Below are 72,089 nucleotides of genomic sequence, written 5' to 3'. Positions count from 1 at the left end.
ACCGGTATATGACTGTTCGCTTAAGAAAACTGATTACGTTGTCGGCGGTTATTTTGGCGATTGCTTCTGCCTCGATCCATTTGGTAAAGTGATCGACTGCTACTACTACAAAACGCTTCTGTGCTAAGGCTATCAGAAATGGTCCGAGCAGATCAATGCCCCATACGGCAAAAGGCCAGGGTGTGACGATGCCTTTGAGCGGAGCTGCTGGCGCATGATGAGTATTGGCGTGCAGTTGGCACGCCTGACAGCTACGAACCAGTCGCATTGCGTCGGAGTCTATGGTTTGCCAATAAAGTCCCTGTAGGCGGGCTTTCTTCGCAATTGATCGAGCGCCCTGATGCGATCTGTATACGCCCTGGTGTATCTCCTTTAAACAGTGATCCCCTTCCTCCTCGGATATGCAACGTAGCCACGGGTGCATTGAGGACTTCCGATAGAGTAGGCCGTCGTGCATTGCATACCGCCAGGAACGCTGGACCACGAAGGATGCATGCATCCGATCCTCCGACAGTGTCCCATCTTCTAGATACCTGATTATCGGACTCCTCCAACCGCTTGCTACTGCGTCTGCTATGTCGATCTGTAATGAGCACTTTGTGTTAATAGCTGGGGTCGCAGCAGTTTCGATAAGGGTATGCGGGTCGCGGGACTGCTCGCCTGCTGCGAGAGCGGCAATGGCATTTGCCTCTTCATTCTCTTCTCGTGGTACAAGCGTAAGGCAAAAGGTTACTCCTTTGTTCTTGAGGTCCTCGAGCAGGGATTTGGCGAGTGCCAAGTATTGACACATTGTCGGGTCTTTTGCTCTGTAAGTACCGCTGACGTGGCTAATGACGAGTTTGGAGTCCGAGTATACTGTTAGGTGCCCGGTTACCATTGTTTTGGCTAACCGAAGAGCTGCGACCAGGGCCTCATATTCTGCTTGATTGTTCGTAGTTGGAAAGTCGAGTCGGACGGCATACCGTAGTCGGAGGTTATTCGGTCCCTGAATGGCAATGCCTGCGCCTGCTCGCCTTAGGCCGCAAGACCCGTCCACGCTCATGGTCCACATGTCGCTGCTGTGAGCTCTGTTCATTGTGAGGTTGCTAGTGGATGATCCGGTAAATTCTACAATGAAGTCGAACAGTACTTGAGCTTTGATCGCCATACGGGGCTCAAAACGTATGTCGAACTGCGATAGTCGCACCGACCAGTTGGTGATCCGACCGGAGACTTCTGGTTTCTGGACTGCCTTCTTAAGAGGATAATTGGTCTTGACCACAACCATATGCGCTTGGAAATATGGCCTGAGATGCTCGGATGCTTGCGTGATGGCGAACAGAGCCTTCTCCACCTCGGAGTATCGGATTTCTGCACCCTTTAGGACCTTGCTCAAAAAATAAATTGGGTAGAGTTTCGTCCCCTCTTCTTGAGTTAAGACGACTGCCATAGTTTCATCAGCGATGGTGAAGTACAGTTGGATGTCCCGTCCTTACTTCGGTGCCGACAGTAGCGGGGGCGTGGCAAGGAAAGTTTTAATGGCATTGAATGCCGCCTGGCAATCCGTGGACCATTTGAAGGGATGCTCCTTCTTAACTGCTTTGTAAAAAGGCAAGCATCGCTGTTCCGAGCAGGAAATAAATTGGCCCAAGGCGATAACCCTCCCGTTGAGCCTCTGAACTCCTTGTAGATTGTGCGGTGCTTCCATTTCTAAGATCACCTCGATCTTTGCGGGATTAGGCTCGATACCTTTCTCCGAAACCACGCAACCCAGGAACTTACCGCTACGAATACCGAAGAAACATTTCTCCGGGTTTAGCTTGAGGTTATAATCCCTGAAAATTTTAAATACCTCCGCCAAGTCACGCGGGTGGTCACTCTCAACCGCGCTTAGGACGACCATGTCATTGATGTATACTTGTACCGTTTTGCCGATGAGGTGAGTGAACATCTTATCTATTAGTGGCTGGTATGTGGCCCCCGCATTCTTCAAGCCGAAAGGCATCACATTGTAGCAATATGTGCCTTCATGCGTTATGAAGAAGGTCTTCTCGGCATCGGCCGGGTCCAGAGGGATTTGCTGAAAACCAGCGATGGCATCAAACTGGGACAAGATTTTGCGACCAGCTGTCTGGTCGAGAAGCTGGTCTATGTTAGGCAGCGGGTAGGAATCCTTGGGGCATGCTTTATTAACATTGGTGAAATCTACACACATGCGATACTTTCCGCTGGCCTTCTTTACAAGTACAACATTAGAAAGCCAGTCCGGATAGTGGACCTCGCGAATAAATTTTACAGCTAGTAGCTTTTCGATCTCTACCTTGACTGCATCTTGCTTGTCCTTTGCCTGTACCCGCTTCTTCTGCTTTATGGGCTCAACGGAGGAGTCGATGTTCAATCTGTGAGTTGCTTGTTCGGGTGAAACTCCTGTGATGTCTTCGGTGCACCATGCGAATACGTCCGAATGCTCCGTTAGAACGGCCTTTATCTCGCTGGCCAGAGGAGGTGGGAGCTTAGTCCCGATCTTCAGTGTCTTTTTCTCCCCGATGGCACAGTCGCTGACCGCCTCAATCGGCGTAGGATTGTACCCCATCATATCCATCAGACCGTCCTCCAGGTAAAGCGCTATCCGAGTTTGAGTCGCCTCCCATTGCAGTTTCTTGGCCAGGATGCGATCTCCGTGGATGGTGATTTTGTCGTGTCGAAGCAGCAAAGTCAAGCATAAGTCGGAGATATCAATTGTAGCTTTGAGGCTAGCTAGCAGAGGTTCCCGATAATGGCGTTGTAGGCCAAGGGGATATCCACTACCACCCATTCTGCGGTGTCCTCTACTTCTTGGTCGCTTTCGACGAAGATTGTTGACAGAAAGATGACTCCCTTCACGGGGACTTCAATTTCTGACAGGCCAACTAGGGGAAAAGTTCTGGCACGGAGGGCTGTGTGAATATTTTTCATAGCGCAGAGCGCTCTCCAGGTGAGCAAGTTCACCGAGCTTCCTATGTCCACCAGCACCCGATGCGTTTTAAAGCCGGTGATGTTGATAGTGACTACGAGGGCCTCCGAATGGCTAGTCCGGAGTGGTGGCTGTAACGTCAGGGTCTGATCAGCTGCTTTTCTCTTTTGGGAGCTCTCCGGGAGCGGACAGAGTGCCGACGCTCCCTCCCTTATGACATGGATCTCTCCGTGGTACCTTGGTCGCTTCGCTTCATCTGTTCGGTCGGTGTCTCGTTGTTTCGGGCTCTATTCCCTCTGTCTAATGGTCTTCGGTGGCGTACCTTGCTCCGTGATCCACTCAATTTCTTTCTGCAGCTGATAGCAGTTCTCCGTGGAGTGTCCGGAGGATTTGTGGTACTTGCAGTACTCCTTCTCGACTCGGGTTTTGCCTTTGTCCGCCGGCGGAGTCAGGTGTGCGAATCGGCGGGGCTAGTTCTGAGCAGCATAATGTACCTCCTTTCCAAGGGATCTATCCCCCCTGCGCTCAAGGTTTGCTCGCTCGACCCGCGCTGGAAAAGGCATCGGGGCCTGATAGGGGTCAAAAACCCCTATCTTTGGGTACGGTTTTAGGACGGTTTTTAGTGTTATTTCGTGAATAAGCGAGCAATTCTCGCATTTATATGCTTTTATGTGAGTTAGTTAGAAATTGGAAATGTTTTATTCACTTTTCGTTGTTTAGGCTCGTTTTCTGATCAATTTAGGCAAATATGGCCAAAATGGCATGTATGTTATAATTCCACCATCTTTTATAGCTAATTGATCCGCCAAAAGTCGCACCAAACGGAGCGTTTGCTCAAAATGAGCGATTGGCGGGTCAATTTAGCCTTGGGACTAATGCTATTTGGAGTTTTCGTGCATGCATAGGGATAAGTTCGGGCGAAAAATACATCTTGGGACATCCAGCGACCGCGCAGAGGTGTGCCGGGCAAAACCGCTCGTCGAATTAGCCTATTTAGGCCAGCTCGTCGAGCCGGCTATGCCAGCTCGCCGAGCAGGCCCTCAGGGGCCTGCTCGGGCGAGCTGGCACGGCCAGCTCACGGCGAGCAGGCCTGCAAGGGCCAGCTCGCCGAGCTGCTCGGCGAGCTGACCTGCGGGAATTGGTCAAAAATACCAATATCGCCCCCACGACTCCACGATCGGCCCCACGACTTCCTACCTGCAAAAGGATACGAATTGGGTCAGAAAGAGGGCCCGAGCTACATCTATAAATAGAACTTTTCCATTGTAAATTAGATATCTTTTCATTATTGTAAATTTACCTTAGCCTTCACCTTTGAAGATTCCTCTCCACCTCCTCCATCTCCTTCAACCTCCATTAAAGCACCTTCGAAGCTCCGCTCACCGAGGAATATTCAAGGTCCGTCCATAAGACCTAGGAAGCCGGCTGCAGAGTAGACAGGTTCCCTGAAAGGGATTTTCGTATCTCCTTTTATCTTTCCTTGTTTGTACTCTTTGATACAGTCTATGAATCCTAGGCTAATTGTATCCTGTGACATTGTTCTTCGCCTTTAATAATATTTTAGCTCTTATTTTGTTCTATGATTATTTGTTTAATCTTTGTCTTACACTTTATTCAATTGGTTTAACTCATTCAAAAGCCCCAAAATCTAATAGGCACATATTGCGAGCTGAATCTGACCTAGTCAGAGCCTAGGAGATTGACGACCTCTTAGTTGATTAAGCCCAAATTGCTGAGCCTTAGACCTAGTTTCGGCCTTACAAGGGAATCACGCACTAGAGACTTCAGGAGGGTAAGTAGGGTTAATCTCCTTGAATACAAGTGACTTAGATTAGGTTTTTAATCAATAGACCTAATAATCTATCTTCATTATTATTGTTCATACCATGCTCCTTCGGGTAATTGCACTAGTGAAAGATCACCTAGGAGTAGTTTAACTTAATTAGGGGTAGAGTAATTTAATTAGGCGTAGAATAACTTAGCTAGAATTAGAATAACTTAGTTAGGAGTAGTATAATTCAACTAGGAGTAGATTAACTTAAACAAAACCAAACTCAAAACCCCCAAAGCCTAGATAACACCTGAGACCAAGTAGCTTGATACTTGTAGAAACAAATCCTGTGGACGATACCTGGACTTTTCCAGAATTTTATTACTTGATAACGACGGGGTACACTTATCCCTTAGTGAGCCTTGCGGTACCGAACGCCGCGAGGCGCAGCAAGTTTTTGGCGCCGGGATTTATTTCTTCTGCAATATCGAACCAAAGGTCGATTTGTTAGTTTAGGCATTCCTTGTGAATATCCTTTGTCTATATCGTTTATACATGTATACTTGTTTATAGTTGTTTACATTCATACTTGTTTATAATTATACTCATTTATATCTATACTCGTTTATACAAATACTTGTTTATATACGATTCTCTTGTGAATATTCTTTGTTCATATCATACACACTTGTTTATATTTGTTAATAGTTATACTTGCTTATATGTATACTTGAACTTGTTTATATCTATACTTGCTTATACAAACGCGTGTTTATATTTATACGTGTTCATATCATCTATACCTGTCAATATTTTATACTTGTCCAAACTTGTTTATATATAATTCTTTATAACTTCTATACTTGTTCATATCTTTTGTATTTGTTCATAACTATATACTTTTACTTATCAACTTTTGTGCTAGAACTTCACTTTTTCTCAGCATTCTCTGATCAATGAATTGGCAAGAAAGAGTCGAGTGGCAAGCTCAAAAGTTTACTATCCCATCAAGACAATACATTCATGCCCTGGAGAATGAGGCTCCCAATCCCTCCATGGCCGAGTTAAATAAGAAAATGGATATCTTGATGGCGAAATTGAGCCTCAACACCAATGAAAGTGTAAGTTTTGTGGGTAATCACCAAAGGTATAATTCTAACCCCAATTCTTACAGCTTTTATGGTAGTGATTGGAGGATACCTCAACACTCAAATCTGTCCTACGGGAACCTTAACATGTTGAGGCCTCCAAATAGGTTTGTTAATGAGCACAGGGAAAATGAATTGGGAATGTTCCCTTATGAACAAGCAAGCCAAGTTCCTCCACAACCCTCTAGCTCACGAGATGAGGTGTTGTCCCTTTTGAAAGGAATATCAGCCCGACTTACAATCAACGAGGAGGTTTGCAAGGACTTGAGCAACCAATTGGCTCAAATAAACCATGAGATGCAAGAGCAATCCCGAGATGCTCTCCCAGGCATAAAGGAAAACATAGAAATCCCACAAAGGGAATCAGCTCAAGCCATCTCCTTGAGGAACGAAAAAAAGGTAGAACGAAGCCCACTGTCACATGCATCACTCAAGGTAAGTGAGGAACCGGAAGCGGTAAGCAACCCCGGTTCAAAACCTAAAATCCTAAATCATGTGATAGAAATAAATGATCAAATCGAAGCTTGTGTATATCAACTACCTTTTCCTCAAAAGTTAGAAAAGTTTGGATTTGCTCCTTGTTCAGAAGTTTTCATTCTCTTCAACCTACCAAGAGAATCCAAAAGGGAGCAAACCAAACGTTTTCATAATCTGTTTAAATTTGGCCTCTTGTTTTTATTTAACTCATTTGAGGCTCCTAATCCGTTTTGTAGGTACGGATTATTTGTTAAGGAATTCGAGTTCCTAACGCGAATAGAAGCTTATACTTAGGAAGGAACTCTATGTCGAGCTAACCGACTATAACGTAGCGCTTCTTGGGAGGCAACCCAAGTTTTAATAAAACTTTTCAGGTTTATTTATTTAGATTATACATTTATGCTTTTAGTTTAATGGTTAGTTTTCTTTTACGTTTTTTCTAGTGTTCGGGTTTAAGATAAATAAAATAAAATTAAAAAAAAAAGCGTAATTTCGCCCCAGGAGGCCCAGCTCTCCCAGCTCGGGCGAGCTGGGCACTGTCGCCCAGCCCGCTGGGCACTGCGTCAGCTCGCCGAGCTGCTTGGCCGAGATAAGCAACAGTTCGGGATTTTTAAAACCCGAACGGAGCTGGAAAAAAAATATATATATAAAAAAAATTGACACCGCAAATCATCAAGTTTTTGGCGATTGCCATAAAATCAGTAAGTTGTCTTCTCCACCCTAACTTTTTGCACATGCGCTTGATGGTTTTAGATGCAATGTTAGAACTTATTGCATATTTTAAGTGTGAGGAGGAGGGGTAGACAAACTTACAAAAATTTGTATAATTTTTAAATTTTTGTTGCGTCGTGTCTAGTTTAGTTTAACGTTTTTGGGTTTTATTTATGTTTTTGCATGTTTAGGACCTAAAACCGTGAACCTCCTTCGAATCTAAACTTCGTTATTTGTCCTTGAGGGCTGAGAACCGAATCTAAGATTGCATGACAACTAGTTTAGGTGTAGGACACAATCCTTGTATCTGTAAAAGCATGAGCTAAAGTTTGCATTTAGACCCTACTTTTGAAGAAATGCTAAAATCATTACTTAGGTAGATAACTTAAGAATTGAAGACATGTGATATTAAACTCGAGTTTGGGGAGAACTAGTAAGCAAAAATTTGAAACCCAAGAACTGTGAGTTGAATTTGAGCTCAAGAGCGAACATCAAAAAGCTATTTTTCTTTACATTTTTGTGTGAATGCTTTGACTTGTGGAAAGATTACAGATTTTGCACCTAATACTGAGTTGAACCTACATGCGATGATTTGAGATGTTAAACGATGAATCAGCCTCATTAGAATTAACCTTTTCTTTACCTTATTTTCTCTTTTTCATCCACTCTAGGAAGCCCATTTGAGCCTGTATTTTTGTAGTTTGTAGATTTTTTCTTTCGTTCTGACCCAATTTTTGCAAACCATCACTTGGTTTGTTGCTTAACCCAAGTTTTTGCAAAGCTCACATTGAGCTTTTGTTTTCTTCTAAGCGCTTTATCTTTGTTTATGGCATCATAGTAGCAAGCCAAAATATCACAACATAAAAAAAATCATATTTGGACTTCAATCCAAATCACATAACCACAACAGCTTTCTCAATCCAATCCAAAAACAATTCGTATAAAATAGTCAAATTCATTTTCCAATCCAAATCGAGAGTATTCAAATATTTTAAATAACAATTAAAACCAAAAGTATTCATAATCACTGAAATACTTTTAAAACTATTTTTAAACCAAATACTTTTCTGAGACTTATTTTTATCTGTCACTGGAATAGTTACGTGTAACACTAAACCGGTATGATTATTTTAGACTGCATATTCTGTTAGACTTGTTATATTGTCTTAAGTCTATTTGAACTAACTTTATATTCCAATTCTTCTACCAATTTTGTATTCTATTTTATACCCTATCTAATTGGAAAATATCAGTAATAGTCCTTCTAATTTATAACTTATTTTAATTCGATCAATTAACATCATTTAATTATTATATAAAATTAAAGTTTAAACCAAACGTTTCTATTAGACCATTTATGTTCGTCATCGAAATTGTAATTTGTAACACTAAACTTGTATCGTTAATTCTGATCGAAGGTTCAGTTAGACTCGTGACACTGGTAAAAGAGTGTTAATACCGAATTCAATTTCACTTCAGTAAATCTAAAGAACAACTGTCTAAATTTTATATTTTTTTATTAGTAATTTATCGGCTTGATAAATTACTATCATAATCCTGTTAAAATTTAAAAAGTACTAGAACCGAACTTACTCAAAATCACACATAGAACATTTTTTAAAAAAAATAATTGAGATCTAAAATACAGTTACCGAAATATCATCGTCAATAATTAATCGGTGTGGTCCATTAACAACTGATCCGAAATACCGTCGTCGATCACTAAAAATTACTCCTTTTTCTCTCCTTTTTCTTCTTTTCGTTTTAACCATAAATTAGATGTTTTATATACATGTTTTTAGAAATCAAATGGAAATTTCTCCTCTTCTTTTAGAGGATAGGATTGGGGTTAGCTTTTCTAGGCTAATCCCGGTGTAGTTGCTTGTTTTGCTTTGCTTTCCTTTCCTTTTCTACCAAAAAAAAAAAATCAAATGGAAACAAAGTTTGCAAAAACTTAAATGAGTCACCTATGCTTTAATATTGACAAGTGGTTTTAATACCTTGATGCCACGTTTTTTTCTTCCTATTCATTTATTCATTTTCTTTATTTATTATTTTAACAAACTATACATATAATACATATGATTTTCGAAATTGGAATAATAATAATTTTGATCCTTTTAGTTTATACTTTTTATAAAATGTACCCTACACTTTTAATTTACACAACGAGATATTAAATTAAACTCAATAATATACTTAAATATATAAATAAATGAACACTATCTATTTTTAAAAAATCAAAATTAGAAATTTTAGATATGGATGTTACACAAAAGGCTAAGAAGTGAATGAGCATTACTATCCAAAAAGAAAAAAAAAAGAGAGAAAAAGAAAAACAGAAAAAAAAGAAAAGAGACGAACAAAATAATGAGAACTCTATCTCCCAGTTCTTAAAATTAGAACGTCTCAGAAAAAATATATGTAAATAAAAAGCTCAATCACTTCACAATTCGCTAAAGCCATTTTAAACTTTGTTTTTCTAGCGCTAGAACTCCTAACCCTTGTTGTACCTTTAACCCTCCAACCACATTACAACCCCAATTCGAGGCTATTTTTGATATCATCGGAGTCATATGGCATAGTAGAGGAACTCGGATGAACGTGCAAAATCAACGTAATCCTAAGCAAGAACATAAGCCGAGAGTAAACATTTTAGCCACCAAAATTGTGTGAATGGAGTGAACTACCTATGGTGAGGTGTTTTACTTAGCTATCCCCTTAAGCTCGTTTAATTGAACATGTGTCCTTTTTCTTAAACATATGACCTGTGATAATTGAAATGCGGCTTTTGGATATCGTGTCTCTACTTTGTATTTTCGAATGCATGTAATTAAAAATGCTCGAATTTGTGTCAAGCACCTAGTCAAACCAGGAGGTTTTCTAGCTTTCTTGTGATTGCAGGTTTAGTTTCTTTTAGTTTACTTGAGGACAAGTAAAGTTTTAAGTGCGAGGAGGTTTAATAGGGGTCAAAACCCCCTATCTTTGGGTACGGTTTTTAGTGTTATTTCGTGAATAAGCGAGCAATTCTCGCATTTATATGCTTTTGTGTGAGTTAGTTAGAAATTGGAAATGTTTTATTCACTTTTCGTTGTTTAGGCTCGTTTTCTGATCAATTTAGGCAAATATGGCCAAAATGGCATGTATGTTATAATTCCACCATCTTTTATAGCTAATTGATCCGCCAAAAGTCGCACCAAACGGAGCGTTTGCTCAAAATGAGCGATTGGCGGGTCAATTTAGCCTTGGGACTAATGCTATTTGGAGTTTTCGTGCATGCGCAGGGATAAGTTCGGGCGAAAAATACATCTTGGGACATCCAGCAACCGCGCAGAGGCGTGCCGGGCAAAACCGCTCATCGAACTGGCCTATTTAGGCCAGCTCAGCTCGCCGAGCAGGCCCTCAGGGGCCTGCTCGGGCGAGCTGGCACGGCCAACTCACGGTGAGCTGGCCTTCGTAGGCCAGCTCGCCGAGCTGGCTATGCCAGCTCGCCGAGCAGGCCTCCAGGGGCCTGCTCGGGCGAGCAGGCCTGCAAGGGCCAGCTGCACGGCGAGCTGACCTGCGGGAATTGGTCAAAAATACCAATATCGCCCCCACGACTCCACGATCGGCCCCACGACTTCCTACATGCAAAAGGATACGAATTGGGTCAGAAAGAGGGCCCGAGCTACATCTATAAATAGAACTTTTCCATTATAAATTAGATATCTTTTCATTATTGTAAATTTACCTTAGCCTTCACCCTTGAAGATTCCTCTCCACCTCCTCCATCTCCTTCAACCTCCATTAAAGCACCTTCGAAGCTCCGCTCACCGAGGAATATTCAAGGTCCGTCCTTAAGACTTAGGAAGCCGGCTGCAGAGTAGACAGGTTCCTTGAAAGGGATTTTCGTATCTCCTTTTATCTTTCCTTGTTTGTACTCTTTGATACAGTCTATGAATCCTAGGCTAATTGTATCCTGTGACATTGTTCTTCGCCTTTAATAATATTTTAGCTCTTATTTTGTTCTATGATTATTTGTTTAATCTTTGTCTTACGCTTTATTCAATTGGTTTAACTTATTCAAAAGCCCCAAAATCTAGTAGGCACATATTGCGAGCTGAATCTGACCTAGTCAGAGCCTAGGAGATTGACGACCTCTTAGTTGATTAAGCCCAAATTGCTGAGCCTTAGACCTAGTTTCGGCCTTACAAGGGAATCACGCACTAGAGACTTCAGGAGGGTAAGTAGGGTTAATCGCCTTGAATACAAGTGACTTAGATTAGGTTTTTAATCAATAGACCTAATAATCTATCTTCATTATTATTGTTCATACCATGCTCCTTCGGGTAATTGCACTAGTGAAAGATCACCTAGGAGTAGTTTAACTTAATTAGGGGTAGAGTAATTTAATTAGGCGTAGAATAACTTAGCTAGAATTAGAATAACTTAGTTAGGAGTAGTATAATTCAACTAGGAGTAGATTAACTTAAACAAAACCAAACTCAAAACCCCCAAAGCCTAGATAACCCCTGAGACCAAGTAGCTTGATACTTGCAGAAATAAATCCTGTGGACGATACCTGTACTTTTCCAGAATTTTATTACTTGATAACGACGGAGTACACTTCTCCCTTAGTGAGCCTTGCGGTACCGAACGTCGTGAGGCGCATCAGGGCCTCCTTGCACGCCCGGCCCTCGTCTCGTGCTTCTGCGGTTGGTCTGCTTTTTTCCTGTTTGTGTGCATCTCCTCTGGCCTTGTCCCTTTCTGATTCCTCGTACCCTGACGGTCGGTCGCAGTCATCATATCGGATGAAGGTCTGTGCCATGGTCATGAGCTCCTCGAAGGATCGCGGCATCTTTCTGAAGCACTTCTGCTTTAGGGGCTCACACGAGATTCCTTTTGCCAGGGCATCATGAGCTACCTCTAGGTTGAGGCCTTTGACCTGAGAGGCCATGTGGTGGAACCTGGAAAGAAAGTTGCGTAGTGGCTCGGTTGCTCGCTGCTTGAGCCAGTTGAGGTCCGAGTTGATCTTCCTCACCTTCTCTGCCGCGGCGAAACGGGAGAGGAAAAGGTCCTTTAGTAGATCGAATGAGTCAATTGATTCAGGAGCTAGTCCTCGATACCACTCTTGGGCACTGGATGAGAGTGTGGTGGGAAAAACTTTACACATGATGTCCTCGTCCTTTGAATACAGGTCGATAGTGCTCATGAAGGATGCCACGTGGTCGTTTGGGTCTTCGGTTCCCGAATATTACGATAGGCGAGGAGCCTTCCAGTCTCGTGGGAACCTTGTCTCGATGATTCTTTGTACTAGCGGAGTTTTGCTGGAGGTGATGCTCCCTCCCATGACGCCTTCGAGGGCTCTCTTGTCTAAAAAGCGCTGGATCTTCAGTTCCAATGCGTCTTCGTTGCTCATGGCTGTTGTTGTTGGAAATTAGGCTAAGGTATAGCAGCGGAAATATAAAATTTTTAACCTATTTCCATTTAACCACAAGATCCGTTAACCGTTATTTCATATAAATAAGGATAAGAATAAATACCTTTTAGAAGTTCTATCTACCGTTGCAAACGAAGTGCCCACAACTTCAAAAGAGATAGAAACTGTCTACCAATCTGCCCCTATCCGAAACAGACCTTCCAGACCTCCGAACGACAATCCCTTCAGTGGAAACATGGAAGAATATGTCTAGAAGCTCTTGTCCAAAACTCGCGACGATCCGACGGTTCAATCTCCGGGAATCCGCGAAATCGTGAACTGGCCTGATGTAGGAGTAGGAAAACGAATTTCTCCCTTTTGTTTGTTTTTCTTCTTCGAGTTCCCAAACACGAAATAAAACACGGGAAGATTAATTTAGTATCAACTGTTGAATAGCAACCAAAGTAGATTGCCTCTAACTAATCAACACAAGATCAAGGATAAAAGAAATAGATGAAAATCAATTGATCAAACGAAGCCGTAGAGAAATCTCGTCCTCGAACTAGGGGTGTCGAATTTTCTCTCTCTTGGACTAGGTGAATTTCGAAAATCACAAGTAGGGTATGGCTTGCTTGGATTTCAAAAATCTCAAGGGATGGGGTATTTATAATCTCTTGTATCTAATCCCTAGTTAGATAGAATTAGGTTACTGAATAGGAATTCCATTCGGAATAGAATTCCTAATTATTATCTCACTGTATATCTAATATATTAAGGATAATAATAATAACCTTATTGGATAATAATAGGAGTATATTAATCTAATTAAAACTCCTAACTTAATTATCTCTTAATTAATTTAATTCATATTCCTAATCTAATTAGGATTAACAAAATCAAATTAATTATTCATGTATATCACTACATGAATTTCGACCCCCTTATGTCCATGGGCCTTATTGGGCTCAATTGGGCTTCTATCAATTAATTAACATCTATCTCTCTTTTAGGTTCCAAGTCTTATGTGTGATCCATTAGGTTCTTATTGCTTCTAGCCGTATGCAACGTTATTAAATTAATTTTCAAAGAATTATATTTAATCTTTGCATAATGGAATGATGTACAGAGTATGTGATTAGCAAGTCCGTAATCATTCCCCCCAGAGCTATAAGAAGACAGGTTGATTCTGTCGTTAACCTTTCCGTATTAGTTACAGTATAATTCGATCCTTTATCAACTACATCCTTGAACTGAATCTTATGGGTGATGTCAAGTCACATATAGCGAGACGTTCGTTTTACTTGTACACAAAAAGATAGATTAAGTGAAATCTGTATTTCTTACTCTTAAGCTATCACCTTGCAAGGATTTAGAGTCGAGTCTTTCACAAGCGATCCATGGATGTATCTCCCATTTATCGGGAGCGATAAATGCTCAATCCAATATATAACGACTCCGCAATTACTTCATGTGATACCCAACATCTACTGTTCACACCCCAGAGTCATCTCCATTAAGGATCGTGTTACACTAGAGTCAAAGCATCACATTCCGTAATCCAGATACCAATTAATATTCCTTTGAGTCTGAGGATTAGTTATACCTATTAATACCAATGAGATGAACAGGTGACAATGATGAATCTATCCATCCTGTTATCTCAAATCGGATCCCCAATCCTAATGAACAACATTTCATCGGATCTATGTAACTGTCCAGATATCTGTATATATGAAGCTTGTGAGATCAGCTTTCTGTCGGACAGAAGACATTGTTACATACAAGTCTCAACAGTGATATGTCAATCCCAAACATATCACTTGACTTGGGGTGGTTTTAAGTTTATCAGTTTACTATAAAGTTTTGTCTCATTTCATGCTTGTATGAACACTTTATAATCACTTTAAATAAACTTACGGATTTCCTTTTATTAGACTTTATTTAGTGCTTAAAAGGGATTGCCTTTATATAGTTATAAAACATATATCTCATTAAACAAATGATATAAAGAACAATTCATTTACATTAAGTTTGTATCCTAGAACAATTGTCTATAGGACACTAAACCCCAACATACTCCCACTTGGACTAAAGCCAATTGTTTCTAAAACTTATCCCAGTAGAAGTTAAATGACGATCATGTATTCTCTGGGTTAAAGGCTTTGTCAACGGATCTGCAACGTTGTCCTCTGTAGGTACTCTTTCTATTCTCACATCTCCTCTAGCCACAATCTCTCTAATGATGTGGTATCGTTTAAGGTAATGCTTGGATGCATTATGAGACCGTGGTTCCTTTGCTTGCGCAATGGCTCCATTGTTATCACAATATAGTGTAATGGGATTGACAATGTCAGGCACCACACCTAGTTCTGTAATGAACTTTCTAATCCAAACCGCTTCCTTTGCTGCTTCCGCAGCTGCGATATACTCTGACTCGGTCGTAGAGAAAGCTACGCTTCCCTGCTTGGAACTCTTCCAACTGACTGCGCCCCCATTCAAGATAAACAGGTATCCTGATTGGGATTTATAATCATTCTCATCTGTGAGATGACTTGCATCTGAAAATCCTTCTATTTTCAGATCACCTTCTCCGTACACTAGGAACATATCTTTAGTTCTTCTCAAGTACTTAAGAATGTTCTTGACGGCAATCCAATGCTCGTCTCCCGGATTCCCTTGGTAACGACTCGTTACAGATAACGCGAACGCTACGTCAGGTCTAGTGCATAGCATAGCATACATAATCGAACCGATTGCGCTGGTGTACGGGACTACAGCTATGCATCATTTATCATCATCGGTTTTAGGACATTGATGATTGTTTAACTTTACTCCATGTAACATGGGTAAGTTACCTCATTTCGATTCAAGCATGCTAAACCGATTTAGCACCTTTTCAATGTATGTAGCCTGTGAAAGACCAAGCAGTCTTCTCGATCTATCTCTATAGATCTTTATACCAAGTATATAAGCTGCTTCACCAAGGTCTTTCATTGAGAAGTTACCAGATAACCATACTTTCACTGACTGTAAGAGAGCAACGTCATTTCCCATTAATAATATATCGTCCACATATAGTATGAGAAATGCTATAGAGCTCCCACTTGCTTTCTTGTAAATGCAAGCTTCTTCGCAATTTTGTTCAAAACCAAATTGTTTTATGGTTTCGTCAAAACGCTTATTCCAGCTTCTAGATGCTTGCTTGAGTCCATAAATGGATCTCTGAAGTTTGCAAACTTTATTTGCATCCTTCGATATGAAACCTTCAGGCTGCATCATATATACATCCTCAAGCAGGTTTCTGTTTAGGAAAGCTTTTTTCACATCCATTTGCCAAATCTCATAATCGTAGTGAGCGGCAATTGCAAGCATGATTCTGATTGATTTGGACATAGCCACAGGAGAGAAAGTTTCGTCATAATTAATTCCTTGCTTTTGACGATATCCTTTCGCTACTAACCTAGCTTTGTAGGTGCTAACCTTTCCATCCATGTCTGTCTTCTTTTTGAAGATCCACCTGCACCCAATGGGTATTATCCCTTCGGGTGGATCAACCAAAGTCCACACTTGGTTAGTATACATGGAATCCATTTCTGAATCCATGGCCTCAAGCCATGCTTTAGAATCTGGACTAGTAAGAGCCTCTTCGTAGTTTTCGGGTTCGTCATCTAACACGGGAACCTCATTATCATCTCCCACTAGAAAACCATATCTAACTGGGAGTTCACGAACTCTTTGTGATCTACGAATAGGTGGCACTGGATCTCATCTAATGGGACTCCTTCGGGTACCTCAACCGCCTCTGTTGTTTCAGTCGGTGTTTCTTCTTCTTAAACTTCGTCAAGTTCAATCATGCTTCCCTTTTTTGTTTCTTCGAGAAACTCTTTCTCTAAGAAGGTTGCGTGCTTGGATACGATTACTTTCTGATCATCTGGATGATAGAAGTAATATCCCATAGTTTCCTTAGGGTATCCAATGAAGAAACATTTATCAGATTTCGAATCTAGTTTGTCGGACGCAATGCGTTTGACAAAGGCTGAACAACCCCATACTCTCATAAATGAAAACACGGGTTTCCTACCAACGAACAATTCATATGGTGTGGAACTAGCGGATTTAGTTGGTACTCGATTTAGGGTGAAGAGGGCAGTTTCTAAGGCATAGCCCCAGAACATCTTTGGAAGTAAGGCCATGCTCATCATGGATCGTACCATATCTAATAGGGTACGGTTTCTCCTCTCGGACACACCATTGTGTTGTGGTGTATAGGGAGGTGTCCATTGTGAGCATATCCCACATTCAGTTAGATAATTCAGAAAATCATCTGAAAGATATTCGCCACCTCGATCAGATCGAAGCGTCTTTATTTTCTTTCCTAATTGATTTTCTACTTCATTCTTGAAGCATTTGAATTTCTCAAAAGCTTCTGACTTGTGTTTCATCAAGTAGATGTAACCATATCGGGTATGGTCATCTATGAAGCTTATGAAGAATCTGAATCCTCCTCTTGCTTGGACTGACATAGGACCACATACATCTGAATGAATGAGTCCTAGAGTGTCTGATACACGCTCACCTTTACTGCTAAAGGGTGTCTTTGTCATTTTACCTTTTAAACATGATTCGCATGTGTTCCAATGATTCGGGATCGATTGGATCTATAAGCCCATCTGAATGTAGCTTTAGAATGCTTCTCTTGTTTATATGGCCTAAACGACAATGCCACAAGTAAGTTGAATTATCTAGCTTATGTCTTTTGGTATCAATTGCATAAGCAGGAATTTTGTTATCTAACACATAAATCCCATTTTGTGAAATTCCTGAAAAATAAAAGATCGAATCTTTATAAAAATTGCAACTCTTGTCTTTTATTGAAATATGAAAACCGTCGTCAACAAGACGGCTAATAGAAATAATGTTGCGAGACATTTGAGGAACGTATAAACAATTCCTTAATTCTATTACAAGCCCAGAGAGCAAATTTAAAACATAATCTCCAATTGCGAGGGCGGCAACTCTTGCTCCATTTCCTACTCGCAAGCTTATGCTTTCTTTCTTTAGTTCCCTAGTCTGATTTAGCTCCTGCATATTTGTACAAATATGAGATCCACATCCGGTATCTAATACCCAAGATTCAGACAGTGAAACTGTATTTATTTCAATATAAAACATACCAGATGTTGAAGCACCGCCATTTCCCTTCTTGAGGGAGGCTAGGTACTCCTTGCAGTTCCTCTTCCAATGCCCGTCTTTACCACAGAAGTGGCACTCTCTTTTGGGCTTCTTCACTTCCTTTCCCTTAGCTTTGTAGGGCACGACTTTCTTACCTTTCTTGGGATAATTAGGATTGGGATAGCTCCCTTTCCTTTTCTTTGATCCCTCAATGACAAGAGCCGGTATGGCTTTGTCTTTCTTCATATTGGGCTCAACTGACTTGAGCATATTTGCAAGCTCTTCAAGAGAGGTTTGCAAGTCATTCATCTGATAGTTCATAATGAACTGTGAATAACTTTCTGGGAGGGATTGAAGAATTAAGTCTATACTTAATTCGTTATCCATCGCAAATCCAATACTAGAAAGTTTGGTAATGTAGCCAATCATCTTGACACAATGTGTCATGACAGATGTGCCCTCTTGCATCCTACTACGATATAGCAACTTGGATATCTCGTAGCGTTCGCACCTGGTTTGTTTCCCAAACAATTCCTTTAGGTGCATGATGATGGAATAGGCATCCATTTCCTCATGTTGCCTTTGTAATTCCGGTATCATCGATGCAAGTATGATGCATCCGACATGATCATCATCAGCCTTATACTTCTGGTAAGCATCAATTTCCTCAATGGGAGCATCATCAGCAGGGAGAGGGGGTATCGATGTATCAAGTACATACCCTATTTTATCGAACTTCAAAACAATTTTGAGGTTACGAAACCAGTCGGTGAAGTTTGAACCATTCAATTTGTTATCGGTAAGAATGTTTTGCAGATTGGTTTTAGTCATGATTATAAGAGTGGGTTTAATTAAACCTGAGAGTGAGAAAGAGTAAACGTATGTTATTCATTTGCTTAAAGTATATCAATCTAAAATTATAGGCCTTTTAGTTTATTTTAGATTGCTCTCACTATTTTGCCAAATTAATAGCCCTTCATATTAATTCGAAGAATTTCACAAATCCTTTAGTGAGCTAGGATCCTAACTCCTGAGATTTTGCCTTGAGTTTACTCAATAAGCTAGTCTCATTCATTAGGTAGATTCATGTAATCAATCACATCTTTAATGTGATTCCTAGGTTATTGGGTTACTAACCACATTAGTAACTAATATGCTATTCATATTAATCCCAACCGTCTTGCCCATTAGTTTATGACAACATGAGTTTACTCATCCAATTATCATAATCTAATTTAAGTATTACCCCATATTCATGAAAAATGATTTTCGATAATTCAGGTGTTACCGAAAGGACCCCGAGCTTGAGTTTACTCAACAACCCAAAGGCCCTCAGCACTGCCGGCTGAATTATAATATTAGGGAGGGGCAACCGATTTTAATAACTTGTTTATTTACTTAACTTTTTAATGAGGGATTTTATTTTAGGTCTCATAATCTAACTTAGTCTTGATTTGCTTTAGCATACATCAGACACATACATTCACATACATTGGCGTTATGGACATATCATCTAAATTATTTCGTCAAGCCAGAGACGGAATAAAAGGGCAAACCTAAGGAAATACTAACTATTACATATTTCTCTTTAGGTCCTCCGTCTTCTCCATGGTGCCTTGAAATTACATATTAATTTCTATACTACTAACGAAAACTTCAATTGAATTGAAGGGAATCAGACGAGAGGAGAAATTACAATAGATAGTAGAAAGGCAGGACTCGCAGGCCCTATTTCAAAAATACCAAAAGACTAAAGAGGATCCAAATATGTCCATAACTCCAAACATGCATAGGCTCAATTAAATAAATTTAATTGGTTGATTACATAACTATCTTATGTCATATTTATGTTAATCACATTAACTTATCAATTAACTTTCATCCAATTTTTACTTCTAATAGTTTTCGTATCTTTTATATTAATCTTTAGATTAATATAACTATACAAAACTTTAATTATGCACGTCCCAATTATTTTGATTTTAATTCATTTAACATTTTGATTTACAAATTGGTAAAACAAACTTTTAAACAAATTTTCATTCGATAATCAAAACAGAAAACTATCAATTTCTAAAACATATATATTTAAATATAAAAATGATTTTAAATATATATATATCAGTTCTAAAACGGTTTTAAAACGATTTTCAGAAAGTAGGAAAAACTACTATAGATTTCCTTTTTATCTTTAGAATTAATAAAACTGATTTTATCAATCTAACTATAAAACTAATAGATTTCGTTATAATGATTATCAACCAAAATAATTAGGAACATACGCATAATCTCTTTTAATTAACAATTAATTAAAACTTATTTATCTTTAGAATCAATTAATCAAAACAAGTTGTTAATTAATCCTAACTATAAATATTTATTCAATCCTATTGAAAAACTTCTAAATTTTCATATATGAAATAACGGATTTAACGATGGCTCTGATACCACTGTTGGAAATTAGGCTAAGGTATAGCAGTGGAAATATAAAATTTTTAACCTATTTCTATTTAACCACAAGATCCGTTAACCGTTATTTCATATAAAGAAGGATAAGAAGAAATACCTTTTAGAAGTTCTATCTACCGTTGCAAACGAAGTGCCCACAACTTCAAAAGAGATAGAAACTGTCTACCAATCTGCCCTTATCCGAAACAGACCTTCCAGACCTCCGAACGACAATCCCTTCGGTGAAAACGTGGAATAATATGTCTAGAAGCTCCTGTCCAAAACTCGCGACGATCCGACGGTTCAATCTCCGGAAATCCGCGAAATCGTGAACTGACCTGATGTAGGAGTAGGAAAACGAATTTCTCCCTTTTGTTTGTTTTTCTTCTTCGAGTTCCCAAACACGAAATAAAACACGGGAAGATTAATTTAGTATCAACTGTTGAATAGCAACCAAAGTAGATTGCCTCTAACTAATCAACACAAGATCAAGGATAAAAGAAATAGATGAAAATCAATTGATCAAACGAAGCCGTAGAGAAATCTCGTCCTCGAACTAGGGGTGTCGAATTTTCTCTCTCTTGGACAAGGTGAATTTCGAAAATCACAAGTAGGGTATGGCTTGCTTGGATTTCGAAAATCTCAAGGGAAGGGGTATTTATAATCTCTTGTATCTAATCCCTAGTTAGATAGAATTAGGTTACTGAATAGGAATTCCATTCGGAATAGAATTCCTAATTATTATCTCACTGTATATCTAATATATTAAGGATAATAATAATAACCTTATTGGATAATAATAGGAGTATATTAATCTAATTAAAACTCCTAACTTAATTATCTCTTAATTAATTTATTTCATATTCCTAATCTAATTAGGATTAACAAAATCAAATTAATTATTCATGTATATCACTACATGAATTTCGACCCCCTTATGTCCATGGGCCTTATTGGGCTCAATTGGGCTTCTATCAATTAATTAACATCTATCTCTCTTTTAGGTTCCAAGTCTTATGTGTGATCCATTAGGTTCTTATTGCTTCTAGCCGTATGCAACGTTATTAAATTAATTTTCAAAGAATTATATTTAATCTTTGCATAACGGAATAATGTACAGAGTATGTGATTAGCAAGTCCGTAATCATTCTCCCAGAGCTATAAGAAGACAGGTTGATTCTGTCGTTAACCTTTCCGTATTAGTTACAGTATAATTCGATCCTTTGTCAACTACATCCTTGAACTGAATCTTATGACTATGGGTGATGTCAAGTCACATATAGCGAGATGTTCATTTTACTTGTACAGGCCGAGTCAACTCAAAAAGATAGGTTAAGTGAAATCTGTATTTCTTACTCTTAAGCTATCACCTTGCAAGGATTTAGAGTCGAGTCTTCCACAAGCGATCCATGGATGTATCTCCCATTTATCGGGAGTGATAAATACTCAATCCAATATATAACGACTCCGCAATTACTTCCTGTGATACCCAACGTCTACTGTTCACACCCCAGAGTCATCTCTGTTAAGGATCGTGTTACACTAGAGTCAAAGCATCACATTCCGTAATCCAGAATACCAATTAATATTCCTTTGAGTCTGAGGATTAGTTATACCTATTAATACCAATGAGATGAACAGGTGACAAGGATGAATCTACCCATCCTGTTATCTCAAATCGGATCCCCAATCCTAATGAACAACGTTTCATCGGATCTATGTAACTGTCCAGATATCTGTATATATGAAGCTTGTGAGATCAGCTTTCTGTCGGACAGAAGACATTGTTACATATAAGTCTCAATAGTGATATGTCAATCCCAAACATATCACTTGACTTGGGGTGGTTTTAAGTTTATCAGTTTACTATAAAGTTTTGTCTCACTTCATACTTGTATGAACACTTTATAATCACTTTAAATAAACTTACGGATTTCCTTTTATTAGACTTTATTTAGTGCTTAAAAGGGATTGCCTTTATATAGTTATAAAACATATATCTCATTAAACAAATGATATAAAGAACAATTCATTTACATTAAGTTTGTATCCTAGAACAATTGTCTATAGGACACTAAACCCCAACAGTTGTCTCTTCCCGTGGTATGCCGCCTCCTCCGGTCGTGGCAGCTCCGGCCCTTCTTCCCACGGGCAACTCGGGTCCTAAGGACTGCCCCGGGGACACGCCTTCCCTTTGTGTCTCCGCTGCTGCCTTGAGGTATTGCCAAATTTTGGCATTTTCCTCCTGCAAACTTCTCTGTTGTTCTATGATCTTCATTTGAGCCGCCATATGAGCAGCTTGAGTGGTTTGAAAACCTTGTATCGCACTGAGGAGCTGCGTGGTATTGTAAGTTTCCTCTTCTTCCGGGCTTACCTCCTCCATCAGTGGAGCCAAATTTCTAGGGGAAATTAGGATGATCGGTGCGGATCGGTCCATGTTTGTCATAGAACTAGTTGCTCCAGTTTTCGGCGCCTCCGTTGGAGTGGACTCAATCGGCGTTTGCATCTCGCTGGAGGCTCTGCGGTCACTTGTACTCCACCTTCACCGCACCAAATAATTAGGATACGCGGAACAGTGATCCGAGCTCTCTTCGGGGGGTGCTCGTGTTCCTCGAGGGTCGTCTCTGTGCGGGGAGCGGTCCCTGGGAACACTCCGACGATCAAGACAGTTAGTCGCTCGAGAGTATTGATAATCTATTCAAAATGAGTTAGAGAGTATGTTACCCGATCCCCTTGCCTTGGTTGCCTCCTCCTTATTTATAGTCAATCCTCTTGGGCCTTTGAGGCCTCTTGGCCTTTAGCCCACCGGGCCCATGGGCCTAATGGGCCAATGAGATATTCCGAATCAGGTTATAAATTAAGAATACTTTATTTCTTATATATGAATAATAATAATATATTGGAAAGTAATTTTAATGAAATGATTTAATTGTAATTTTGTAACCAATTGTGATATTCATGTAAAAAGTCTTAAAAATTATTTAGGTTTTAAAGAGTCAAATAATTAATATTTTAAACTTAAAAGAGATCCAATTGATATTTTGAATATAGATTGAAGGTTAATTTAAGAATTAAACTCATATTTGGCCTCTGTGCTATGCAAAAAATTTTCATACCATTTTATAGAATTTTCTCCTTAAAGTATTTCCATAAGTGACATTTAACTTAGATGAAAAATTAATCGATTTTGTTAAAAAAAATTGTTTTTTTTTTCGCCAAATGACACAATTTTTGACATGTGATATATACACGTGGCAATTGATTTAATTTTTTACCAAATAGATTTAATATATAGATAAATAAGGAATTAATGAAATACTTTTTTGTTTATCATGCACTGAAATATTTTTTACGTAAAATATTTTTTTATTAAAGGAGCCTTTATTTATTATTCCGCCTATGGCCTATGAATTACCAGGACCGGTCCTATTAGGTATATCGTGTAATTATATAAGGTTGTATTCTTTCTTTTTCTTGGTGTACTTGTTGTTTTCTTATTTATAAAATCAACGTATGAATTTCATAAAAAAAACAAGATGAATAAATTTCCCACAACTTATTACTCCCTCCATTCTCAAATAAGTGTCGTTTTAGATAATTATTTTTGTTCTTTTTTAAGTGTCGTTTTCGTTTTTCAATAAAATTTAATATAGTTTTTTGGTCTAAGCATTTAAATTTTGTCTTGATTTATGTGTTTTTTAACCTTTCAAAGTTTTTTCTCCAATCATTATAGGAGAGAGAATTTTTATTTAGTTAATCCATGTAAATTTATTGATTTAAGTGTATCTTAATTGTGTTTCTTAATTTGTGTGAAAATTCTAAAACGACACGTATTTGAGAATGGAGAGAGTAATATTTAAATGTATAGAGAGATGATAAGATATAATAAGGGATTTTTTTTTGTTTAAATAAAATTTATTATATTTGAAAATACTTTCGACTAATTAAAAATTTAAAAGGTCAATGAGGGTTGGTCCGAGTGGTAAGACGTTGAACCTCTGCTTGACATGTTTAAGGTTCGATTCCCCACTCCGTCAAAATTTAGCCCTCATTGATAGGTAATCTGTAAATTCCACTATAAACCCTTATCGAGGTTTGTGGTTTGCCCGCCCAAAATATACCTAAAATATCATTAATATTTACATCAGTTTTGCTATGAAATCGTGCTGTTTATATATATTTAGAGTACTTTTACGTCCGAATATGTTTCTTTCATACAAGGTACCTAAATATTTGGTGAAATCCAAATAGGAACGAAAACAGGTCAAAAACGAAGGATAAACCCTAAGTTAGGAGCCAAAAGACGAAGAAATCAGCACACCGATACGAGGAAGACGAGAACGAAGTCAGAAATGGGAGAAAAATTCCTATTCTCGGTAGAGAATCCAAATTCTCGGTAGAGAATTATAGGTCGCGACCGAGAATCCAAATTCTCGGTCGCGACACGCTAGATTCTGGCGCCTCTCTCCTTTATTTCAAAGACAAATCAACAGTTCCCCATTCTCGGCCGAGAATTTCCATTCTCGGTAAGATCAGAAATTCTGGCAAGCATACCATTCACATGTTTAAAGTCCAAGAAACGCATTCGTTCGGGTGGATAGGAACGTCTCTTCGCAGCGGACATGACTCTTCACAGCGGACACGACCCTTAGACACGACTCTTCAACATCTATAAATAAAGTATTGATTTTAGAGTTGAGAGAGAGTGAGATTTGTAAGATTAGTGCAGAAGTTATGCAGAAACTCTGACTCAGAAATGAGTCAGAGATTAGATTTCATTTCTATAAAGCAATTTGCCGTACACACATTGTTTACTCATTAATACAAACACAGTAGCATTTAGATTTAGATTTAGATCAGTTTTTATTAGTTTACATTCTGGTAGTAGACGACCCATCTCTATTCCGAAGATTGAGCGAGAAGAGTAAGTAGAGGATTCGACCCAGGAGCCTGATAAACTCTAACGAGGTTTGAGGAAAGGATTGACAACCCGGAACTTGAATGTCGTTTTGAATGCTTCCATGCTTCTTGTTCTCTGTAAACTTGTATCAAATTCATACTTCATCTAATAAAGTTCATGCAATTCAATAAATTTTTATGTAGCACTTCTGTAATTGATCCGAAGTGAGTTCTGGTGTTTTCATTAATACGTAGTTGAATTCAATATCTTTACAAGGAAACTTTGTTGAACACTTAGGCAAATTCATTCTTACAATCGATATGATCGTTAGGTCGGCTTATCGAAAGTAAGAATGAATTTGGTTAAGGTAGCAATCTAACCCGACTGTAGGAGGATTGTCTGCGGTTCAAAGCCTTTTAATTGAAGGAGTTTACATTATTACATTTTTATAATTTATACAAAGTTTAAAGTTGTTTTCTTTGCTTAATGCAAACGAATATATTTATTCTCTTTTTCTAAACACTAAACGTTTCTGTTTTGTAATTCATATTCAAAACAGAATTGATTTCTAACATTCTACATATATTCTAATCTGATTCTTATTAATTCAATCTCAAAACCAAATTCAATTAACGATTTTCCATATTATAAACCTAAAACGTGAATCAAACCGAATTAAAATAAGTTTTTGTTAAAAAACGTTCTCTGTGGGATCAATATCTTTTTATTACTACAAGCGAAACCGTACACTTGCGGAAATCGCTCAACATAGACCCACCCTTACCTAAACTTTTTCCTACTAAAAAAATTAAAAGATATCATTTCATATTGGAGAGATAATTAATGTTAAAATATATACAAATAATATCAATTATTTGATTGAATATATTGCGTAGAAACACAATAAAGTAATTTATTAGCTCATCATGTGGGCCTTTGGTAGGGATCCGCTATGCCAAAAGCTAGAGGTGCACAAAAAATATATATGAAAAACCGAAAAACTAAATCAAAACCGAATTGAAAATAAAGTTAATCGAAATTGATGGATTAATGTACGATTTTTAATTTTAAAAATAGTGGTTAATGATTACGGTTTTGATATTTCAAAAACCGATACTAACCGAAACTGACCGAATGTCAATTAAATATTAAAAAAAAAGGAATACAACCTTTTTCAAAGTAATAATATATATTAGGGATAAGTACACAAAAAATGCTTGTGGTTTACACGTTTTACAAACTCGAACCTGTGGTTTTTTTTTACAAACAGAGGTATGTGTTACACGCCGTTAACAAACAGAGACAAAATTGACTAACGGTGTTAAAATTCAAAGCGAAAAGAGTTAATTTGGTCCTTATATTTATTTATTTTATAAATTCACCCCCTAATTATCTAATTATCACAAATAAACCCCAAAATCAAAAATAAAAATAAAAAATACCATCTTCTCCATCTCTTTTTAATTCTTGATTTTCCTTCTTCTCTCTCCTCTCTTCTTCTTCTTCTGAAATCTTCTTCTTCTGATGAAATTGATCGATTATAATATTATCGAATCAGAAATTAAAATCAAAGATAATGAGAGAGAGAAATCGAAGGAAGTTGCAGCAATTTATCATCAATGGCTGCTGTTCGTCTTCATCAGCAATGGCTACTGTAATTTTTTCTTTTACCCAATTTAAGAAATTCCAAATTTATCAGCAATGGCTGCGGGTGAAAATGGCTGCTGTTCGTCATCAATGGATGTTGTTCGTCATCAATGGCGTTAATCGTTTGAGATGCCCAAAACTGATTTGCTAAGAAATTCAATGGTTGCTGTTCATCATCAATGGCGTTAATCGTTTGAGATATCCAGAACTGATTTGCTAAGAAATTCAATGGCTGATGTTCATCATCAAAGGCGTTAATCTTTTGAGATGCCCAGAACTGATTTGCTAAGAAATTCAATGGCTGTTGTTCGTCATCAATGGCGTTAATCGTTTGAGATGCCCAGAACTGATTGGCGTTAATCGTTTGGCTGCTGTATCCATATCGTTGCAACTAAAAAATCTGAAGAAGAAGAAGAAGAAGAGAGAAAGAAGAAGAAAATCAAAAATTAAAAAGGGATGGAGAAGATGGTATTTTTTATTTTTATTTTTAATTTTGGGGTTTATTTGTGATAATTAGATAATTAGGGGGGTTAATTTATAAAATAAATAAATATAAGGACCAAATTAACTCTTTTCGCTTTGAATTTTAACACCGTTAGTCAATTTTGCCTCTGTTTGTTAACGACGTGTAACACATACCTCTGTTTGTAAAAAAAAACCACAGGTTCGAGTTTGTAAAACGTGTAAACAACAGGCATTTTTTGTGTACTTATCCCTATATATTATCCAGTAATTAATTATTTACTTAGTTACACATAGGGACAATTACTAAACTAGCTACTTTTAAGGGGTTAGTTTACATTTCTAGCATCTTTCAAATTTTTTTTTATAAAACTAACTTATTTCAACAGACAACTTCCAACTTTGCCCTCATCTTCTTCCTCAACAGAAATTCGTGTCTTTCCCTCTCTTTCTCTCGCGCTCTCTCTCTCTAAAGAACAGAACAATCTACAGAACGACTACGAATACTATAACAATCAATCCAACCCACAGTTCATACAATAAGATTTCTACAATCATGTAAGTTTTTCATTGGTTTTTAGTTTTATTAAAAAGATTCAAAGATTAGTCCATTCATCGTTAAGATCTAGTAGGTTGTTTCTCTACAACCCAATGTATATTGTTTCTCTTCCTTTTTTATGTTTTTCCTGGTCATGCGAACTCCAAAAACAGTGACATTATTGTCTGAAAATGCATTTTGGTTGGAATATCAGTTTCAGATTTTTTCCCCGACAGTATCGATATCTGTCGATTTCTGATCAATATCGACAGATATGACGATATAGCATCGTATCGATATTCGCCGATATCTATCGATATTGTATTTATCGATATTTGTCTTCAATATCGACAAATATCGACAAATACAATATCGATAGATATTGACCAATATCGATACGGTGCTATATCGTCATATCTGTCGATATTGATCAGAAATCGATAGGTATCCACACTGTTGGGAAAAAATATGAACCTGATATTCAACCAAAATGCATTTTCAGACAATAATGCCACTGTTTTTGGGGTTCGCACGACCAGGAAAAACATGAAAAAGGAAGAGAAACAATATACATTGGGATGAGATTGCCGGAAAAAGGGTCGCCTTCTTCCTCCTCTTCCGTTCGCCATTCGCCGTTCGCCGTTCGCCGTATTCTCCTCCTCTTCGTATCGCCGTCGTTCGCTTCTCCTTCTTTCTCCTCGTCGTTCGCTTCTCATTCTCTTCCTATCGCCACCGTTCGCTTCTCCACCTCTTCGAGTGTATCGCCGCCGCTTCTCGTTCTTCCTCCTCTTCCTATCACATCGTTTGATACGTTTAGGGCAAAGAACATAGAATGGGAAAGAAAGGGCAAATTTGTTCAAAGTTTACAAAACTGCCTATATTTGTAAAAAGTTGGATAACTAGACTAAAAATGTAAATGAGTTTTAAAATAGGGCTAGTTTTGTAGCTATCCCTTACACATATCTAATTAAATAATTATCTAAATAGAATTGCTCGGATGAGAGATAGGAAGACGGGAGATCTCGAAAAAGTTAAATGTGTGAAGGATGTGGACCAGAAAGTCCTAGTTGGAGATAAGGATATCAAGGAACGATGGAGGTCCTATTTTGATGACTTATTTAATGGAGATCGCAGACAAGATGTTGGAGTTATAAGTATCCATCATGATATGATAAATCATGAATGCCTGCGGAGAATTCAAAAGGGTGAAGTCAAAATGGCATTAAGTAAGATGAAGTTGAAGAAAGCAGTAGGACCTGATGGCATCCCTATTGAGATTTGGAGATGTTTGGGAGAAAGAGGAATCGAATGGTTGACGACGTTCTTCAACAAAATTTGGAGAAACAATAAGATGCCATCAGAATGGAGGAAAATTATCTTAATCCCTTTGTATAAGAACAAAGGCGATGTCCAAGATTGTGCCAACTATCGGGGAATCAAATTAATGAGTCACACTATGAAACTTTGGGAGCGAGTGATCGAACAAAGGCTAAGGACGACGGTGAAGATCTCAGAAAACCAGTTTGGCTTTATGCCGGGAAGATCATTTATGGAAGCCATCCATCTAATGAGACAATTAATGGAGCACTATCGAAATAAGAAGAAAGACTTGCATATGATTTTCATTGACTTGGAGAAAGCATATGATAAGGTACCAAGGGAAGTACTTTGGTGGGCCTTGATAAGGAAAGACATTTCGCGGAAATATATTGACATCATAAAGGACATGTATGAGGGAGCATGCACGAGTGTACGTACTAGTGTTGGGAAGACTGAAGAGTTTCCTATTACGATTGGAGTGCATCAAGGTTCCGCACTAAGCCCATTTTTTTTCCATCGTTATGGATGAACTAACAAGTTCACTTCAAGATGGTATGCCATGGTGCATGCTGTTTGCAGATGATATTGTGTTGGTTGATGAGATGAAAGAAGGAGTGGAGAGGAAGTTGGAACTATGGAGACAAACTCTAGAATCTAGAGGCTTTAAGTTGAGCCGAAGTAAGACAAAATATTTGGAGTGTAAGTTTAACGGCCATATGAGTAGGGAGGCAGGGACAATCACCCTAGATGGGAGAGTTGTTCAGGCCTCGGATTGCTTCCGGTATTTAGGATCTATTATCCAAACGGATGGAGAAGTAGATGAAGATATTGCTCATAGGATTAAAGCTGGTTGGTCGAAGTGGAAGAGTGCTAAGAGTTTCCTTTGTGACCCCATCATGCCTAATAGATTGAAGGGAAAATTCTACCGGACGATAATTATACCAGCATTGTTATATGGTACGGAGTGTTGGGCAGTGAAACACTGCCACATCCATAAGATGTCAGTGGCGGAGATGCGTATGTTGAGATGGATGTGTGGTCATACGAGAAAGGATCGGGTGAGTAATGAAATAATTAGGACAAAAGTAGGGGTCACATCTATTGAGAATAAAATGAGAGAAAACCGACTAAGGTGGTTTGGCCATGTGAGACGTAGAGCGCTTGATGCGCCGGTTAGGAGAACCGAAGAGTGGCAAAGGGATGTAGTGGTGAGGGGTAGGGGAAGACCTAAGCAAACTTGGAGGAGGGTGATCGAGAGTGAAATGAGTTTACTGGGAATTGAGGAAAATATGGTAGTGGATAGGACGGAGTGGAGGGAGCGAATTTATGTCGCTGACACGACTTGATTTCACGATTTTATATGATGGTTCATGTTAGCCGACCCCGAATCATTTCGAGACTAAGGCTTTGTTGTTGTTGTTGTTGTATAAATTAAATTATAAAATCTTATCGTAAAGGAGAAATAATTTTTCTTTTCTTCTCACTCCTAACTCTGGAAGACAGAATATCCGTCATCTAAATAGAAATAAGATTTAGTTTGTGCTAAAATTTGTTTACATGAATTAAAATATAAGTTGAATATACAATGTTGTCCTAATAAATCACATCTCCATTACTTTTTATATATATAATCCATCCACGAATTATTTTTTCATTTCTTTGTTTTGAATCCTATTTTTACTTAGTTCATCCTTTCCAATTTCTGTCGCCCCTTCTTCATCTTCTTCACTCTCTAGTCCATAGTCCACACATACACAATGCACACACATCTCCCTCTCCACAGTTAATCTCTTCAACTCGTCATTGACCCACCATCCTACTCACACTAAAAATTAGAATTCTTTTATTATTTTTATTTTTATGTACTAATGGTTAGAAATCGAAATAAAAGGTTAACCGATTAGTGGTTAATCGAATTTAGTAGACTAGTGTATGGTTCGTGTTTTTAAAAAACTGAGCAAATGGTTAATCGGTCGAATTAACTTTAATGGACTGGTTAACCGATCATGTGCATCCCTACCAAAAGCGAGAGAAATGTCTAAGTCATAATTATTTAATATATGTATAAGAAATGTCATTAGCAACAAAAATAAAATGTTGGATATGTAATCAAATACTTTAATAAATCTGTTGCGCTGATTTAGAGCTCTAAGAAGCAGCATGGAGATGAGAGAAAAATAAATGAATACCCAATAGAGAAGAATATGAGTTAAACCATGTGAGTCTTGTCATTTGACATGGATCTTGTCATCTGACAAGTTTGGTTTTGTCTTGCCCTTTGACAAGTTTCTTCTTTTCTTTTCAATTCTTGTATCAAAAGTTCTTTTTCCATTTATGACATCATCAAGTAATCACTCTGAAGAATGTATTCTAGCTAAGATGGAAGTTTTTCAAGGAAATCTCAGTTCTCAGCTAGCCGAGACTATGACTATCAAATCAGCTTTAAGTTGGATTAAGATGTATCACCCCAGTGAGAAAACTCAAATTCAATCGGATTGTCTCGTCATAGTCAAGGAAATATTTATTTGTTATTATTTCTGATTGTATTCATTTATTACGAGATTTAGAGCGGTGCTCTATCTCCTTTATTAAACGTTCAGCAAATTCAGCTGCACATGCTCTAGCAAAAGCGGTCAATTCTGTATTTGTTCGGGATGAGTGGGCATATCCACCACCATTTTTTAGTAATATTATTTCATCTGATGATTTAAATTAATAAAATTTGGTATTATTTCAAAAAAAAAAAAAAAATACATTTTGTTGCTTACCATGAAAAAAGATTTTCAACAACCCTTGAATGAAACTCTTCTCTATTTAAATTTTCCTAACCACTCTTCAATTTAATAGAAACACCCATTAGCTCATAAAATTACAAATTAATTAAATACGTGAATTAGGAGATAGTTTCTTAATTAGAGATTAATCAAATTATCTAAAGTAAACTATGTATATTTAAATGTAAATCCAACCACAATAATATGCATATGGCCACTTAAGAGAATGCCATCAAATATTAGGAAGAAATATTCCCTTCAAATTAGAGGTTAGCAAAAATAATCAATAGCTGGTCAAATTATTTATTTATTTTGGTTCGTTCTAATTTTGAAAACGGAATAATTTGGTTATTAATTATCATTGCGGTTATTCCAAAAGAAATTTGATGTAACTGAAAATCGATACAAATTAGATATATAATATAAAATATATTTTTTTATGTGTATATATAGTATTTATTTATATTTTTATGATTTTACATAGTTATTTAATATATTTACAACTAATATACTACTATTTTCTCATTTATTTATTTATTATAATAATTGAACCGAACAGATAAAATTCAGCTTGGTTATATTCAATTATAAAACTTACTTAGTTCGGTTTGGTTTTAATTTTAAAGAAAATCTGTTAGATTAATCAATAGTTCGGTTCAAATTAATAACCGAATCAAATCGATGCTCATTCCTACTTTAAGTTCTAATAAAAATATCAAAATATTATAGCTTGCATCTTTTACATTTTATTATGTAAAAAACAACCACAGTCATTGAAGTTTGTGATCCGTATATTTAATTATATTTAATTATACAGAAATTACTCAATTTCAATTTTCACATTTAAGTTCAATAATACATTTGAGGTCGATTTGAGTATAAAAACTCAATAGAATATTGATATGTTATAAGAAATAATTGATTATATGCCAACTAAACGTTATGTTGTGCATGTCTATCTTTTATGATTGGCGTGGCGGTTTGGTTTCACTCTTCATAACCTTTTTTAGTTTTTTCACTTCAAAAAGTATAATAGAAATGTTTGGTTAGAATTGACAAATAATTATTTGATAATCATTTTAGAAGAATAAATCATAGATATAAGCATTTCTACGAGGTATCAACAATTAACAACAAAAATAAGTCGTAGATATGAACATTTGAACCAAATTAACTTTAATTACCATCATGCATAAACCAGAAACTCCAATTATTATCGATGCATTTTACCCAAAATTGATGCCACTAATGGCGAGTAATTTACACTCATGACTCTTGAACTTTGTACTTACTTTTATTATGATTCTTAAATTTCAAAATTGTACATTATATATCCGTTAAACTATATACTTTTACTAACATAATGTCCTATTTTACGATCAAGTTAAAATGATCGATGACAGTTTCAAAATGGAAAATTCTAATGATTAAAGTTGTTTACAACCACATTTCTCGTGAAACCGTCTTTAGATTTTCCAAATCAATATTTTGGAAGTTTCACTCCTTAAACAATCACTTTTTCTCTTTATCATACAAACGCTAAATGTTCTTCAAACCAAAAAGTTCAAGAATTAAAGTTTTTTAAATAATATTTCCATAAACTCTGTAATGAAGAGTTACCTTATTCAAGTTGTCACACCCGACCCTAAACGACCTCAATCGGCATCGGGCGTGAAATAAAAAGATCATAATCACTACTTAAGAGTCTCCAAATTATCCAACGCCATTATATTACAATTGAACTACCAAAGTTCTAACCATAATTCTCACAATAAGCAGCAAACTTCCAAACTCCGCCTAAACGGTCGGTAACCTTCTCTATATCCTGTACTTTCTCACCTAAAAACATTAAAACATTTAAAAAAAAGGTGAGACAAAAATCTCAGTAAGAATCATAAAAATATATAATCTTGTATCCATTCTTGAGTTCAAAACCTTATAAAATATTGTAATCAAATAAGTGTTTTATCCAACCAACTCGTATTTAATCAAACGTAAAACCTTATATCAAAATCAATCATAACCGAAAACATAATCCAAATGAACTTAAAACATTGTATCCATCCTCGAGTTTCTCCCCTTAAGTATCAATCCATAACCACATATATAGTCGAGACGTCTCTTAACATTGCCTATCCCATATGGTCATACCCAACACTTCACTGCCATACCCAATAGGTCTTCAGACTGTGTACACAGGCCATGTCCCTCACTGAACATGGTCTTCAAATATAAAACCACCGATCCGGATAACTCTCGATGGATATAAAATCATAAAATCATGAAATCATAACGTGCTCAAATCTCTTTTCACAATCAAATTCCAAACTATTTCATAACCATAAATCATTTGGCTTCAATTAGCCCTTTTGTATCATAAAAATCATATTTGGACTTCAATCCAAAATAATAACAACAATAACCGCAATAGATTTCTCAATCCAAAAACAATTCGCAAGAACTCATCAAATTCATTTTGTTCAATATAGATATATATTGAAACCAAAAACATATATGTATATATGTAAATCAACCAAATTAAGCATTAAATCAACATAATTAAGTAAAATCTGAAATTCACATAGAAGCATAATCAATAGCTTCATTTGAACCGTAATTTCACAATAAAAAACAAAATCATGAAAAATCCTAATTTTACAAAATTCCTGCATAACCCTAAAATATCAATTTCTGAAAAATCTTTGATATATATTTATCTATATACATAAAACTCAAAATATAGTTGATAGTTACTTACCTTGGCTACTAATGGAAGAAAACACACCCGTTCAATTCGCCTCTAAACTCTGGCTAAGACGTTTCCTCTCTAAACACTGCCGAAACTCAAAAACTCTTCGGTTAGGACTTAGATCTATAGATAAAGATGCTATGTTTCCAATTTCGAGTGATTCGGACGGTCGAATCTCCAAAAATCAAAGAAACGGTAGAAAAACGATTCGGAATCGATAATGAAACAGAAAGCAGAAAAAAAATAAATAAAGAAGATGATGATGCCGAAGAGGTTTGGGATATATATCCCAAATCTGGCGAATATTCGGTTTGGTCCTCCATCTTTATATAATCTTTTAAAAATTACTCTAAACTTTTAATTTTCACATAAACCCATCAAATTAACTCCAAACTTTTTCCTATACCACCAAATAAAAATCGCACACCCAATAAATACACTATATACTAATATCAAGGTATAAAATCTAGAAATTTAGACACGGACGTGACACAAGTGGTCATTTTAATGAGCATTAAAAGAGGACATTATATTAGTAAGGCTTAATACATCATTCAGGGGCGGAGACAGGGGGGCCGGGCTCCTCTGACCACCAGAACCACCATGGTCAGAAGTAGTTTTGGTCCCCCTGTCTCTACAAAATTTAAGGTGTTGTGGTGTTCCAGTCCTCCGATTTCCAAGAAATTTAGATCGGATGCTGAATTAGCACCCCAAAATTGGCTCATGTCCTGTTAGGTTCTCTATACATCCAAAATTCTAATTTTTTTGGCCTGTTAGACTCCAAATTTCTAATTTTTTTAGCATGTTAAGCCCTCATTAAATCCAAATTTCTAATTGTTTTTTTTTTGTCTGTTATGACCTTTTTAAACCTAACTTTCTAATTTTTTTTTGCTCTCCCAAAATCCGAATTTTTTCTCTTAGACACTGATTTAGTAAAAAATTTTTTTTTACACACCACGTATACAATCGGCCCCCCAACCGAACAATTCTGTATTTGCCACTGACATCATTTGTCCCATGGACTTTCAAAGTGTCTCCATTTGTGTAAAATGTAATCAATTGATCATTTGGTTGCAAAAAAAAAAGTAAGTTATGTGAGAAAGGTGTGTTGCACGCGTCTTGAAAAAGTAAAACGACCAAGGTCGGGGTAGGCGGTTCTAATTTTAGAGAAGATAAGTTTACAGTCCTTTTAATATGTTTTAATTTATTCTGTGAATATGTAATAACATTTTAATGCACGTGTACCACCACAGCTTCCGCATACAGCTTATTTTTTTTTTTTTACAACCGAGTAATTAATTGATTATATTTTACACAAAGTGAGAGTCTATCTAGATATTTTATGCAAGTTAAGAGACTATTAGAACACTTTGAAAGTTCAGGAACCAATCAATCTTTTTGATAAGCCATGAAAGTAAGAATAAAGTTGAGAGGTAATGTATGTAATTTATCCCATTAATGGGAAATGATACTATTATTAATTTATGACCATTAGTACTATAAATTGTGGAGAAGCTAAGCTATGATGAATATACTCTTTCCATCTAAAATCAAGAGCTATTGCTTGATTGATAATATGGCCCTTTACAAAACTTTGTTGATCTTCTTCTTAGTTGCTGCTTGTGCAGCTTTAGATGCCATGGCCCAGCTTTCAGGGGATTATTACTCGTCTACTTGCCCAAAAGCAGAGTCTATAGTTCGTGCAGGAGTTGCGGAAGCTTTGAAGAATGAAACACGTAATGGCGCATCTTTACTCAGGATGCATTTTCATGACTGCTTTGTTCAGGTTAATCCATCTTTACGGGTTAAATGCATCGATGGTCATTCACTTCCCGTAATTTTTCGATAGTGACGAAATGTTGATTGGGATAGGTAGAGCAATCAACTTTAGGCTATGTCAGTGACATGTGTCATCAGGTGTGGGGCAGGGATGAGCCTTTAGACTGTTAGAACCACCTCTATTATGGATCATTTTAGCCACTACTGTTTCTGACAAATTCATGTTGGGGTGATTAATTAGCTCAACACGTTGAGCTTGTATTTAATTATAAAATCCAATACTACCAGATCACCCCAAGAGTGGTTTTCGGAGGCCAGGGTGTCAGATCACCCCCGAGCCACCACATGCCTCCGCCCCATGCATAACTACCGCAATACTAGCATTGTGAGTGTCGAAATCCAGATGAACTAGTTGAGGTCTACGACCAAAGTAGTTATATTGTGCTCCCGAACAACACTAATCTGGAACCGCTCAAATACTAACACGTCAGCACCACTACTGACATGTTGGATTCTTAACGGTACGAGACTAGTGTAGTCCAAGACCATAATAGAAATTTTCCTAATATCCTCATACCTCGTGGGTCCTATAGGATGTCGCCAATCATTTTCCATGGCTGTCAAGCCAATTTCCAAGAGGTACTAGGGGCTCTTTTATAACCCTAGCCGGGACATGATAGTTGAGTGACCGTTGGCGCATTTAAATTTTAAATCAATGCTTGCTTTTTTTTCATTGAATAAAATGTTTGATGATTATTGATTTGAATTATAATGTAAATAGGGGTGTGATGGATCAATCTTGCTAGATGATAATGCAAGTTTTGTGGGAGAGAAAACATCAGTTCCAAACATAAACTCAATAAGGGGATATTCTGTTATTGATGACATTAAAGGAAGCTTAGAAAGTGAATGTCCTGGTGTTGTTTCTTGTGCTGATATTGTTGCCTTAGCTGCTCGAGACTCCGTCGTTTTGGTAAGTTCTATTTAACTACAAACTTACTCAATTTTGAGATCTTTTATCATATTCCGGGTAAGACTGTAATCGAGCCGAACTCTAGCATGATCATACTCGGCCCGAGAGAAAATAGACAAAGTAGAGTTCGAGATCAAGCTCACATTCTATGTTTATAAGTTGCTCGTTTATTTATTCATGAGTTTTGCTGGCGAGCAAGTCGTTAATATGTCCATTTGTTTATGAGTTTTGGTCGCAAGTAGCTCGAAATTCGGTCATTTTTGTAAGTTCTTTTTAGCTAGAAACTTACTTAATTTTGAGAACGTTTATTATACTCAGGGAGTGTTGCAATCGAGCCGAACTGAACCAAGTTTTAACCTGCTCATACTCGGCTTGGTAGAAAACAGACGAGCTCGATCCACGTCCTGTTTGTGAGTTGCTTGCTTACTTATTCACAGCTTTGCTCGCGAACAGGTCGTTAATCATGTTCATGTACTTTGATCCCGGACAACTCATTAATTATTTTCATTTGAAATTTCTTTCACACAAAACCACGAAGTTTTAAAACCTACAAAACTACGTATTTGTATTTCTCATTTTATAAAAAATACTATTATTAATTACAGATGGGTGGACCTAATTGGGAGGTTGGGTTGGGAAGAAGAGATTCTCTTACGACAAGTAAAGACCTTGCCAACAAATCCATACCTCCACCTTCTTATGATCTTAAAGCTCTCACAACAAGTTTCTCCGTACAAGGTCTCTCTTTCAAGGATATGGTTGTTCTTTCAGGTAAACTCTTATCGTTATTATTAATTCTCACTAACGGATGCAAATTCACTAACAAGGATATTTGTGGTGGTCTCTCGTGATTCATAGACCTTAATGATCATGTAATATTTGGTCATTCACCATTAGATATAGACTTGTTAGAATTCTAGGATGGAGATACAAAAAATCCTAAAGCTTATATTTAATAAGCATAAGTCTAACGGTAATTTGGTCATTAAGATACACATGAACACTAATGTATAGGTGATAAATTGATATTTTGTTTTGATGCATTTACATATAAAAAAATGGCCTAAATCATACAGAGCTCCATAAAGTTGCCATTTTGATCACGTTATCTCTCGAACTTAAAGAACAACACATTAACCACTCTAACTCCTTAAAAGTGACATAACACGCTTTTTATTTTTTCTCGATCGAAGAAGATATTGACCCAACTCAACTTTCAGTTGACTTTCCTGATGCAATGTGACTTCTTTATATATATATATATATATATAATGCAATATGTTGATGATCCGTGAAACCAAACCGGGCCGAATCATAAACACGGGCCCAACCTATACTTAGGCCCATGGTTCAAGATCAAACGGGCTCCGAATAAAGGAAGCGGGTAAAACGAGTAACCGCCCCGAAATCCTAAACGGAGCATTAAACCTCCCACTCAAAACAAACGAGACCACGTTTGTAGCCACGTAAGGGACGTGGCCTGGAAAGAGTAACCGCCCCCGTCGGTTACCCAGGAACACTTATAAAAAGGACATAGAAGCAAATGGGGAGGTACGTACGCATCTTTTCCCCACAATACCAGTATCAATTTACCAACCTTCCCATAAAACTGACTTGATCGTCGGAGAGTTTTCCCGGAGATCCTGTCTCCGGTTCTGTTTTGCAGGTAACCGCGGCGAAGATCATCAAATCGAATCTAGCAAGTTATTATTGGTGCGGTGAGCGTGGACCTTTTTTACCAACATTTGGTTAAAGGTACCCTAAGAACATGTTAGAACCATCACGAACGGCCGGAGTTACAACCAGATCAGCTAGTACGAACTCAAGAGGTCCACGGCAGCCTGCGAGTACACAGCCTGTGGTACCCAGCTCGTCGAATCCTTCAGGGCAGTTGAGTCCCTTATTGGAGGTCCAAGTGCAAACTGAGATGGAGATGTCTAATAGCGATTTTGTACAAATGGCAGGACAGGTCTTGGCTTCGAATATGAGCCAAGCGGCTGGGGATCGAATGATTAGTTTGTTAACTGCAATCGCTGAACACAATACCGCCGTAACGGCTGCCCCTCAAGAACCTGTTGTCATCTCCACACAACAACCAACTATTCCTGCCATATCTACGCTTCCACAGCCATCTCGAGAGCCAAATTGGATGAGTCAGAGTAGTCGCATGACACCACATAGCCATCTAGACCACTACTCACACTAAGATCCTATTATGACGATCCATCCGACCTGGCAGTCATCCCAACCAATGCCAGGAATGCAAGGAATTCTTCCGCTATGACAAACGGAACCCTTTGACCACGGACATTCAGGGTTGATAACGGCTGGAGGGAATATGTCTGGGCGGGAGCATACTTGGAACTTTGATCCTATAACTGGACAGCGGTTAGCCCCACGGCGAGAACAAGTGACGACACAGTATGGCGGGTGGACGTCACCCAGAATTCATCAGCAACGGATGGAAGAAGTTCGGCGGGAACCCAATACTGAATTGGAAGATCAACTGCGAAGCATGATGGAGCGGATGGGATACACACCTAGGGCAAGAGCAGCGGTGCAGAGTGATTCGCCTTTTGCCCCATCATTGCGAGAATTTATTCCAGATCACAGAATAAAAGCATCGGTGATACCTAAATATTATGGGGATCCAAATTCTGACCCTGAGGCGCATGTCAGAAACTATAGAGAGTTGATGGATGTTGCAGGAGCAAGCGAAAGCATAATTTGTCGATTGTTCTCAACCACTTTGGGAGGAGCAGCATCCGACTGGTTTCGGTCCCTACCAACTGAATCTATTCACAACTGGAATCAATACAGTCGTGATTTCTATGCAAAGTTCGTGGGCTGTAAAGCAGCGGATGTGACGGATAGGCAGCTGAAGGAGATCAAACAGAGAAACTATAATTCCCTAAGGGAATTTGTAGTCGCATTCAATGATATTCTGGTGCGGTTACAGAACCCAGATATCGTGAGCATTCGCAACATCATGGCGGATGGAACCACAGATTGGAGCATGTGGGAGGAAATCATCCGCAATAAACCACGCACAGTGGCTGAACTCATGAAGATAGCAAAAGAATTTATGGAAGTGGACGATGTTAACAGGGAGCATAGAGCTCAAACCCGGCGAGAAAGAGATGCGGCTAGATCCACCTCGGATAATCGCCGCCATCAAGGCCAAGCATATTCTAAGGGTAATCTGGTTCGAAAAAGCGATCGTTCCTTTAAAGGGGGGGATATCAAACACCATTGAACACGACTCGTCATGAGGTGTTACTTTGGATTGAGAAAAACCCTCTGAAAAAGGATGTGCAGTTTCCTGAGGCGAAAGGTCGAACCAATTTGGGGCGATATCCTAACAAATATTGCAGGTTCCACAGATTGAACGGCCATGACACGAACGATTGCTATGAATTGAAGAAGGAGATTGAAAAGCTGATTGAGAGGGGCAAACTGAGTCAATTCATTAGAAAAGAAACGATTGATGAGAAAGCAACGCTCCCACATGAGGTAGAAGCAAGGCCAGAAAAAAAAAAGCAGAAAAAAGGGGTGATTAACGTGATAGCAGGCGGGATCTATGAGCCTCCAACAAAAAGGGCTCGCCGTGAACAGCGAAAAAGCAACACGCGTAGGGGGGATGCCCTCAATTACTCATTTGCGCGAATCACGGAGCCGCATGCGGATGCTTTGGTGATTACGATGGCCATTGAAGGATGGGACGTTAAGCGGGTCCTTATTGATACAGGCAGTTCTTGCAATGTCATTACTCGAACTGCATTCAACAAGTTGGGAATTAACGACGAGCGAGTGGAACATACGTTCATGGATGTAACTGGTTTTGGAGGTCAATCATCTCAAACAAGTGGACAGGTGGTGTTGGAGACAGAAATGGGCGACAAGAATCTAAAATGGCGAGGTGATCTAGAATTTGCAATTGTTGATCTCCCATTGGCCTACAACATAATTCCGGGGCGTCCGTTCCTGTCGGAAATGGAGTCGCTCATCTCAATGAAGCATTTGACATTGCTTTTGCCAACACACCAAGGGCGAGTCATTGTTGAAGGGGATCAACTTATATCTCAACAAGCTTATACATTGTCACTTGAACCGAAGCCAGATGGAGAGGATAAAGTTGATGAGAAGTTGCCGGCTGAAGCGTTAGGAGAAACAGAACTATTCGCCATCTCAAATGATAAGAACGTGCGGATAGCGACAGGACTTCCAGAGGAAACGAAGAAAGCCATTACCGAGGTGTTGATCCAATGCGAGTCGGCATTCGCCGCTCCGAATGAAGTGCTGAAGGGGATAAGTCCAGATATAGCAACCCATCGTTTGAATATGGACAAAGGTGCAACCCCAGTGCGACAGAAAAAGAGAGGACATGCTCCAGAACGGCAGAAGGCGATTGAAAAAGCAGTGGCGGATTTGCTAGAATCAGATGCAATTCGAGAAGTCACCTATCCGGAGTGGCTAGCCAATGTGGTGCTAGTCAAAAAGCCAAATGGAACGTACAGAATGTGCGTCGACTTCAAAGATCTGAATAAAGCTTGTCCGAAGGATATGTATCCGCTACCTAACATTGATATATTGGTAGATGGGACTGCGGGATTTGAAGCTTTATCGTTCACCGACGTGAAATCCAGTTACCACCAGATACCAATGGAGAAGGCGGATGAGATCAAGACGTCGTCCATAACTCATCAGGCGACTTATTGCTTCAAGGTGATGCCCTTTGGATTGAAAAATGCGGGAGCAACATATCAACGGATGATGAACAAGATATTTTCAGACAAATCAGGCGAGAACTTCTCGATTTATGTAGATGACATGATCATTAAAAGCAAGAAGATGCAAGACCACCCGCAGGATATTAAAGAAATCTTGGAAGTACTGATCAAATATGGCCTCAAATTGAACCCAGAGAAATGCACGTTTGGAGCAAGAGCAGGAAAGTTCCTGGGTTTCATTGTTAGCGGCAAAGGAGTTGAGGCGAATCCTGAGAAGGTTAAAGCAGTGATGGAGATGAAGACACCGAGGAACATAAGAGAAGTACAGAGACTAAACGGGCGATTGGTGGCACTAGGGCGATTCATATCATGCTCAGCTAGGAGATGTCTACCTTTCTACAATGCCATCAAAAAATCTAAGTCCTTTGAATGGACGCCGGATTGTCAAGAAGCATTTGAGGGGATAAAGCGATTACTATGCTATCCGCCCTTAATGAGCAGGCCAGAGGATGGAGAAGATTTATTTCTTTACGTATCCGTCACCAGTATGGCGATATGCACGGTGATGGTGCGGGAAGAAGAGGGGCAACAATATCCAGTGTACTATGTGAGCAAAGTCTTGAAAGACGCAGAACTTCGGTATTCAAGGTTAGACAAAATGGCCCTCGCGGTGATAACCACGGCGGCTAGGTTAAAGCCATACTTTCAGGCGCATACTATCATTGTGAGAACTGGAATTCCAATGCGAAAGGTACTACAGAAACCTGACGCATCCGGCCGATTAATGGAGTGGTCAATTCGGTTGGGAGAGTTCGATATTCGTTACGAAGGAAGACCAGCTCTAAAAAGTCAAGTACTTGCCGATTTCGTGAATGAGTTCACGTGGGATGAAGACGAATGTCCAAAAGCACAAAAAGAAGAATGGAGTATGTTCACAGATGGGGCATTGTCCACAGATGGAGCTGGACTGGGAGTCGTCATTAAGGGACCGGATGTTATTCGCCTGTACTATGCGGCAAAGTTAACATTCGAAACTACCAATAATGCCACGGAGTATGAAGCAATGATATGCGGATTGAAGTTGCTTAATGAACTTACGCCAGAAAGAGTGGTCATCTACAGCGATTCTAAACTCATGATAAATCAGATCACAAAAAATTATCTGGTGAAACAGGAGGATCTGGTCAAGTACCATCAGGTGGTCGGCAGACTGACGCAAGAGTTAACTAACAAGGGAGTCGTCTGGGAAATGGTGCATGTTCTGAGAGGCCAAAACACAAAGGCTGACGAGTTGGCAAAAGCAGCGGCGAGTAGAGAACCATGGAGTAAAAAAGCATGCAATCTGGAAATAAGGTCAGCACCAGCATTCAAAGTCGATCAGATTATGGTCATCGAAGAGCTGGAAGATGATGAAGATTGGTGGATGCCCATCCGCCAATATCTGGAACATGGAGATTTGCCGGTTGATAAAAGCTTAGCCAGAAAACTAATTGGGCAGTCAGCGAGATACTCAATTCGAGATGGAACTTTATACCGGAAATCATATACATGTCCATGGTTGAAATGTATTAGCCGCAATGAAGGAGACTATGTACTGCGAGAACTCCATGAAGGAATTTGTGGCGCACATGAAGCATCCGCGGCGTTGGCAAGAAAAGTCAAGTTGATGGGATATTATTGGCCAAAGGTGGTGGAGGATTCCCAGAAGATGGTAGCGGAATGTCACAGCTGTCAAATTCATGCGAATGAAAAGCATGTTCCCGGAGCCGAACAAGTCACTATAATGACGGCTTGGCCATTCGCAACATGGGGGATCGATATAGTGGGCCCGTTCCCAGAAACGACAAAGAAAAGGAAGTACTTGATAGTCGCAGTCGACCACTTCAGCAAATGGGTAGAAGCGGAGGCAGTAACCGCTCAAACACCTGAGCGAATGATCGAGTTCTTACGAGAGAACATTATCATGCGGTTTGGAATCCCACAAACGCTTATAACTGATAATGGCACCCAGTTCAACTGTGTAAAATTCAAAGCATATTGCGAAAGCATGGGGATCAAAAATCATTTTTCTTCTGTCAATCATCCCCAATCGAATGGTATGACAGAGGTTACCAACAGGGCCATGATTCAGGGAATCAAGAAGCGGCTAGGCGATAAAAAAACATGTTGGGCGGATGAGATACCTCATATGCTATGGGCATACAGAACTTTTGTAAAGGCAACAACAGGCGAAACACCTTTCTCGCTGGTTTATGGAGCCGAAGCAGTCCTGCCTGTTGAAATCAAGTCACCTACAGATCGGATAATTTATTATTGTGACACCCAAAATCCTATCAACATTAGAGATGCATTGGATTCTGTAGAAGAACGAAGAGAAAAAGCTTACATGCAAATGGCAGTGTACCGCAATAGAATCAAGAAGTATCATGACAGAAGGGTGCGAAAGGTGATAATCAACGAGAGCGACTTGGTCTTGAAAAAAGCGGATAAAATACAATCCAGAGAAGGCAAAGGCAAATTAGGCGTCAACTGGCTCGGGCCTTACAGGGTATCCAAGAAGCTGGGACCATCGACTTTTGAAATAGAAGAAATGAGCTGAAAAAAGCTCCCGCGCACCTGGAATCTAGAGAATCTACGCCTATATAAACAGGCCGAGTAGTTCAGGGAAATGACGAGTACTCTTTTTCCTTTTATGAGTTTTTCCCACTGGGTTTTCTGATAAAAGGTTTTAATGAGGCTTTGATCCCGCACAGTTTGTATACCCATGTAACAAGAAGTCTTTTTTCTTTATTAATAAAGATATTCAATTGTTGCATCATTCACAAAACCTTATGTTTAATCTTAAACACACATAAATGTGTTGCCTATTAAAGAAAGGCGGATGCATGATTACGCATCATTCGCAAAACCTTATGATTATTTTTGAAAGAAAAATTATAAGGCATAAAATTAAGCGAATAAACGAGTACTCAAAAAATTGCGAAAAGGGTCTGGCCGAAAACAAAACTAACTACGAAAAATTACAAGTATGAAGTCGGCAAGAGGCAAGGGTCACATACGAAAATAACCGGCATTAAAGCGACGAAGGATAAAACAACAATTGCACATATATGAAAAGCGGCGGCAAGGTCGCTCGGTTGATATATATACTGGCAGTTTGTTACATACAACAGTTCGGATATAAATAAAATTATATTACAGTTTCTTCTCCTTCGCCTCTATTGCCCCCTTCGCCTTCAGCGGCTCCTTCATCTTCTCATGTGGGATGATCTGCTTCAAGCGAATCCCCAACAATCAAATCAGTAACCGCATCAGAGCGAGAAACATCTCGTTCAACGTGAGAAACGTCTTGTGGTGCCCCTCCTTCTACGTTCTGATTTGGGATCTCACAGCTAATTGGAGAATCATGAAAACTCTGCCAATCCAGGAGAAGTACCTCATCCATATCAGCATCCTCGGCCTCCAACTTGTCCCATTTCTCAGCTAAATCCTTTTCAGGAATGGGAACCTTGGGGTGATTAAGTACATGATCTGGATGTCCATGCTCATAAGCCGCATGAATCCGCTCTCCATACCAATAGATGCGAGCACCATCTTCAGCTGTGATCTCCTCGGCCCTCCTCTTTTGCATCTCCAAGGCTTCCTTGGACGAATTCAGATCATCAATGACTTTCTGAAGCTCATCGGACTTAGCCTGGAGGGATTTGAGAGCTTCCTCCTTCTCGCCCATAGCCTTCTGACAAGCACCTTCAAGGACCTTTACTTTGCCTTGGACATCATCAAAAAGCGACTTCTGAGTCGCCAATTCAGTACCAAGGCTTTCCAACTCTCTAGCTCGTTCAGCATCCCTGCAGAGAGCACCCTCCGCGAAATTGATAATCTGCATATAAGACGATACGCGAATAAAAAGAGCGAATAGAGACATGCGTTTGAAGGATAGAACATAAGTGGAAAGCAATATACCTCTATAGCTCGCTTCTCAATCCCCTCCATGGTAGTCGGAAGCGGCACCTGTTCGCGCACACGAGAAGCGGAGGGAAGTCACCCAAGGACATTGCATATGGAAGAAACAATGTCCCTACAGGAAAAGCTCACGGCTTTACCAAAGGTTCTGGTCCACCATCCGCTGATATCAGGAATTGGCTATGGATACATAAGGAGAAGGGTCAGGAGAACAGCGAAAACTGACAAGAGAAAATAAATAACGCAAGAAGAGCGAATAAATTATGATACCTCATGAAATGGGGGATCGCCCTTGGCTTTGGATGGAGTGGACGTAGATGTACCACCGACAGTCAAGGATACGGAGGTATTCTTCTTCCTAGGGCGAGAAGACTCCACATCCGCATTACTCTTCCGCTTCCTATTTAAGGGAAGCTCCTCAGAAACAGAAGCGGGGCCCTGTGAAACGGAAGCAATTGGGGGGGAAGCCGCCTCAACAGAAGGAGTCGCCCCCACAGGAGAATTCACCCCTGCAACAGAAGTTGTTCCCGCCATCCGCTTCTTCCTTCTCGCCAGGGCTTTCGCTTCCCGATCTGCAGCGAGTTGAGATAAAGGATCACCCCTGCAAAGGGTTAAAAGAAATCATCAACTTGGAAATAAGTTAATAGTACCTTGTACAAAAACGCGATAAGGGATATAGACAACACGATCTCCCTCGCGGTAGGCAATCGCTACTCGGCTTCTTAGCATATGGAATGCCTGATCATATGTCCATACAAAAGGAGGAGTGCTCTTCAAGAACTTTATAATATCGGATTCGTCCTTGCTGGGGTAACCAAAGTTCAAACTCTTTACATTGGGTCGGCCCCAGCAGCGAAGAAAGTTTGGATTCCCTTCATGGAACTTAATGAAGAAATAGGACTTATCCCACTCGCGGATTTTGTTCGACTTCTCATCAAAGCCGTAGTAACCGCTCTGTCGGATGAAAGTAAAGTACTCCCCCGAACTCTTGAAATGATGAAGCTTAGAGAAAATCTTGAGCGAGAGGGGAACCTCCAGACAATCCGCCAGAAATTTATCCAAGGTTAAGTCGGCCCATCCGTTGGGATGCAGTTGTCCGGGTGCGATTCCATAACCACCAAGGATGGAAGCAATCTCATCCACCAGCGGATACGTGAAACCGCAGATAATCTGGGCGACAAAAATGGTGAAATACCCCTTTGGGTAGTCGCCCGGCCCTCTATTCTCCCTGGGAATGATGGTTTCCAGACCTTGGAGCCAAGGATACTGCTCCCGCAAGTCATCAATCGTCTCGCGGCAAACTAGGCTTCCCAACCTGTCCCTTTTTGGTAATAAACGGGGAGTTGGGACAGGTGGTGGAGTCAACTTCTTAGGGTCAAAACCTAGACCCTCATCAGTTGTATTCGCCAGATGGAGAAAATCGGCGGGATGGGAATCAGACCAAGGAGAGCTGGTTGAAACTTCATCAACCATCTCATCAACCTCATGAGACACCTCGCGAACGTAATTTTCGTCGAACGGTGCGAAATCGAGGTCAGGGTTCGACATATTAACGAAGAAAGACGAGCAGAAATAAGAAAAGGGTCGAACGAGTTACAAGTTGCGGAAAGGAACACTTACATGTGAAAGAGAATACAGAGAAGAACGAACGCTAAAGGGTTGACGCCGGAGAAGAAATGACGGAGAATGAAAGAACCACTTTCGAATTTTGAATATCCAGACGAAGACAAAGAGTCTCCTATAACATATGAAAAGACCCTAAAGGGCTCTTGCCAAACTAAGGGGGAGGCATGTGATGATCCGTGAAACCAAACCGGGCCGAATCATAAACACGGGCCCAACCTATACTTAGGCCCATGGTTCAATCGAAATGCGAGTGGTCAAAATCTTCTCAAAATAAGAGACACATTATGTCATTTTAATGGAATTTGAGTGGGGAATGGATTGTCCCTTGAGTTTGACGAAAAAGTAGCCAAAATGGATAGCTTTTTAGGGCCTCCATACGGTTTAGGCCTAAAAAATTAAAGCTTCAAATGGTACAGGAACCATAATGAGTAAGAGAAAAGTTCAGAAGCCATGAGCTTAATTTACCCGTTAAAACATTTACCCCATCCTTTTTTTTCCTTATGGATTGCAGGTGCACACACCATAGGATTTTCAAGGTGCACATCATTTAGAGGGCATATCTATGGTGATTCTAAGATTGATCCACTTTATGCCAACTCTTTGAAGAAAATTTGTCCAATTAAAGGAAATGACGATGTTCTTGCATCTCTTGATTTTCCCAATCCACATCATTTTGACAATTCTTACTACACAAATCTGATCCACAAGAAAGGTCTTCTTCATTCAGATCAAGTTCTCTTTGATGACAATTCTGCTGATTCCCTTGTTCAATCTTATGCAAATGCTCCTCCTTTATTCTTCAAAGATTTTGCTGACGCTATGGTTAAAATGAGCAACATTAAACCCCTCACCGGAAACTAAGGAGAAGTCAGGAAAAATTGCAGGAAAACCAATTAGAGATACCCAAGTTCGGGGTCTATTGAAATAAAGATCGTTCAACTTTACGTTCTTTTGATAGAGTTACCGAACTTCATATTTGATTTCAATAAAGTCGTTCCAGCCAATTCGGATATGTAGCACAAAAAACAGTTAACTACACATCAACTAAGTGTCACACTTGGTTGACGCAGAAGTAGTCTGTCACGTGGCACATCCTCTTTTGTACTACGTTTATGTACAAATTGGATGAAATGACTTTATTGAAATCAAATGTGTAGTTTAGTGATTTTATTGGAAGAAAATAAAGTTGGAAGACCTTTATGAAATGGATCCTAAACTTTAATGGGGTCGGTGTAGTTTACCGGTGAGAAACCTAAATATTACCAATAAATAAGTAGCTATTGTTTTGTATGAATTTGGAATCAAGGTTTAGGACTTTGATTTGAAGATTTATGTATGATTTGAAGATTTATGCTTTATTAATGTGTAATGAAATGCTTTCTTTTTTTTACTTAACGAATCATTATCTCTCTTTTTAGTATAAAAGTTTACTCTCCAAAAACAACTCCCAAATAAGTTTGATGTAATATTTAATTTTTTATTACTTCCATTAACTTCCTCCCAAATAAGCGATAAGATGTAAAAACATTTGCCGTATTACGTTTAATTGTTCATTTATTGATTTTCAAATAATTCTTGAACCCCTAAATAGGGGTGGTAATTCAGATTGACGCGTTATAATCGTGTTATGTTATTTATATGTTTCACATGGTCTTGTTTAAGGGGTTTGGGTGTCCGCTCTGGCTCATCCTAGTCTACATCCAACGGGCTGAGTGTGGACTAGAAAAAATGACATCTGGTATAAGTCTGTCTAAGGGCCCGTTTGGCTACTTGTTGTTTACTGGTTGCTGTTTAAATATCTTTATTCAATAAAATTTATCGTAATACTTTCGATTAATTAAAAATTTAAAAGATAAATGTATATGATTTTATTAGAGAGATAATTAATGTTAAAATATAAATATACACCTATATAAATATATTGATTATCCTTGAAAAATATAGACAATATGCTATACATCTTTTATTTTATATATAAATCAAATTATAAAATCTTACTGTAGAAAGAAATTTGTTTTTCTTCACACCCTTAATTTTGGGAAAACAGATATATTTCGACTAAATAAAAATAAGATTTAGTTTGTGCTAAACCTTGTTTATTGGAATATCTAATATTGTCTTGATAAATCACATCTCCTTTACTTTTTATTTATACAATACATCTCCTTTTTCATCCTCTTCACTCTCCAATCTATAATCCACACATACACAATGCATGCACATATCCCTCCCCATCGTTAATCTCTCCAACTTGCTATTGACCCATCATCCTGCTCTAAAAATCAGATTTATTATTATTATTATTATCTTTATGTACTAATGGTTAGAAACTGAAATAAAAAAAATTAACCGATTAGTGATTAACCGAATTTAGTGGACTAGTGTATGTTTAATGTTTTTAAAAAATCAATCAAATGGTTAGTCGGTCGAATTAACTTTAATGGAATAGTTAACCCACCACATGCACTCCTACCAAAAGCACTCCTACCAAAAGCAAGAGAAATGTCCAAGTCATAATTATTTAATATATGTATAAAAAATGTCATTAGCAACAAAAATAAAATGTTGGATATGTAATCAAATACTTTAATAAATCTGATTTAGAGCTCTAAGAAGCAGTATGAAGATGGGAAAAAACAGATTAAATCCAAATAGAGAAGAAGATGAGTTAAACAATGTTGATTAAAAAGGAAATTTGAAATTCTTTCATCTTCGCTGTTGTTCAATGGATATGGGTCATGTCATCTGACAAGTTTGGTTTTATCTTGCCATTTGACAAGTTTCTTCTTTTCTTTTCAATTCTTGTATCAAAAGTTCTTTTTCCATTCATAGCATCATCAAGTAATCACTCTGGAAAATGTATTCTAGCTAAGATAGAAACTTTTTAAGGAAATCTCAGTCTTCAGCTAGCTGAGGCCATGACTATCAAAGAAGCTTTAAGTTGGATTAAGATGTACCTGTTGAAACATCTTTCCACATGATTTTGATTTGACAAAATTAGTTAAGTAAATCTCCATGATAAAAATATTCCAACACAATTAAGTTTAATTGCTTTGATTTAATTGTGCTAATGAGTTTGTTCAATGTTGAGTAAGTTAATTAACAAGAACATGAACTAAAAGTCTATAAGAGAAAGTCAAGACAAAGTCAGCAAATACAAGTCACAGCCGGAGCTGAGTAGAATGCAACTCAGCTTTGAGAAAAGAAATGTCTTCTTCATAAAAGCTTGAAGACGAAGCCGCTGAGTCAAGCCGAGTAGTCATCAGGTCAGCGTCAATAATCCGCCAACTTGGAAGACAAGGTCTGACAATTTTCTGAAATGTTCAGAAGTCTCAGAAATCTTTCTGGAAGACTTTTTTGAGAAAGAGCATGGACCATCTGGCATTTACTAGAAGACAAACCTGGCGTAAGAAGACAAACCTGGCTCCTGACGAAGACAGAAGGCAGGATTGGCCTGCAGCACTGAGTGCTGACCAAGTGATGACGAAAGGAGACCGTTTCCCCACAACGGCTATGTCAGGATGCAACTAATTGATGTCTCAAACATTACTATAAAAGGCCACTTCATTCCTGAATCTATACACAAGAAAGACAAGCAACAAAAACAGACAAGAAAAATCTTCATCAAGTCAATCCATTTGGAAAATCCAAAATAGAAGCTGTCTGAAAAGAAAAAGCAAGTTCTTACACCAACTCCCATTTTTGTGTAAAAGTCTAGATTGATTTAGTCATCTAAAGTGTTCTTTGTTGTATCAAGAACAATTTCTTATCATCTGTAAAAGGTTAGAAAAGAGAAGCTGATGACTCGGTTATAGTACTCAGTGGTAGAGAGAAGCTGAGTACTCGGTTATAGTACTCAGTGGTAGAGATAGGATTGAGTAGAGGAATAGAGGAAGGTACTCTTGCATACTCAGTTGCTATTGTAAACGGTTTGTGCTCTACCTTTAAAGAGCTCAGTAGAGGATTCAAAAAGCTCGGAAGGATTCCGGGGACTGGACGTAGGCGTAGAGGCCGAACCAGGATAAGTCTGCTGAGTATCTTCTAACCCTTTTATCTCTTGATATATATATATATATATATATATATATATATTGCTTGCTAACTCACGGTTGAAACAGCTCTAGTCAGTAGTTGTCTAAACCTGTATCACACTATACTCAGCGGTGCTGACCTAAAACTGAGTTAAAGTCTTAAACCTAAAAATAAGTCAGCATTATTTTATCAAAAAGGTTATAATAGTTCCTAACCCCCCCTTTGGAACTAACTCTATTACGTTACACGGGACCAACAGTACCGTCTCAGTGAGAAAATTCAAATTCAATCGGATTGTCTCGTCATAGTTTAGGAAATTCAAATGAGTTTAGAAGGTCTTTCGTATTTATTTGTCATTATTTCTGATTGTATTCATTTATTACGAGATTTAGAGTGGTGCTCTATCTCATTTATTAAACGTTCAGCCAATTTAGCTGCACATGCTCTAGCAAAAGCGGTCAATTCTGTATCCGTTTGGGGTGAGTGGACATGTCCACCACCATTTTTTAGTAATATTATTTCATCTGATGATTTAAATTAATAAAATTTGGTATTATTTCAAAAAAAAAAAAAACTTTAATACATTTTGTTGCTTACCATGAAAAAAGATTTTCAACAACCCTTGAAAGAAACTCTTCTCTATTTAAATTTTCCTAACCACTCTTCAATTTAATAGAAACACCCATTAGCTCATAAAATTACAAATTAATTAAATATGTGAATTAGGAGATAGTTTCTTAACTAGAGATTAATTAAATTATCTAAAGTAAAGTATGTATATTTAAATGTAAATCCAACCACAATAATATGCATATGGCCACTTAAGAGAATGTCATGAAATATTAGGAAGAAATATTCCCTTCAAATTAGAGGTTAGCAAAAATAATCAATAGCGGAACGAACCGAATCGATCCAAAACCGAATCGAAATTATAATTTGAAGGGTGTTTGTTTACTTACTTTTCACCTCCTGTTTGTCTTTTCTTTAGCATTTTAGGTGTTTGATTAGACTCATCCTGTTTGTCTTTTACCACTGAAAAGCAGCTTTTTACAAAAGCAGAGAATCTCTGCTTTTTTGTAAAGCAGCCTTTTCGAAAGGTACCAGCAAACAGGAACAGCAAACAGCAAGTAGCCAAACGGACCCTTGGTCAAATTATTTGTTTAGTTTGGCTCGTTCTAATTTTGAAAATGGAATAATTTGGTTATTAATTATCATTTCGGTTATTCCAAAAGAAATTCGATGTAACTAAAAATCGAAACGAATTAGATATATAATATAAAATATATTTTTTATTTATATATATAGTATTTATTCTATATTTTTATGATTTTACTTAGCTATTTAATACATTTACAACTAATATACTAATATACTACTATTTTCTCATTCTTTTATTTATTTTAATATTTATTATAATAATTGAACTGAACTGATAAAATTCAGTTTGGTTATATTCTATTAGAAAACTTACTTAGTTCGGTTTCATTTTAATTTTAAAGAAAAACTGTTAGATTAACCAATAATTCGGTTAAAATTAGTAACCGAATCAAATCGATGCTGATTCCTACTTTTAAGTTCTAATAAAAAATATCAAAATATTATAGCTTGCATCTTTTACATTTTATTGTGTAACAACTACTGATCCGTATATTTAATTATGACTTAAATTACAAAATTGTACATTATATATCCGTTGAACTATATATTTTTACTAACATAATGTCCTATTTTACTGCTGATCAAGTTAAAATGATAGATGACAGTTTCAAAATAGAAAAGTCCAATGATTAAAGTTGTTTACACCCACATTTCTCATAGAACCGCCATTTTAGATTTTCCAAATCAATATTTTGGAAGTTTCTCTCCCTAAACAATCACTTTTTCTCTTTATCATACAAACGCTAAATGACCTGCAAACCAAAAAATTCAAGAATTAAAGTTTTTTAGAATAATATTTCCATAAACTACGCAATGAAGAGTTACCTTATTCAAGTGGTCATTTTAATGAGCATTAAAAGAGGACATTTTATATTAGTAAGGCTTAATACTTGTCCCATGGACTTTCAAAGTGTCTCGATAGTCTTTTTAATTTGCGTAAAATGTAACCAGTTAATCATTTGGTTGCAAAAAAAAAAGTAAGTTGTGCGAGAAAGGTGTGGTGCACGTGTCTTGAAAAATAAAACGACTAAGGTCGGGATATGCGGTTCTAATAATAGATAAGATAAGTTTGCAGTTTATCAATTAAGAACTTTTTAATATGTTTTAGTCAATTCAGCGAATTATGTAATAACATTTTAAGATGCGTACAACACAATTTCCGCATGCAACTTACATTTTTGTAATCGAGTGATTAATTGATTATATTTTAATTCAAGTTGAGGGTCTATTTGGACATTTTATTTTATGCAAGTTGAAGGAGATATCAGGACACTTTGAAAGTTCAGAAGCCAATCAATCTTTTTGGACAAATTCAGGGGCAAATGATGTATTAAACCTAAGGTTAATTACAAATAGATGTCACGTGGTTTCGTCAATTTGTAGATTGGTACTTGTGGTATTTTTTTTTTTTTTTGCAAACGCACCCTATGGTTTCAAAATCTTGCATTTTTTACTTTACCAAATTTGCCCAATAACGACTTCAAAATGAAAATTTTCAAAAATTAAAATTGTTTAGTATCATATTTACTATGGAACCATATTTTTAATTTTTTTTAAATCTATCATTTTTTTAGTTTTCAAAATACCGCAGGTCTCAATCTGCAAGGCATCTACTTGTAATTAACCCTTAAACCTATTAGTAAAATCCAAAGTTACAGGATAATATTGCTAGATTTTGAAGTTCATAAGCCATAAATAGAAGTAAGAATAAAGTTGAGAGTGATGGATGTAATTTATCCCATCAATGGCAAATGATACTATTAAGAATTTATGATCACTACTATAAATTACGGAAAATCTAAGCTATGATGAATATAGTCTTTCCATCTAAAATCAAGAGCTATATACTCGATTCAAATATGGCCTTTTACAAAACTTTGTTGATCTTCTTCTTCGTTGCTGCTTGTGCAGCTTTTGATGCCATGGCCCAGCTTTCAGGGGATTATTACTCGTCTAGTTGCCCGAAAGCAGAGTCTATAGTTCGTGCAGGAGTTGCGGAAGCTTTGAAGAATGAAACACGTAATGGGGCATCCTTACTCAGGATGCATTTTCATGACTGTTTTGTTCAGGTTAGTCTATCTTTTCGGGTTAAATGCATCGTCGGTCATTCACTTCTCGTAATTTTCCGGTAGCGATGGAATGTTGATTGGGATAGGTAGAGCTATCAACTTAAGGCTATGTCAGTGTCACGTGTCATCAGGTGCGGGGCGGGGATGAGCCTTTAGGCTGTCGGAACCACCTCTATTATAGATGGTTTCAGCTCGTTGACTAATTAGCCCGTTGAGTTTATATTTAATTATAAAATCCAACTTTGATTAATATAACTACCAAAAAAACAACTTTGATTAATATATGATAGGGGATACATTTTTCTAAGTTCATTCAAAACGACACAATGTAACTTTTGTAGTCCAAATCTAACTTAATTTTGAGAACTTTTATTGTGGTACGGAAAATTAGTTTTGGACCGCTCAGATGATAACATGTATATACAGTATACTCAAAATAAAATTGAACAAGTTCGATTTAGCAAAAAAAAAAAAAAAAAAAAAATGTTTTTACGCACGTAGGTGTAAAATTGACCCCCCAATAGACCAGTTATATATTCACCACTGCGTGTCATAACTCTAATTCTACATCTCTAATTCTACATCAATAAATTTTGAGATTCCTGAAAATTTTATCATCCATGTTTAGGGATTTTTAAGGGGGTTCGTATCCATTGAGCGTGTCACCAAACGTTTGGGCTCAAAATGACTCGGTTAACATTTTCCTTTGTTTAGACACGAATTTTCTAAGGGGTCAATTCAAATTTGGCATGTGGCATTATCGTGATACAGTAAAACCTCTATATAGGAATACTCTATATAAGAATAACCTCCAATTTGTTATAAAAAATTTCGGTCCCAACTTGGGCCGGTTATAAATAAGAATAACCTCCCAAATGTTAATTGTTATACATAATCCAAGTCCCACCTTTAGAAACTATACCTCTATATAGGAATAATTATGTAAATAATATATATATGTATTAAGGATTTAAACAAAATTTATTAAAAAATTTAAAAATTATTGAGATTAAATATGAGTTGGCACACAAATTCCAACTTTAACTATAAATTCTTACCATTTTCCCATAAAACTCTTTTCTTTATGTATTGGAAACTAAACTCAAAACTCTTCCAATTCTTTAGATATTGGAAATAAAACTCGTAGACTTGATATGCTAAACATTAAATTTATAAACTTTAAGTGTTGATTTTTTTTTTTTGGTACCAAACTCTATATAAGAATAACCTCCCAATTGTTATACAAATTGTCCGGTCCCAAACGTATTCCTATATAGAGGTTTTACTGGATTAATTTGATTGTTCTAATTGTCGCACCATGGCTTCCGGTTTTTTACGCAGGTCGGGGTGCGTGGCCGGCTCGATCCGCCTTTCTCGTGTTTGAAGGTTTCGAGTCGCCACCAATCATCACTTGGAAATACGTGTGCGGGCGTGATTGGTCGCCCTATCGATTTGGATTGACTCTGTGTAGTTTAGGTTTGATAAGGATGGTTTCTAGAGAGATTTAAGGTTCGTTTTTTCGGTTACGTGTAGGGAAGAGATGCGATCTCACCCTACCCCGCCCGACGTATCGGTACTATCGTGATATCATGTGTTTGCTATTTGTTTTGCCTTGAATTGTCGATATAAACCAGACACTCGTGGATTTTGGGGTTATTGGGTTTAGTATTGAATTCTAATGACGTTTTCACATCTATTAGAATTAGTTTAGTCATTAAATTCGAATGACGTTTCCACATCAATCCGAATTAATTTAGTTATAAATTCGGATGACGTTTGCACGTCAATCCGAATTGATATGATTATAAATTCGAATGACGTTTTCACATCGATTCGAGTTAATTTAATATTCAAATGACGTTTTCACATCAATTTGAATTAATTCAGAGATGAATTCGAATGACGTTTTCACATCAACAACAACAACAACAACAACAAAGCCTTAGTCCCGAAATGATTCGGGGTCGGCTAACATGAACCATCATATAAAACCGTGAAAATCAATCCGAAATGACGTTTTCACATCAATCCGAATTAATTTGGTTTATTATTTTTTTTATTGATTCGGAATAACATCTCGAATTGATTTATCTTCGCTTTAAATTACGCGTGCGGCGTACACGTAATCTCTTTTTATTAAATTAGAATTCAATATGATTTTACATATATCACATATACGATAAAATAGAATAAAAGATCTAAGGGGAGCATCTCGAATTCTAGCGACGTTTTCACATCGACTAGAATTAACTTGGTCGTGCATTCGAATAACGTTTTCACATTAGTTCGAATTAATTTGATTAACTATATCGGTTTGAGATGACATCTCAAAATTTGACGTATTATTTCTCCGAATACAATATATATGGCATGTGTGTATTCAGAAGCCAGTGCAAAGTTTCTAGGGTTAAGGTGCAAAAATACCCCTAACGTTTTGGGTCAGGAGCAATTTTACCCCTAACGTCTAAAATGGTGCAATTTTGCCCCTAACGTTTGTAGCCAAGAGCAATTTTACCCCTAACGTTGATAAATTGGGTCAATTTCAGAAATAATTCATCAAACTGTCTTCTCGGTAATGAATCTTATCATCTACACTTCACATGTGCGTCATTTTATCAATAACAAATCATAAACATATGTTGGGATGTGAAAAAAATAATAATAATAAAATATAATGTCTTTTGTACGAATTAGACAAAAAAATTCAAAAAATTCACCGAATTTATAAATATTAATCTCAAATTCTATTATTAAATTACAAAAGACATGAAATCCTTTTTTTAGAATGAATTGATATGCAATTGGTGTAAAATAATGAATAAAAATATATGTGTTTTATAATAGTGTCTGAAATTGACCCAAATTACCAACGTTAGGGGTAAAATTGTTCTTGGCTACAAACGTTAGGGGCAAAATTGCACCATTTTAGACGTTAGAGGTAAAATTGCTCCTGACCTAAAACGTTAGGGGTATTTTTGCACCTTAACCCAAGTTTCTAATGAAGAATATCCTCACGCGTATCGTCGAGTTAATAATGCCTTTTTTTGTATTGACTTAAACCAATTTAAAAGAACCACGCATTGTGTTATTTAGCTTTTTTTTTTCGAGTCAACTTTATTATTATTTTTTTTATTAGGATCGTGTGTATCACATACACACGGGGATTCATATTTAATTCACTATCTCGGGTCGGTGACACACGAAACCGGATAATTAGACTCGAACCAACATAATTGAATTAAATGGGCTTGTTTATTCCAACCAAAGTTAAAGGCCCAAAATTAAAAAAAAAAAAACCTATATCTAAACCCACACCACCTCCATTCATTTATTTTATCAAATTCTTCAAATCTCATTTTCTTTTCTTCCCCTCTCATCTTCTCGAATTTTTTATCTTCTCACCTCTCACTCCCATCGATTCTCTCTCTTCGGTTCCCACGGATTCCGGCCCTCTTTTCCGCTCTCATTCACTCTCCTAACCGTCTCCCATGGTTCCTTACTCGCTACAGACCCTTTGGGTCCTCTCGGTCGATTTCGAGAATGGCGGCCGTTCCGACCTCCGATGACGAGTTTTAATCCCTGAGGAGGTTCTAATCGGCCGGAATTCTACATCCAAAGGTAAATTAGCGAGGTTTGTAACCCTTCTCTCTCTTCCTCAGCCTCGGTTCTTCTCGGGTTTTTTTTTACGGGTCTCTGTTATATTTCTTGGATTTGAGATGCTATTTGGGTTTTCTTAGTTGATGATGGTTGTTTGCTGTGAATATTTGATCTATGATGCCTATGGGTTTATCTACTGTGTGGGTCTGATGTTTGCAATAATTTACTCCCTGGTTCTAATTTCGTATTGCCTGCCCGAGTTTGATTTCTTTGTATGGGCGAGCCTTTTAGGGCTCTCAAACCGGCTTCAGAAACGCAACCAGAGCCATTATCGGCTGTGGAGGGCGTTCTGAGCCTTCGAACCGATTCACTCGGCACGAAAGGTAACTCTCTATTCTTGATATAATACTATTATATGATAAAAAAAAGTGATAGAAATGATTATGAACAATGATAAGGAGATAGTTTACATGGATACAAACATTGTGAATAAATTGGAATACAGATTAACCTTGCTCCTTTTGACTGATTTCTGGTTTTTTACAAAGTTGAAGAACTTCTTCCTGCTCTCTTGTGCATTCTTCCTATTACAGTGATTTTGCTCTCAGGTTGTTTTTCTCCTCTTACATTGTGTTTTTCTTCCCCCATTACAGTGATGAATCTCTCCTATTTATAGTAAGAATTTGGTGTGAATTAGTATTGAGTTTCTATCATTTTTTCCTATTTCCAACTGTGCCCTTGAGGGTTGATACGTAATTTTGCTGAAGCTTCTCGATACCCCTGCTGCTGCTGAATGAGATCATCTCTGTTGAATTATTGATTTTCTGGTAAAAATGCCGTTTGGTCCCTGGGATTGAATCTTTTTGCAGACCAACGCCGTTGGACTGAATTCTGACCTGAATTTAACATGGATCCGGATTGAATTTGAATTATTTTTGACCTGAGCTCGACTCCGTTGCACTTGTACGGACAAAATCCCGAGCTTTGGAATTTATTGGACTTGAACTGATAATTACCCGTGCTTTAGAATCGGACTCGAACTGATAATTACCCGTGCTTCGAATAATTCTCCGAACTTCCGATTTGTTAGGACTTGTACCGCAATGAGATAACTCAACCACTTGAATATGATTCGGTCACTCTTTAGAATGTGCGTTCTGATCTTGCTTTTCGGGGACAGCGGGAATTTTTGGGTATCTTAGACATTGACGAGCGGGTCTTTGGATCTGTCAAAATTACTGTAAAAAAACAAAAATAATAAGAGAAATATTTATATTAATAATGCAATATTCATTTATTACCAAAAATTCCATTTTTAAGCGTTCAATTGTCGTTAATTTATTGACTTTCAATTTTCGAATCCATTCATCATAATTTGTTATTTAGAAATGGACTATATTCTAAACATTTAATTATAATATAAATCGCAATCAAAGTCAATATTAACTTTAACTTTAATATACGATGTTATATCATAATTCGCAATTCAAACTATAGGCATTTCTAAACATGGACAAATAAATAAGTATTGAAATGTTAATTCGATTGATTGAGATCTGAACCTTGATTAATAAATTATAACTCGAATTCAAGCGAATTCAATTTTATTCAAAATATGAGGAACATATCTCGAATAAAATTCATAATAGGTTAAAATTATACCTTAATTCTATTAAGTCGCATTTTGAATATAATTCGATATTTTTACCGATTTATACCGAAATATGACAAATTAGCCTTAACAGCACAATTTTTCCCCAATAAATTATTTTCGAGATAATATCATATATTATGGATAATTCATGAATTGTTCAAATTTTGAGTGAATTTATTATAAACTTAAAAATGGGCCTGCACAAAAATGAGTATCTACAGCTGCCCCCCTTTGTATATCTCCATTGAAAATGGAGTATACAAAGTAAATCGAGATACCCATTTTGGCGGGTTTATTATACAACAAAATAAATAAAATAAAATAAAAAAGGATAAAGATGAGTGTTTGCGGTCTCCCCGCTCCTGCTTGATTTTCGTTTTAGATAATTGTGTATCTGAAACGATTGAAGTGTTTTGGAATGACTTTGGTCGGCCATTCTCCGGGATGGATGATTTTGAGTGACAGATGAACACTCCGTTCTTGTTAGGTTGAGTGGAATAACTTGGGAACGTTCATTCTTCACTTTAAATGGCTTTGAGACTAGGCATCCTCCAGTTTTGAATGAATTTAGACTGCTCACTCTGCAGTTTTGAAAGACTCTGTAACTGGGCCTTCCGTCAGGTTTGAATGAATTTAGACTGCTCACTCTGCAGTTTTGATTGTGCTCGACCCAACAAAGGGAGCGTGCTCGACCCGGCAAAGGGAGCGGTTTGAAGTGTAGGCGGTGCTCAACCCAACAAAGGGAGCGTGCTCGACCCGACAAAGGGAGCGTTTTGGATTGTGCTCGACCCAACAAAGGGAGCGTGTTCGTAGGCGGTGCTCAACCCAACTAAGGGAGCGTGCTCGACCCGACAAAGGGAGCGTTATGGATTGTGCTCGATCCAACAAAGGGAGCGTTTTGAAGTGTAGACGATGCTCAACCCAACAAAGGGAGCGTTATGGTTTGTGCTCGACCCAACAAAGGGAGCGTGTTCGACCCGGCAAAGGGAGCGTTTTGAAGTGTAGGCGGTGCTCAACCCAACAAAGGGAGCGTGCTCGACCCGACAAAGGGAGATTTATGGTTTGTGCTTGACCCAACAAAGGGAGCGTGCTCGACCCGACAAAGGGAGCGTTTTGAAGTGTAGACAGTGCTCGACCCGACAAAGGGAGCGTTTTGAAGTGTAGACAGTGCTCAACCCTCGACCCGACAAAGGGAGCGTTATGGTTTGTGCTCGACCCAACAAAGGGAGCGTGCTCGACCCGACAAAGGGAGTGTTATGGATTGTGCTCGACCCAACAAAGGGAGCGTGCTCGACCCGACAAAGGGAGCGTGCTCGACCCGACAAAGGGAGCGTGCTCGACCCGACAAAGGGAGATTTATGGTTTGTGCTCGACCCAACAAAGGGAGCGTGCTCGACCCGGCAAAGGGAGCGGTTTGATTTGTGCTCGACCCAACAAAGGGAGCGTGCTCGACCCGACAAAGGGAGCGTTTTGAAGTGTAGATGGTGCTCAACCAACAAAGGGAGTGTGCTCGACCCGACAAAGGGAGCGTTATGGATTGTTTGAAAGACTCTGAGACTGGGCCTTCCTCCAGTTTTGAATGAATTGAGACTGCTCATTCTGCAGTTTTGAATGCTCTGAGACTGGGCATCCTCCAGTTTTTTTTTTTTTTGTTGTTGTTGAGTGACAACGGCTCCCCGTTTGATTTGATTGAGTGATGACGGCTCCCCGTATCCCTTGGAAGATGAGTTGTACTTGTGATTACATGTCAAGGCTTCTTGTGTTCCTGCAAGAACTCAACAGTTGTGCACTACAAAATTGGTGAATGCATACATAATATGTTTTTTTGGATGGTTTTTTTTATTTGAAAAGAAGTTTTTAGGGTTTTCTTCGTTCTTTTTGGGTTTTTTTTGTTTGAGAGACACGGGTTTTTTTCTTTTGGAAATTTTCATGATTTTCTTTATGCATGATTAATTGCTTACTGAATGCAAATTTGATTATCTGAAATGTTTTTGATGAATGAATGAATGCATGAGCTCACTCAACAAGCGGGGAAATTTTTGAAAATTTCCAACCCTGAAGGTTTGATTTGTGTAAAACATTTGAATGGATACTGGAATGATAATTTTCAAAAGAGGTGCGACAAATGATATATTTGCAATGACATGCAATGAGCACAACGATGTTCTTCCTTGAATGAATGTTTGTGACGAAATGGCCAGTTAAGGCATGATATGCTTGCAGTGGAAAAATGTTTTGAGGATTATTTGAGGAAAAATGTAATTTAGTGCAAAAATGACTTTTTTGTGATTTTCTGTTTGAAATTTATTTATTTATGAAAATATCAATGAGATTTTTGGAATTTTTTGCGACGTGATTTGATGATTTTTTTTAAATGCTTGTGAAAATATTGAGATGATATGATGCTTTTTTTAAAAAAAATTTATGAGAAAAATGATGTTGAAACTATGGATGTAATATGATGATACTTTTTGAAAACTCTCGAGGAAAATGATGACAAAAATATTAATGTGATGTAATGTTTTTGATTTTTTTTTTTTTTTTGAAAATATGAATGCAATATGCTGGAGAATACTTTGGAAAATTTTGTGAAATAACTACGAAAGGTGTTATGAAAAATAATGATAGGAAAATGATCATTTTTTTTTAATTTTTTTTTTTTTGTCTTTTTTTTATCCATTTGGCTCATTTGTAATGCGTAACCCGAGAGAGATCGGTGCTTCTTCTCGGAAAATTTGGCTTCATCTGATTAGAACTCCATGGTTATAGACTTGCATCATGGCTTGACAAATTGCCTCTTGATCAATCATCATGACTTCGCTTTGGCTCATTTTCGCAAAGACTGATCAATCTTTCTGAATCTTTGCTATTCTTGGGGATATTTGGTTCATGTACAATCTGAGAGAGATCAAACTGCTTCTCAGGATCTTCAGCTTCATTTGTTTAAGATTCAGTGGTCCTGCCTCTGTTTCTCAGCTAACCATCCGATTTTTGGCATTTTCGCAAAGACTAATCAGTTTTTCTGAACCCTGGCTATCTCTAGGGATATTTGAGTGACCGTCTGTGCATTTAAATGTTAAATTAATGTTTGTTTTTTTTGTTGATTGAATAAAATGTTTGATGATTATTGATTTGAATTATAATGAAAATAGGGGTGTGATGGATCAATCTTGCTAGATGATAATGCAACTTTTGTGGGAGAGAAAACAGCAATTCCAAACATAAACTCAATAAGGGGATATTCTATTATTGATGACATTAAAGGAAGCTTAGAAAGCGCATGTCCTGGTGTTGTTTCTTGTGCTGATATTGTCGCCTTAGCTGCTCGAGACTCGGTCGTTTTGGTAAGTTCCATTTAACTACAAACTTGTTTCATTTTTAGAACTTTTACCGTATTCTGGGTAACACCGTATTCTGTTATAAGTCAAATTGAGCTTTACCCTGTTCATGCTTGGCTGGATAGAAAATAGATGAAGAACTTGAACTCAACATTTTATTTATGAACTACTCTTTTATTTGCTCACAAGTAAATCATTAATTATGTCCATTTGTTCACGAGTTTTTCTCGCGAGCATTTCGAGATTCGGTCTTTTTGTAAGTTCTACTCCCTCAGTTTTTTTTTATTATATGATGTTTTAGGATTTTTATTTGTTCTTTTTTATATGTCGTTTTGTATTACCAATGCACTTTTAGAAATACTTTTTCAATTTTACCATTATTTATGGTAAAAGAGAAAAATTTAGTATTAATACAAATAATTCTAATTTTACTACAAAATTCAGAAAAAACTGGGAAAGCTTTCAGCTACTTACTTTCTGATATTTCCTGGGAACAAATCTCTTTTGTCGGAGCCTACCGGGCATTTACTTCTCCTTTATCCCTTACGCTAGGACCCTTTAGGTTCGGTTCTGCCCTATAAAGAAAGAATTTACCTGGTTTTTTGAGAGAATTTTTGCATAGGAAATAGAAATTTAGGAAAGATGTATCGAGGGTAAATTAGTTATTTTAATAGCGCGATTAATGTTGCATTGATCTTGATGAAAAACCTTAAACGACATATAAAAGAGAACGGGGAGAGTATTTAACTAGAAACTTACTTAATTTTGAGAATTTTTATTGTATTCTGGATAGAGCTGTAATTAAGCCAAGCTTTAACTTACTCATGCTCGGTTTGGTAGAAAATAGACGAGTTCAAGCTCAATGTCCGTTTTGTGAGCTGCTCGCTTATTTGTTCCCGAGCTTTGTTTGCAAACAGGTCATTAATTATGTTCATGAAATTTTCTCGCGAACAACTCATTAATTGTTTCCATTTAAAATGTCTTTAACACAAAACTACGTAGTTTTGTAACCTATAACTTAAAATTTCACACAAAACTACGTATTTGTATTTATCTTTTTATAAAATACTGTTATTAAAAAATAATTGAATCAAACTTGTTCATGAACCTATAACGAGTCTGCTCACGAGTTTTCAAGTTGAGTTTCGTCGTGCTCAAACTTGGCTAATTTATGAATCGAGCTGAACACGACCGAGCTTTTAACGAGTTGAACGCCAAGCTACTAATGAGTGGGTTGACTCATTTACATTCCTAATTCCTTAATTAGTTATACATTCGTGAGGATTGCATATCATTTTATGATAGATGATTGATGTTAAGAAATAAATGTATGCAAATGATATTATTCGATTGGCATGACGTAAAAAATACCATATAATTTCTCCTCGATTTTTCACCTAGTTACTCATGGTCCTCCAACTATCAGAAATGAAACCGAATTGATATAACACTTATCGTTGTTGATTTTAATTACAGATGGGTGGACCTAATTGGGAGGTTGAGTTGGGAAGAAGAGATTCTCTTACAGCAAGTAAAGACCTTGCAAACAAATCCATACCTCCACCTTCTTCTGATCTTAAAGCTCTCGTAACAAGTTTCTCCGTACAAGGTCTCTCTTTCAAGGACATGGTTGTTCTTTCAGGTAAACTCTTATCGTTATTACTAATTCTCAATTGCGGATCCAAATTCACTGATAGAAGTATTTGCGATAGTCTCTCATAATTTATGGTAATAAAATGATATATTTTTTTTATGCTTTTACATTAAAAAAAATTGCCCTAAACTATACGTAGCCTCTAAAATTGTCCACTTAAGGCAAACGTAAGGGACAACACATTAATCATTCTAACACTTTAAAAGTGACATAATACGCCTCTTATTTTTTCTCAATTGGAAAAGATTTTAACCCATGAAGACCACTCGCCTTTCAGTTAACTTCTCATATGCAATATGACTTTTCTTTTTATAAAAAAAATTGCAACATAGCCTTTCAGCAAAGTGTGTATAAGTTTAAAAAGACTATTGCAAAATTGCTCTACGAAGGGGCAATTTTTTTGAAAAGAAAAGTCACGTTGCATATGAGAAGTCAATCGAAATGTGAAGTTGCATTGCTCTAAGTCACATTGCATAATAATTTGTTATATTGGATTGCAGGTGCACACACCATAGGATTTTCAAGGTGCACATCATTTAGAGGGCATATCTATGGTGATTCTAAGATTGATCCTTCTTATACCAACTCTTTGAAGAAAATATGCCCAATTAAAGGGAATGATGATGTTCTTGCATCTCTTGATTTTCTGAGTCCACATCATTTTGATAATTCTTACTATACAAATCTCATCCACAAGAAAGGTCTTCTTCATTCAGATCAAGTTCTCTTTGATGACAATTCTGCAGATTCCTTTATTCAATCTTATGCAAATACTCCTCCTTTATTCTTCAAAGATTTTGCTGATGTTATGGTTAAAATGAGCAACATTAAACCCCTCACTGGAAAACAAGGAGAAGTCAGGAAAAATTGCAGGAAAACCAACTAGAGAAACCCAAGTTCGGGGTCTATTGAAATAAAGATCGTTCAACTTTACTTTCTTTCAATAGTGTTACCTTTCACATTTGATTTCAATAAAGTCATTCTAGCCAATTCGGATGTGGCACAAAAACAGTTAACTACACATCAACTAAGCGTCACACTTGGTTGGCGCAGAAGTAGTCTGTCACGTGGCACATCCTCTTTTGTACTACGTTTGTGTACAAATTGGATGAAATGACTTTATTGAAATCAAATGTGTAGTTTAGTGATTTTATTGGAAGAAAATAAAGTTCGAAGACCTTTATGAAATGGACCTTAAACTTTAATGGCGTTGGTGTAGTTTACCGGTGAGAAACCTAAATATTACAAATAAATAAATAGCTATTGTTTTGTATGAATTTGGAATCAAGGTTTAGGACTTGAGTGTACTATGATTTGAAGATTTATGCTTCATTAATGTGTAATAAAATGCTGTCTTTATTTACTTAAGGAATCATTATCTCTCTTTCTCCTAGTACATTAAACTACATAGAATTGAGTATTAAGTGCTTACAATATATGGTTGGTTAGTGAAAATTTCAGCTGAATACCAAACTAATCTCACCTATACAATGTTGCGAGTCCTTGTTCGTTCATCTCGTATTGATTCAATTCATCGATTTAAGAAGCTTCCTCCTCGGAAAGTGCATTTACTTCCTCCTCTGACAGTTCGAAAGCATCTACTTCTGCAAAGTAAGGCATGCATAGCCACATCTTCCTTAGACATCTTCCTTAGAGGTAGCAACTGTTAATATGAACACTGCTAAATTCAAAGCAGGAAGTTAGTCTGGATTATTCAAAGAGAGGGCAGGATTTGCTAAATCTAAACACACAATTTTGTGCTAATTGTTATGAATTTTTCCCTATCGTCAGCGAAAAGCGGGATATGCGGTTCTAATATTAAAGAAACAAGTTTTAGGGTAAATAATCTAAAAAAAATAGACAGAAGAACCAAAGGTTAATATTGATAAAAGATACAGTTTTTCAAAATAGAGGGACTAAACAATGTGTTAAGTAAAAATGTGGGGATTAATAAATTATTTACCCCAAGTTTTATAGTTGAACAAGCAAGAACTTCCTTTTTGATCTATTTTGTGAATTATGTAATAACTTTTAAGGCGTGTGCAATACATCTTCTGCAAGGAACTTATTTTTTTACAACCGAGTGATGACATTTTACGCAAGTTCAAGGGCTAACTGAACATTTTATACAATTTGAGAGGGCTATCGGAACACTTTGAAAGTTAAGGAGGCCAATCAAACTTTTTGGACAAGTTCACGGGGCAAATGATGTATTACGCCGAGAAAAAGATATAATAAGTAAAGAAATTTTAACTATTACCTTAATATATTGTAACATGCTGGATATGAGCAATCTTGTGCCACTCAGAGCCACTCCCCTCAGCACAACTTTCTGCAAGATATGGAGAACCATAAATATCAAGATTCTTCAAGTTAGAGATTCTCTGGATGGCTTCAGCTGTAGGTAGACATCTTATTTTCTCACAATTTCCAAAAGAAAGCCTTTGAAGAGAGCAAAGGTTGCCCAACGATTCTGGCAAAGCTTCCATATCACTGAAATCCCATATAAACAATGATTTGAGAGCCTTCAAAGGATAAGTAATTCCAAATTGGATAAATCCAAAGCTCTCAATGAGGCTAAAATGTTTGATTTGATAAAGTTTTGCGTTTCCTTACAAATTAAGGTGCATATATACCCCTCCCTAATTCAAGTTAAAAGACCAAAATGCCTCATTAGAGCTACAAGCATAGGCATGAATAATAGGGATAAGATTGGCAAGATAAATGTTGAGGGTAGTGGTGTAAACAGAGTGAATGACACAATGGTAATAAGTATAATGGCAAAACAGTAAATAGTTGGTGGCAGTCCTTATCTCCCCTTGATGAACTTGGCGGAGAAGGCAACTAAAATGGACTCACATGCCGTGCCATATGACCCACACAGCGTGCGAGCCAAGTTCTGGATCTTTCGCGTTCTTCCTCATTCAACCGCACGCCGAGCTCCCTGGCACATCTGATGGCACGCCGTGTGAGATGTGACACGCGGTGCCAGGCTGCTCATGGACTTTACTCGTCTTGGCTCCTTTAGTGGCACGCCGTGTGGCTTATGGCTCGGCGTGCCACATGACTTCTACCCCTCCTTATCTTCAGCTCCCTTGGTGACCATGGTGGTAGAGATGTCCTCATCAGTTTATCACAGCAGCTTATCTCCAAAACTTGTAGAGAAGTGCAGGATCGTATCTCACTTGGAAGACGAGTTATTCCATGACAATAACTGATCTGCAAAGTTCTTAGAGACTGGAATCCATGGATTTCATCAAATATGTTACTCAGTTCTTCACAATCCCTGATATCCAAGCTTTCAAGTGAGGAAAGATACTTCATAGGAACTTTTGTTAACCAATGACATTCCCAAATTATCAATTCCTTAAGGCAAGGAAATACGACTATTTCGCTTCCCGGATCACCTCCTGATGGCTCCTTCCATTCTTCTAACCTCTCCATTGACATCATCTCGAACGATTTTAACGATGGAAACAGTGTCTGATCATTGCCATAGAACTCACTCCCTATGTATTTGACATTATCCAATCCTCCTATACTAAGTACTTCAAGATGAGGAAGATGTCCAAGCCTTGGTAATTCTTTACAGCGGCTGCAGTCAATCAAATTCAGCTTCACCAAATTATTGAGTATGGTTGAAGAATTGCTTTCACTCCGAATTCTCATCATCCATAACCATGAGGGGAATCTTTCACCTAAATAATCCTTAATTTCTAAGCTTTTTATCGCTTCGTGAGGCTGGAGACCTTCCAACACTTCCTCATCGTTTCCGAAACTTTCTCTTCCATAAGTACTCCATACAAATTTCAAGGCTTCTAGTTTCGTTTTCTTCTGCAGATTTGCTTTCTCCGCTTCATCTTTATCTCTCACCTCTTCTAGATACTCTATTCTTAAACTCCCTCTTAAGTTGTTTAAGAATTCAAGCTCTTGAATGCTGCCTCCCCTATCAGGACCTACTGCAAAAAGTGGCAATGTTTCAAGACATGTTAACCTTCCCACCATGGATGGCATCTGGAAATCATAAGAAAAATGAATATGTCTTAAGCTCAACAGGTTGAACATTTTATTCTTAGGGAGCTCCGTGAGTGATATGCACTCTTCAAATCTCAAAGTTTGAAGATTGTAAAGCTTGGTGATAGATTCCGGCAATGCTTTCATATTTGTATGCGAGACATCAAGGTATCTCAAATGTTTCAACTTGCCTATTGAAGATGGAAACTCTTCAACATCATTACCTTTTAAAATTAGAGTCCGCAAACTTTTCAACTTCCATAAGCCAACAGAGAAAGCATTTTCTATGAATAAAGTACGCAATTTCTTAGCACCATCTGTTAGAAAAGGCGGTGTAGGCTTCCTACGAATGAGATTTGTGTGACGGATCTGAACTGAAGAAGTTACTAACATCATTGTTTCAGACTTGGAAATAGACAATGCAAGATCATGTATTAGATCATGCATTTTGCATTTACTAATATCACCGTAGTCGTTCCTCTCAACGTCTTGGAAAAATGAATTCAGAAGCAAGTAGCTGAAATATTCATTCCCTGTATCTACATTAGGTGTCCCAAGGAGTCCCTCAGCCATCCATAGCTGAATTAATTCTTCTTTTTCAACGAAGTAATCTTTTGGAAAAATTGAACAGATTGCAAAACATGGCTTCAAAGATGAAGGCAAGTGATCAAAACTTAACTTTAAAATAGACTCGATGTTATCCCTATTATCGGATGCATTAAAAGCAGTGCTGTTTCTAATTGATAACCAAGCTTCCTTGTCTTTTTTCAATGCCATTGTCCCACCCAGAACTTTAGCTGCTAATGGCACTCCTCTGCATTTCTCTGCAATCTCCTTTCCAATAGCCAACAAGTCCGAGTTAAGGGGAGCTGATATTCCCCCATGCCCGTATTGTACCTTTTTCTCAATTATAGACCAACAATCTTCATCAGACAAGATCCCCGGTTTATGTCGATATTCAATAGAAGTCTCAACCATGGATGCCACTTCCTCACTACGAGTTGTAACAACAATAGCATTTCCATTGACTCCACAAATTTTCATTAATCGCCTCTTCAAATCATCCCAGCCCCTAGCTGCATCATTCCACACGTCATCAAGAACAAGAATAAATTTTTTGCCCTGCAATGACATCTCAAGTTGGTTGAGTATTGCATCAATATTGGTCATTCCACTCATGTTCCCATCGAGAGCCTGCAACATTTCTCCTAAAATTCTATGCTCATCAAACTTATCTGAAACACACACCCATATTTTGACATCAAAATGCTTTCTTTTTCCAGTGACTTGTTCCCACACAAGTTTAGCTAACGCTGTCTTTCCAAGTCCACCCATTCCCAATATGGGAATAATGGTAAGAACTCGTTGATCACAAGAGCCAGTCAGCAGGTCTACAATTTTAGAGGCATCAATGTCCCTCCCCACAACTGGGTTGTCAAGAACCGAGTCTGTTTTGAACCTATTTCGAGGCATATCCACCGTGTTTCGTTGGATAAACTCAAACAGCAGGGCTTCAGTCTGAATATTTTGTAATGACTTAATCACTTCCTTAAGCTTATGCGCCATTTTGAGACGAAATCCAGCTTTCCTTACCGATTCAATGGCTTTCAAGTTCGAAGAGAACCTAGTCACCTGTGTTGGAAAAGCAAAGTTAGTTTGTGATCACTCTATCTATATCTGCAGAGAAACAAAGTTGATACCTAGCTAGTTTATAAAAGCAAAGTCATCTACCAAAGTTAGTCTAATCCAGATCTTGAAACAAAGTTAGCCTATCTATAATGTTAGAAGATTAAGATCGTTTATGTGAATTAATCGAACAATTGAAAATAAAAATAAGCAACACAAAGAATTTACATAGTTCCACCAATTCGTGCTTAAGTCCACGGAGAGAAGTTCTATTATCAAAGCAACTATGAACAACTTACATGAGCATTTATGAGAACTCACAATTCCAAATCCAAGAATTTTCCTAGAAATTCTATCCCAACTCTTTATTATTCTTTTGCTCGTAGCTCAAACAAGTGTTTCCCAAGAATTTTCAATGAAAACATCAATACCAAACATAATCAATACACCAAACCTAGCACTTTGATACCACTTGTTAGGAAATAAATCTATTATTATTGTGATCGTATGCTTAATTTCCTGTTGCGAAAATCAAGCTTGTTATAATCAACAAAGAATCCAATTCCTAACATATATTATCTCATTGCAATTAAAAGAAATTCAAGGATTAAGCACCCAATTCGAAAAAAAATCATCAGTTGATAATCGTATGCCAAAGTGATCAAAATATAATCCAAAGCATTCAACTACTTGAGAATTGAGATTACAAAAGATGTCAAGATAATCTAGTACCTTGAGTCGCAGAGTTTCATAAGTCAACTCATCAAGCAAGTCTTCAGCTTCATAAGCAACATCTTTCAGTTTTTTCAGCCACTGCCTCACAGCTACCTTCGCTACTTGTTTTTCCTCTGCATCTTGCGCTACTCCAGCAATCGCATCTAGCGATTCTCGGAGCTTGTTCAGCTCCTTATCAAATCCCCAAACGAATTTCAATTCTTCAGTTATGAGTAGAATCAACTTGTTCAGTGCTGCCTCCCCAAAGTAAGTAAGAACTGCTTCAGCCATCAATGATTAGATTGGAGAAACCTGTGCAGAATCTGAGAGAAGAGAGATTTAAGAGCAGGAACCATTACTGTATGAATTAAATTAACTGTTCATAATCAACTATCAACCATGAAGATTCAGAGGAGTTGCCAAATGGGTCGCACTTGGATTCAAATTTTAATTTGGGCTGGGCTGGGCTGAGGCCTGATTATTTCTCACCCACCATCTAGGCATTACTAGACCTGTTCTCGGGCCTCGGTATTCACCCGGTACTAGACCTATGAATCGGGTTTCGACTGAAAAAATAACATTCAGTTTGGCCCGATTCTTTCTGTATCGGGTTTTGAATTTTTAAAACAAGATGGATAGCATAATAGTTTTTTTTTTAAACCGTTATGTGCGCGCTCTCTCAAAACTTTCTCAAACTGCTTCTTCTTCTTCTTTT

The 72,089-nt window shown here is 37.6% G+C and overlaps 3 protein-coding genes across 6 annotated transcripts; 2 read left to right on the top strand and 1 right to left on the bottom strand.

Moving 5' to 3' along the window:
• Positions 1-35,996: 35,996 nt before the first annotated feature.
• On the top strand, positions 35,997-48,810 carry LOC136226147 (peroxidase 4-like). Its single transcript, XM_066014484.1, has 4 exons — positions 35,997-36,233; positions 37,008-37,199; positions 37,805-37,970; positions 48,030-48,810. Exons 1-4 carry the CDS (start codon positions 36,024-36,026, stop codon positions 48,377-48,379), a joined length of 918 nt encoding a protein of 305 aa, XP_065870556.1. The 5' UTR covers positions 35,997-36,023; the 3' UTR covers positions 48,380-48,810.
• Positions 48,811-54,522: 5,712 nt separating this feature from the next.
• LOC136226145 (peroxidase P7-like) lies at positions 54,523-66,404 on the top strand. Its single transcript, XM_066014483.1, has 4 exons — positions 54,523-54,777; positions 63,181-63,372; positions 64,843-65,008; positions 65,521-66,404. The coding sequence occupies exons 1-4, from the start codon at positions 54,568-54,570 to the stop codon at positions 65,904-65,906; spliced, it is 954 nt and encodes a 317-aa protein (XP_065870555.1). The 5' UTR covers positions 54,523-54,567; the 3' UTR covers positions 65,907-66,404.
• Positions 66,328-71,779, bottom strand: LOC136226142 (putative disease resistance protein RGA3). Of its 4 annotated transcripts, none has more exons than XM_066014479.1 (4): positions 71,393-71,779; positions 69,259-70,666; positions 67,281-68,979; positions 66,328-66,698 (listed from the first exon to the last, which is right to left on the bottom strand). In XM_066014479.1, exons 1-3 carry the CDS (start codon positions 71,663-71,665, stop codon positions 68,045-68,047), a joined length of 2,616 nt encoding a protein of 871 aa, XP_065870551.1. In that variant the 5' UTR covers positions 71,666-71,779; the 3' UTR covers positions 66,328-66,698; positions 67,281-68,044. The 4 variants fall into 4 exon arrangements, with proteins under 4 accessions (XP_065870551.1, XP_065870550.1, XP_065870549.1 ...); XM_066014478.1 differs by having other exon boundaries at positions 67,281-67,513; positions 67,880-70,666; positions 71,393-71,776; XM_066014477.1 differs by having other exon boundaries at positions 66,328-66,701; positions 67,281-70,666; positions 71,393-71,776.
• Between the last annotated feature and the right edge of the window lie 310 nt (positions 71,780-72,089).

Source organism: Euphorbia lathyris, chromosome 4 (genome assembly GCF_963576675.1).
Source record: "Euphorbia lathyris chromosome 4, ddEupLath1.1, whole genome shotgun sequence".
Classification (NCBI taxonomy): domain Eukaryota; kingdom Viridiplantae; phylum Streptophyta; class Magnoliopsida; order Malpighiales; family Euphorbiaceae; genus Euphorbia; species Euphorbia lathyris.
The sequence above is the reverse complement of the archived record's forward strand: the minus strand, read 5'-3'. Positions and strand labels throughout refer to the sequence as shown.

What these genes read in the sequence shown, in the direction of transcription:
- LOC136226147 (XM_066014484.1), top strand. Translation starts at nt 36,024, where the DNA reads ATGGCCCTTTACAAAACTTTGTTGATCTTCTTCTTAGTTGCTGCTTGT. An exon ending in CTCGAGACTCCGTCGTTTTG is followed by an intron (nt 37,200 to 37,804) that starts GTAAGTTCTATT and finishes TATTAATTACAG; the next exon opens with ATGGGTGGACCTAATTGGGA. An exon ending in GGATATGGTTGTTCTTTCAG is followed by an intron (nt 37,971 to 48,029) that starts GTAAACTCTTAT and finishes TATGGATTGCAG; the next exon opens with GTGCACACACCATAGGATTT.
- LOC136226145 (XM_066014483.1), top strand. Translation starts at nt 54,568, where the DNA reads ATGGCCTTTTACAAAACTTTGTTGATCTTCTTCTTCGTTGCTGCTTGT. An exon ending in TTCATGACTGTTTTGTTCAG is followed by an intron (nt 54,778 to 63,180) that starts GTTAGTCTATCT and finishes TAATGAAAATAG; the next exon opens with GGGTGTGATGGATCAATCTT. An exon ending in GGACATGGTTGTTCTTTCAG is followed by an intron (nt 65,009 to 65,520) that starts GTAAACTCTTAT and finishes ATTGGATTGCAG; the next exon opens with GTGCACACACCATAGGATTT.
- LOC136226142 (XM_066014477.1), bottom strand. Translation starts at nt 71,665, where the DNA reads ATGGCTGAAGCAGTTCTTACTTACTTTGGGGAGGCAGCACTGAACAAG. An exon ending in ATGAAACTCTGCGACTCAAG is followed by an intron (nt 70,667 to 71,392) that starts GTACTAGATTAT and finishes TTTCCAACACAG; the next exon opens with GTGACTAGGTTCTCTTCGAA.